At 37.2% G+C, this 72,089-nt stretch overlaps 1 long non-coding RNA gene across 1 annotated transcript; it reads left to right on the top strand.

The window, feature by feature from the left end:
* Positions 1-49,436: 49,436 nt before the first annotated feature.
* On the top strand, positions 49,437-60,308 carry LOC306806123. Its single transcript, XR_013775404.1, has 5 exons — positions 49,437-49,502; positions 49,884-49,965; positions 54,324-54,712; positions 55,945-56,091; positions 56,993-60,308. It is a non-coding gene; the product is annotated as an uncharacterized lncRNA (long non-coding RNA).
* The last annotated feature ends 11,781 nt before the right edge of the window (positions 60,309-72,089 follow it).

Genomic DNA, 72,089 nt, shown 5'->3' with positions numbered 1-72,089 from the left:
CAAGGACACTTGGAAACTCCGAGGCAGTGAGCCAGTTTTCCGTTTCAGCTTTATGTGCTGCTCCATCAGTGCACATACCGCTTTTAAATGCAGGTCTCCACCTTGTCTGAAGGGCAGTAATTAAGTGGGGTTTTGGTTGCCCCAGGCAGCCAGATAATAGGAACTTTCCTATCCTGATGAGCAGTCCCAGAGGACCTGTGCTTTTGGTACCTCCTGCCTTGACTGCTGCGATGCACTTGCTCCGGGGCCACCTTGAGAGCTGCCCAGAAGTGCCGGTGTCTGTGGCAGGTGTGGGCTGAGCCCAGTGCCACGGGCAGGGGGTTCTGGCTGCCTTTGGACTGAGTGTTCAGGTGACTTCCTGCATCTTTTGTCCCAGCAGCAGTGACTGCCTGAAGATGCTCCTGTCTTCAGGTTTGGCTTTGGAGGTGGTAAGTGGAAGAAAAAACGCATCTCTGCTGAGAGCTGGTTTGGGACTTGTCCAGAGAGATGAGACTTCCCCTTCATTGCTTCACTGGCTCATCATAGCTCAATAATTTCATCATTAGCATAATGTTTTAACTCCAGATTTCCAAAAGAAGTTGTTTGGCAACTATACATTTACAAGGAGTAATTATTTTCTGTATTGATTTTTCTTATTTTTAATTGTGTTAATTAACCATGAAATTAAGAGATTATAATAATTGCACAGTACATTGTTACAATCAAAATGAAATTTAAAGTTTGAAAAAACATTGAGAACAGCTGGAAATTATAGTCAGTGAACTTTGATGAGGCACTGTCATGAAGATGATTTGCTGATCTCTAAGACTTATATTAGTTTAACTTTGTAATGCATAGGGATCTTGCCTAAGCATTTTAAGTTAAAAAGAAATGGTAAAATGCTATTTTTAAAAATTATTTCTTTCTTGGTATACTTAATCCAGCATCTGATGTTAATAAAAACTTCATCTGCTATCAAGCTCTTCATTCTTCTCATGCTAGTGGTCTGACACAAATGCTAGGGTAATGAGAAGAAAGAGACATGTCAATAATATTCAATATCTTATTAAGTGTAGAGCCTAGTTAATTTTCCAGGAATAAAACCAAGACAGCATCTAGGTGGTCACAAGTTTGTCAGGGATTCCAGAGTTACACATACTTAGGTGTTTTCAACAGAGATTGATGTGAATTTGGAGATGCTACTGTAAGACATTGGAAGTCCTGATATTTATTCATTGAAACATTTTTAAAAACCTGTTTCACTGAAGCCTACATATTTCACAGAAATTCTTGTCCAATAATTTCAGTGAACAGTTTGAATTTTGTATTAAAACAAAGGAAGGAACCTGATTTCTCCAAGACACAGAGACAGGAAAGACAGTTCTGTTCATTACCCAGCTTAATTTAGTTAATCTGGTTTCCTATCTAGAGGTTTTTTCCACTCTTTTTTTAAATAAAAAATGTCCAATTGCTTCCACTTCACAGTATGAACCCTCAAGATTTATTCACAAAGCACAAGAGATGTTTTCCACATGGAGTTGCTTGAGGGATTATAGGGGAAAAAAATGGTACTTTACTCCAATTAAGCCAAGCAGAGCTGAAGATAAAGGACTTCTGAATATCTGACTTAGTGCCTCGTACTTTTAAACAGTTCTTCACAACAGGCTGTAGAGAAAAAGAGAAACTTTTACATGGTACAAATGTAAGACTTTCTAGAACTGAGTGAAACAGTCTGAAAGTGCATGACTAGGCTTTTACTTGATGTATAAACTCATGTCTTTTTTTTTTCCTAAAAAGTTCATATGGCAGTCATTACAATTTCAAAACAAAAATTTCAGACTGCTTATTTCATATTTACAATCAAGTTTTATTTCATTTTTTCTTTTTTAGTTCTCTAATAGATCCAGTAATTGTGAAAATACGTGTGTAGAATAATTTTGCAAGAAAACTTCTAATACCGTAGGCCATCCTATCATAGTATCATTTATGTTTGAAAAGACCTTTAGGGTGAGCCCAGCTCTTAACCCAGCACTGCCAAGTTCACCACTAAACCATGTCCCCTAGGGCCCCATATGTACCTCTAGATACCACCAGGGATGGTGACTCCCCAGGTCAGGATGCTCTAATCTTTGACAAAATTTTCAGTGAAATAATTTTCCTAATTTAAATTCCAATTTAAACCTCCACCGGTCCAGCTTGAGATCACTTCCTCTTGTCCTGTTGCTTTTTTCCTGGGAGAAGAGACTGACCCCCACACCACAACCATCTCCTATCAGGGAGATGTAGAGAGTGATAAAGTTCCTAATGAGCCTTCTTTTCTCCAGGCTAAACATCCTCATCTCCCTCAGCTGCTCCTCATTGGACTTTTACTCCAGACCCTTCCTCAGCTCCATTGCTCTTCTCTGGACCTGCTTCAGCCCCTCAATGTCCTTCCTGAATTGAGGGGCCCAGAAATGGACACAGCACTCAAGGTGTGGCCTCACCAGTGCTGAGTTCAGGGGCACAATCACTGCCTGGTCCTGCTGGCCACACTGCTGCTGATGCAGGCCAGGATGCCACTGGCCTTCTTGGCCACCTGAGCACACTGTTGGCTCTGTTGAGTGCTTCAATCTGATTAAAGTTCTAAAGTAAATCACCTGTTTTCAATATGTAGCTGTCATCTGTTTTGATGTTTATGTTACTTAAAATTGCAACATTTAAATTTAAAATTAGGCCACATGCTTTTAGTTCAGCAGAAAAAAAAAATGCTGACAAAATCTCTAATTCATTTACTTCTCCCTCCCTATTTGGACAGATAACTGAAGGAAAGAAAGTCAATACTAGAAATTCTTAGAAGCATCTGTTAAACAGTTTGGGGGGTGGGCAGGTTTTAAAAGGGGTCTTCTGTCTCCCACATTTCTACACAAAACTGGAAGGTTCAGGGCAGTTCAAGAACTAGTGAAATGTGATTTGGATTTCCAGTGTAAACCCTTTCAAGTACACTCTGCTTGGTTTAAGTCTGTGATAGCAGTGTGCCAGGTCTGCATCCAGTCTGTACAGAGAACAATTGGCAGTACTGGGGACCACTGCCTCTGGTACCTGCCAGCTAAGCAGAGAAAAAGCAAGTCAGACATTCCTACAAAACTATTGGATAACTTTCTCCTGTTGCTTTGAATACTGATATTAAATTACAATTATTTTCCTACATTTAAAGGCCTTTCATTGCCAGATTTGGCTCCATGCTGAACTCAGTGGAGACCCTGAACTCAGGGCAGTCCTTCAGCAGCAGTGATCCTGTGCAGGTCTTATGAAAACCAAGGAAGTTACATAAAAATACCGGGCCCCTGAGCTTCCTCTGTTGTCTGATGTGCCCTGGTGCTGCCTTCCCCCTGTCCCCACAGGTGTGAGAGATCCTGCTGGCTTTCAGGCAGACCAGGGCTTTGCCATCAGCCAGGGCAGAAAGTGCCAGTGAAAGGCACAGAAGTGTCTCTTGTGGATCTAGAGACCCAATAATCAAATGAAAATGGTGACACTCAAAGAGCCATTCCTCTAAATCTAATGGATAGAAAAAAATAAAAAAAATTAAAAAAAAAAAAAAAAGAGGAATGATCCTTTGCTGTAGATTAACTCTGCAAATACGTTTTCATGTAGCACTTTCTTTCCTTTTAAAAGGCCTATGCTAAAATATACAGGATTATCAATTACAAAAGTGCAGTTAAACAAATCAATTTCAGAGGCAAAATGAAGTAGCACTATATTTCTCTTAAATAAAGGTAATATTACATTGAAAGGCAATTTAAGGGCAAATTAAAAGATGTCTATTTCTGTAGGAAATAGATTGGCCCGTAGAGCAGTCAGCTTGATTTGTTTTTAAACAGCAAACTTTATGTAGAACTTCCAAAGGTAAGAGAAGAAAGAACTACAAATGCTTTTTTCATCCAAGTCATTGCAGGAAGAGACCAGGGAAAGCTGTGAATACAACTGATGACAAGTTTCAGGAATCACTCCTTAAATTTTCTGGCAATACATTAGACTGGCAAAAGGTAACAGCCTTGCTACCCCAAAGTGAGACCTCTTAGCTTAACAGCATAACAAAGTCTGTACATCACAAATAGCTTGGCATCTTCCTCACAAAATATTCCTGTATTTGAAGAGTACAAAGGGGAACAAATTAGTATGAAATGACTGCATCTATCCACTTTGGGACAGCTGTGCTAAATTCCTACTGAATCCAAAGGTCCAGCATCAGGTCTGTAATGACTGACAGGCAGCCTGACTCAGTTAACAATGACAGAAAATGTTGATTAGTTTGCTCTGTGATGAAAAACAGAAATTACTAACTACTGTACTGGAAATTAAGGAAAAAAATTCGTGAAAAAAAAATTGCAAATGCATTTGAGGACTGACACTAGAGCCTAAGTAGGTGGCACTGCTGAAAGCTGCAGAGAGCCTAGAAGCGCCTTTGGTGGTGGTGTAAGGGGGCATCAGCAGCAAGGGCAGCCCCGTGAGGGGCCGGAGCGGAGTGCCTGCACTCCGAGCGCTCCCGCAGCATCCCCGAGCGCATCCCCGAGCGCATCCCCGAGCGCAACCCCGAGCGCATCCCGCCGCTCCCGCAGCATCCCCGAGCGCATCCCCGAGCGCATCCCCGAGCGCATCCCCGAGCGCATCCCGCCGCTCCCGCAGCATCCCCGCCGCCGCTCAATCCGCGCAGGGACCGCGCCACCTCCTGGCTGCTCCGCTCCCAGCACCCGGCGCGGCCGCGGCCCGGAACGTGCCCGGCTCTTCTCTTTCTCCTTCTCTTAGCCATTGCTTCCCCACACCGCGATGTACAGGACAGTACAGTGTAATGCATTTTGTCTCGGGTAAGGGGCAAAGGAATGAGATATTTTTTTTCTCTGTGGGGGAAGTTTTGCTGAGCTGAACATTGGGTCTCTTATATTCAGCTCAAACTGGAAGAACTTGGCGTGGCTCTGAATAACACAAAAATCTTGCTGCACGAATCCCCGGACAAATGTTAAATATACATTTCACCTCGAGTTCCAAGTCGGGTAAATTGCGTTCGATCTTCCTCTCCTCAGATTCCAAGCTGGGTAAATTCCATTTTAGCCGCCCAGTTTTCCATAGCGACTCTCTAATGATAAGTATTATTTTGTACAAACAGCAGGGAATAACAGATGCTGTGGTTTTTTTTCCTAGAAATAAAGACATTTTTTTCTCGTGGAGGCAAATTACTTTTAAAAAATCACATCAATTACCCTAAGATATGGTAGAATGTGGTACAGATTTTGTTCCCAAAGCAGAAATTCTAAAGCTGAATAATTTGGAAAATGTCTTAGGGACAAATGATCCTTTTTTATGATTCCAGTTGGGAGGATTATATGGCAAGCGAGATGATATATGCATCATTTCATATAGGAGCCAGACCAGACCTAACATTTCCTTCTCTTGAGTTCCTTTTGTTTTCATGCTGCCAGGCTTCTTAAATTCTACTTATGCTTGTATCAACCAATCAGTTTTAAAGAGTTCTCTTGGTCTTGATCACCTTTCTCTGCTCTCATTGCTGCATTTTGAGTGGTTAGGAACCCCGGGGGAAGCAGAGTACCTGAGCATGTTGCCACTAATTGACTTCCACATTGCTGTCTAGTGGTGCTGCCTACTCTTATGTGTAAGGACAGCATGAATGGATTGTTATTAACTCTCCTCGCAGCCAATATAGGCAGGAGATCTAAATAAAACTCAAATATTTAAATCCACTTGGGTAATTTGGGTTGCATACTTTCAATGTAAGTTCCCAAAACACATCTTTGCAATACTTATTTCCCATTTGTTTACCATCTTCTTTGGACCTTAATGATCTAAGGCAAACCATTGATCCAATTTGTACGGTCCTAAAACATAGCCATTGTTTTCAATTATTTTTCACGTTTTGCTCTCTGATCATTTTTATTTATGCTGTTGTGCTAATTAGGTTAAAAACCTCAAGCTGCAAGCTGTATTTTTCTTTCACAGTGTTTGAAATTTATTTTGTGCAGGCTGTGACAATCCATATGTTTATAAGTTAATGGGGTATATTATTATAAATAGTCTAGCCAGCAGAGAATAAAACAATACTGGTAGGTGCTTTTTGAATTTCATCTATAAGGACAGAATGGAATTTGCATAACTAGCAATTAATTGACTAGAGTAGAAAACTAAATACTGAAGAGATGTTTAAATAACACATCCCTTTCATTAGACTTTCAAAATTGTTCTTGCTTAGGCACATTGAGACAAATTACTCTTTCAGCTATTGTCCCAAAAATATGTCAATGACTCTAGTTCTTATCAAAGTTTAGGTAATATTTGCATACAAAAAAGATATTTTCTGCTCAGGAAAATGTTTGATCCAGTACTGAGCATACTAAATTGTAAAAAGTTTGATAACAAAGACGATTACTTATGAATAATGGTAACTCAGCACTACACATTTTTGTTGTGTCCTTAGCCAAGGTAGAGAGGTTTGCTGAGGTAACTGTATTGCTGCATAAGTGTATGCAGTTCTAAATTGCATTTAGAGCTCAACCTTGCAATATTACACAGCCAGGTAACTTGAAGATCTGCCTAGAATTTGTTTGAAAAAAGAGTTAATTTCCAAGGTAATTTAAGATGAAGAACCATAACGAAAGTCAGAACTTTCGAGCAAATACACCTCTGTTATAATTTTGAATATGGAATCAGGCTTTGCAGACTTGCCCTGTAATGCTTTGTTTCCATTTACCTGAGATCCTACAAAAGCTTGAGATGTCTATAGTTCTCCCAAACTCATCACTGTCATGAATTATAATGTACCCACTTTTAAGACACAAAATCAGGGTGAAATGCAAAGAATAAAGGATAAACACAGGGACAAAATGTGCCAATTCTGCTTACATAGCAAATAATTAGATCAAGTGTGTTCATTTAACCTCTCATTCTTTGATCTGTATCTTAAAAAAAACAGTGAAGGCTTGTTCTCTCCACAAGAAAAGAGTAAAATAAATTAAATGAATTTTCGGAAATTATTTAGTTTCTACTGTGCCCAGATTTTGGAATCTCAGACATTGTGTGCCTCTCCCTGTGGTGCCAGTGGCTACAACTTTCACTTCCATGGGTACATCTCTCCTTGTACATGAGACTGGCTTTTTTCTCCATATCTACTTTGAAGTCCAAGTGTCCCTGAATGAGACTTCAAAGCTTTACTGTGCCAAGTGAATTAGGCTGGGTTGCACATTTGCTGGAACTGGTGGAAGACTGCCCAGTGATGCTTATGATGCTGGGAGAAGGCCTTCAGCAATCTGCCTAAAGAAAAGCTGCAGGATGCATCTTCAAACATCACAGGACTTCCCTTAAGATACAGGGTAAAATTTTTTCAGGAGGAGGAAAAGCGGGTATCACATCATGAATCTTGGGTCATTGAGGATGCCACTGGAGCTGACAAAAGAACTCCATTCTCTCCTTTAATCAGTCTGGTTTTGGAAAACAAATACAAAATCCCCAGCATGGCAAAATTCTTTATTATGATTTTCCCATCACAGCCCAGTGCAATATTATACAATGGTAAAACATGCTTACATGGACTATCTTTTTTTTTTATCTCTCTCTTTTTTTTTTTTTTTCCCTTAAAATGGAAACAGTTTGCCTTTTTTTCCCCAACTCCACATTAAATAAAAAAAACCCCAACTCTGTCATGACTGTTAGATTTCCAGGTGATCTCTGACATTTGACAGAGCACTGTAAGAAAAGGCCAGAAAGCAGGCAGGGATTAATGGCACTTTTGCCAAGTGATGAATTCTGTGGTCCTGGAAACCTGGCATTTTGCATTCTGTCAAGATCAGAGCCGTTTTTAAGCTGTTTAAGTTGTGATTATTTTCTCACATCTGTTTCCTTGAAAACTAATTGTAGATCTGAAGTTGCCTTTTTTAAATAATTCATAAAAACATAAATCCAAAGGAGAGTGGCAAAGGTATACTGAAACCCAGTGAAGTACAAAGAAAAGGGTCAAGTCAGCTGTAGTTATCTGAGCACTTCTCTGACTCCTGAAGTACTTAATTAGGCCCGTCTGACTGTTTGGCCCTGGGTTGATTTTTTCTTTCAAGAGAGCTGTTGACCTGATGGTACATTAAAACACACTCAGCTGTAGCTTCAAAATGGTTACAGAAAACATTTGTAAATGCTGCTGTTTTGGCAATAAGGAAAAAATGTAGGCTAGCTAGTGAAACTCATGCATTTATAATTTTTTTTTTCATGTTACTGAATAGCCTTTTAGCTCTACCAATTACACAGATCAGCTAGACAACATCATTTAATGTAGGCAACAAAATGCCCAGAAGATCCTTATCTATGAAAACAAGAGCTTCCCCAAGTTTTGGAGGTCTCCCAACCAGGCAATTAATTGAACTAATTCAAACAAGGATGTATAAAGTTTATAGCTTCTGGAATTATTGCTGAGCTTACAGAAGCATGTTAAAGATTACATCCTCTAAACTTTTAGATCAATTACTTTACAGTAGGAGTAGATCTCTTGTTTTAAAATGCCTCTTTGTGCTGATCCATCATTTTTCCTAATATAGACTATTTTTGCAGAACTAATTAGTAACTTATGCCCTGGAGAAAATTCTGTCTATTGGTTTGTCCTCTTCTTGGAAAAGAGAATTTTTATACTTTTATTCATTGAAAGAAAATCCTCTTCTGTGAGGACAGAAGGAAGAAAGATGTTAGAAAGAAGAATTAAAAAGAGAAAAAACTCCATACCTAAAAAATAACCCAGACTGAACAGAGCTGTAGCCACAGCTGTTTTCATAGGGAAAAGGGTTTTATCTTTTACTTGTTTGCCAGTCCAAGGCTTTCCCAATAAGAGCTGTTCAAATGAGCAATCCTGTGATTACTAACACCCTCCTCTTAATAATTTGGATGTGACTTCTCCCTTCTTCCCCTCAGCATGGTACCAAGCAGGCTCCTGTTTTATATTTTGTTGTTGAAAGGGAGGCTGTCAGGGTTGACATTCTGAAATATCCATCTGGCTCCTTAAATGCTATCATGTCTCTTTTGTTTTCCCAAGTCTCCGATGAGAAGATGTTTGTCACTTAATTGCTGCTGAGGATCACAGATGATGGTTTATAGGTTTAGGCAAATTGCAGGCAGCACTTTGTTAACAAACGGTGGAGCACAATGGTACTTCATAATTATCCTATAGAGCTCAATTGGCCCTTAACGGCACCTGCATGTACAGCATCAGGGAGCCTTGTTTCAACACAAAAGCTCCTTCTTGTTAATTAACCTGTGTGCACTTGTTACAAATGAAACCTATTTGTTTCCACTTAATATATTTGCAGCTAGTTTAAATATTCATTTATTATTATGCTTGTTAAGTGAGGAGTGGAGAAAAATAGTTTGGATCACTTTCATTAGCATGCATTGAGCTTAAAAGAGGTAGCAAATAGACCAATATGTCAAGTGTGTTCCTTTGTGCTTTCCTTCTTCCTGCTTTGTAGGTCCCCAAATTAGGCTAACAAAGATGTATATCCATTGCTGATTGAAATAATACAAAAGGAATGAAAAGTATAGGAGCCTCTGTGAAAAAATCAACAATTTCTCTGAAAGGGGCTTTGTACCAAATGACAAATACAATTCATTCTAGCTAAAAAATGCCTTTAATGGCACGTTTAAAATTTGTATGTACACATACAGTTTTTATTTATGTGTAAAAAGCTGGGAAATAAAACTGAATCCAGTGTATTTAACAATTAAGCCTTTATTCATGCAGTTCTAGCACAGATGCCCTTTTAATCTTTAACCAAAGAGGTTACTTCTATATTCTCCTTATGAGCAGAGCAACCTTTTCTTTTTTAACTGACAGAAATTAGAGAGAAACTGATAGAAACGGCTGTGTGTTTATTAGAGACAATAAGTGCTTATAAAAGACCACTAATTCAAGTGCATAAAGACATTAATAAACAGTGACTGTTGTTGCTACCTTGCATTTTTATAAAGACTAAGCCAAATGCTTTTATTCCTGTTACTGGCAAAGCAATTGCATTGATTTTGGTTATTTGTTTCTGAGTAGCTTTGTGTTCTGAAGATTTCCAATTATTTTTTTAATGTGAGTAGTCACACAAATAGTACAGATTGCAGAGCAGAAGCAGCTGAGTCAGGAAAAGCTTAAGTTTCCTCCTTCTTTTTACTTGACTTTTTGAAATTATTTCTAAAGGATATCACTGCAAGGGAATCTTATCCAATACAGCAGAGTTCCTTCTGAAAGGGAGCACAAAGGACAGTCATCATCTCTTGATTTGCCAGTGTGAATCCTGAATAATCCTGCTTCCTTCTGAGTATTTTCCACTAACAGCACTGACAGCAGAATCGAGTCCAGAGAACTGAGATTTCCCTTTGCATGTCAGTGTAGCAGATGAACATTAAAGTTAGGTGGAGGAGGGAGGAGCAAAATTTTGGTTGCAAATTAGTTCTCATAAGAGCACAATGACCAATATCAAAATCACAGTTATGTATTGATGTGAGATGCGTTCTAAGAGCTGCTGATCTATTGCTGTGATACTTCTGTTTAAAACTGGTTGAATAATACATTTTAGAATAGGTTAGTACTGCCTCTTACTTAGGGTAACATATCTAATTTCTATCAGTTCATCATTTTATTTAAAATTTCAACTTGCCAAGGGGAATTATTAATGCAGAGAAAATTACAAGTTGTGTGTAATCTTCACACTTAGTATAGGAGTCAATACAGCTCAATGATGCAACAACTAAATGAGGGAAGCAGAACTATACATTTAGGGGTGTGTGTGTATTTGTGAATAGTCACTTTGAGTGTGTTTATATTTTAATTTATTTATAAGGGATTCAGTATTTATATGACAGATTGAGGATCAAAATAGTATAAATACTATGCAATCACAGAATAAGCATGAGGGATTTTGTAGCAGAGGAAGTTTCAGAATGTCATCCTCTGAACATACTGCATTTTGTCATAGTGAGAATATATTTAAGATTCAAATGTTACTATTCCTTTAATCATGGTTTCCATGCTGAGGCTTCCAATATGTAAGTGCAGAGAAGGCCCCTGTGATGCATATGTGTCTTGTAGGCTATAGATGGCACTAAATCAGCAGCCACTTTTGGTTATTATTGATTTGCAGTGGATTTCAGTAGTTGTTTAGAAGTGAAGGTGCTTATCAGGTCAATGAACATTCAAAGCCCTAATAAACTCTCATTAAAACATCTTTCATCTTCCAGGGCACCCAAATTATTGCAAGTCTCCAGCATGCCTTCTTCAGTTATTTCCAAAGCAGGTGGGAAACCAAGGCATTATTTTTGCTGCTTCTGTGTTTTTGTGATATTCTCATGCCTCCTGGCAATTTGTACAGTTGCAAAACCTTGGAAGATGGTAGCTGCTGCTACCAGCCTATATGGCATCTGTTCCTCTCAGGTCCACAACAGAATCTGAGAGAAACAAAAGAGCACAACTTTCAGCAGTTAAAAGTGTGTCTACCGCTGTTACAGCGAGCTGTATTTTAGACCCTTTTCATCTCTCCCAAATGCATCCAGCTAGTGAGAGCATTCTCAGCCCCTCTTTAGATAAACTTTTTCACAGTCCCTAGACTAGATCACGGGGCTACAACCCTCTGTTTTTCACCTGTGAAAAAGCAGAAAATCCAGCCATATTTGGTGCCTGCAAGGTTGCTTCTTCAAAACAGGGCATTATTTATTCATTGCAGCGTACACAGCTTTCTGAGAAGGGAGATAAAACAGTGGAGGCCCTATTTCTGAATCTTGCTTATTCCTGTGAGTTTTGTTAACTTTTTCTTTAATGGTGGACACCCCTTTCCTAGTCTAGGAGACAAAGGCAGTCGCAGTGTCCCCTACTTTCACTACCTCCCTGCAGCATTTTCCTATAAATAAAAACTCTCTTCTTTAGCCGAGGATTTATTTATTTATTAAACAATTTTGTTTTCTATTTCTCTGAGGCTTTGGCCAGGCAAAACACACCTGTTATCCTGGCTGGAGACAAGAAGGTGCCTATCTTGCAGTTAATAGCTCCCTGTCTTCTTCCTTGTTGCTTGGCTTTTCTCTGGACATAGCTCATCTCTGCCATTGTTTTGTTTCTAACTTTTTTTTACCCTAGAAACCTCTTTGATTTAATTCTCTGTAGTCAGGTGGAATAACACCAACTTAGAAAATGTAGGTATCTACTGCATTTGGAGAAAACAATACTTCTATCTCTCTCATTAATCCCAGAGGATTTTGTGACTCAGAAGATAAAAGGAGTGGAAAGCACTTACTATAAAGACTGTGTTCCAGAAGGGGATTGTAAGGCAGGATTTTTGCTAAGATGAGGACCTGCTATCCCCTACATTGCTCACTAGTAAATGTTCCACTACCAATGGGCATGTGATTATTCTTCATCTCTCTCTTGCTTCAGATTCTGCTCTCCTAGACTCCTCTTTAAATGTCCATACCAAGTTGTTTCCTACAGTGATGAGTGGTACTTTGCTCACCTGCATGTTTTGTTTCCATACCTTCAGCATGTGGAGCTGTTTATATGTTCACTGCTATAATCAGGGATAAAACCTGTCTAGGTGTCTATTCTGCCACAACCAATCCCCAAAAAATGCACAGTCTGATCTATGAGCTTCCTCTGTCCCAAACTTGTTTTCACATCAGGAATGATATGTACTGCACTGTCTGTTTTAAGGAGTTCCCAGCCTGTAAGGGTTACCCAGCTGACACTGACCCAAGAAGAATCTCATGACAGGTGGTGATGCAGTGTGAGTCATTGAGGGCTGAAGAGAGCTCAAATGCTGCATATCCTGTTATGTCCCAGCTTATTTTATGGCATGCACAGCCCCCACCCTTGTTTGCTGCTCATGTGTCCAGGAGTCAAGTGTCTCCTGCAGCAGCACACACCCCTGAACTCTGCAGGCACTGAGATTAGAATTTGAGTGGGCACTGGGAAGGGTGCTCCCCTTCTCACAGAACTTCTTGGAGTCACTAGACACTGGATGGAAACAGTGCCCCTTAGGTTTTCTTTTGCTCCCCAGTGTCAATTTTGTACTATTAAAATGAACATCTCTCTCTGCTCCAGAGTACTTTCTTTACTCCAATAGAGGCCTTGGGTCTTAAAATCTATAGATGTTCTGTTGGTATGGGGCTGCCCATACACACACAGTATATACAGATAAAAGTGAGTGCTTCCATGTCTGGATTCACTGCTGGTGAGCTTTCCCATAGTATAGAATTAACTTTGGAAATGTAAAATCCAGATATATAAGAGCTTGAAGTGAAATTCACAGAGCCATGTTCTGGATTTAAACCTCTCCAAAGTACCTGAACAATGTTAGATATTACATGTCAACAGTGTGACCAGAATAAAAACCTCCAGAGCCAGTTTACAGGGGATCACACTGACCTGGCTGGCTAAACTGAAACATGAAGAAGAGAAATGTGTTTTATGTCCCAGAAGCTCAAGGCCCTGCTCGGTGAAGAGCAAACAGCAGCCTGAACTCATAAGATAACTGCATTATATCCCTTTCAAAAATCAGTCTTTTTTGTAAAATATCTTCACAGTGCAGGTTTCCCTGTTCAGTAGCTAGAAGACCCACTTTAAAGAAGATGTGGATTTAACTCCCCTTTCATTGGCAGAGGTTCAAACCCACTGTTCCCACCTCTCAAGGGATGCCCTAATCAATGAGCAGCCATCTGTTCAGGGTAAGCAGGGGGGGCTTCCTCCACTTCCCTTCCTGGTGTCCTCCCCCTGCAGTGGAAGAAGATGTCATGACTAATCAAGGCCAGTAGCTAAATCACCCACCTGAGAACAGGGAGGATTCTGGTTCCTCCTCCTGGTTCAAAGGCTGCTTCTGCAGCAAGAATGAGATTCAATTTCTGCACCTTGAGGTACATAAAGAGCTGTGAGCAGAGTGAACTCTGGGTGAACACCCACAGATCCATATTGATACATGCAAGGGCATGTGTGTGTATATATATGTGTGTAGGCATGAAATTAACACCCTTGAATCTATTTAAATATAACAAATAAATAAAATAATAATAAAACCAATAAAACCACTAGACAATAATCTTATTAAAATGTCCCAGTAAAAAGGATTTGTGACACAAGAAAAGTTGTCTTTTTTTTTTTTTTTTTAAGACATCACTTTTGCAAAAAAAAAAAAAAAAAAACCAGGAAGGGAAATATCAGGTTTTTTGATTGCTAAAAACAGGGACAAATCTTGTTTTTCAATTGACATGTCAAAAAAAAAAAAAAACAAACCAAAAAACCCCAAACTTGAATATTTTGAAAAAAGTAAATAAAAACATATATTTTTAGGGGAAAGTGTCCACGGGTGTAGACTATATTTTTTGTTAGGAATATCATTACTTATTGAAGGTAATGTCATGAAATTAACCATGGTGTATCTTAGGGGACTATAGGAAATCTGACATGCTAAAAGCTGGGACAGTTTTTCTCTGTGAGAGACAGCTGCTGAGTCGTTGTTTTGCCTATAAAGTGCCACAAACACTGGGACATGGACAGAATGGGATTTAAGCCATGATATGTGACTCACTGTTGTGTAATTTGGTAATTTCCCCACCCCGTACACAAAAACCACAAGAGGTGGAATGCTTTTAAAGGAATTTTGAAACAATTATATATATTACAACTGCAGGAAGTGGTTCTAACTTTTCTAGTGTCTCTTGGTGATCACATACCTCATTTCTGTTTATTAACCTACCATAATGAGGTTTTGTTAACCCTTTGTACAGCTGAGTACCATGACTTTTTACATATCAGCTTGGACTGTCACATGGTTGACTTAGCACCAGTGAACACTCCACAACCACAGATTCATTTTCCTCAATTTGTTAAGTGGCTAATTATAAAGGTTCACAAAAGAATTGACACAAGGGGAGGAGACAGCCCCACTTCTGTCAGCAGCCCCATGAGGCCTGTACAAGTGTCACTTGTAAAACAGAGCACAAATTAAACAATGGCTATAATAAGATCTAGGGGCTGGTGGATAATGAGGGAAAACTTCCTGTGTAGATGCAAAACAGACACTAAATGGGTTGTTTTTATGTTTGACAACAGGGCCCTTATGTAACTCCTCATGAATTCCGAGTCTGCCGTTAAGGTAATGCTCTTGGACTAGACTAGATGGTAACAAGCTAAATAAAATGACTACTATTTATTTTGTGTCTGTGACTGTGATTTCCAATTTAATTTCCATACTGCAGTATATCGCTAAGATTTTTTTTAAGTAGAGTACAGTGCATGCACTCTTTCCCAAATTAGTAGATATTTAGGAATTTGTTAGCAGATAAGACTGCAAAATGAACAATGTTGTATTTTAAGAACAAATGCAATCAGTGTGTTAACAAATCATTCACTCTATCTACCCTCATCAGTTCCTTATTACAAACAGATGAATTTAAGGCTCAAGAATAAATTTAAGCAGCAACCTTTTTCTCAACTGCAAGATTTCTATACAGTAAATTGGACTTTATTTTGTTGGTTTAAGTATTTAATGAAATGGAATGGAATGGAAGTCCTTTTGTGCATGTGTTGTTTCTCCCACTATAATACTGCTACTCTCTATGCATAGTGTTTGCATCATTATGTAAGACATTTGCAAATATGGTATGGTGTGTTTGCCTATGGGAAAACCCTCTCTTCTAATGTATTCATGAAAGATAAATTAACAGTGCTTTAGGTATGATAGAGAGATTCATAGTATAGTCTATTATAATGCTGATATTAAAAAGCAAGATCATCATTTAATAAGAAAAATGTTAATCTTTCACAATCGTGGCAGTATGTTTTATTTCTGAGAATGTCTTCCCTCCACCATTGTCTTTTTATCAGTTATAATTTTAGTTTACCATTTGTATTAGGCTGATATCTAGATAATAGTCAGGACACCATTGTGCTGACACTGTACAATGACAGCATCCCTACCAGAAGTACCTTTGTTTCTATTTTCTTTTTTCTTCTGAGTTTCTCTCTTCACTTATCTTCCCCTTTTTTTTCACAGTGTAGACCCCAAACATATCTACTCCAGGATGCTGATATGATACTTTTGCCTCAATAAAAAAAACCAAAAACAAAAACCAAAAAACAAGCCCACAAGAACAGATTTGAAGAAATTTTCTGTAGGATGATGCAGTTCCTGATTTTCTGCAGACACCAGATTTTCAAGTGACAAAATAGAGGCGTTCTCTGGCCATCTGGTCAGAAATGCTAGAAACCTGCCTTTAGGAAACTGTGTGCCATAGTTATATCCTACATTTATGCTTCTCTGGCAGATACACTGATGTTCTTGTATCAGCTGAGGTCTTGAAGTTGCACTCTAGCCCAAACTACCCAGCTGCCACCACCAGGTTGATTCCTGTGCCCACCCTAGTCCTGAGCAGACCAACTGCCCTCTCCAAAAACGATGCCCAGAAGCAAGCTCCCAAAAACACAGAAGCCATTCGTTTCAGCTACTTTACTCTGAAGAGTAGAAACCCAACACAGCAGAGCAGAGCTATCAAACAACAACTTTTGCATTTCATGGAGACATTCAGTGGAACAAAGAAGGACTACAAAGGGGTATTATATTAGGCAAGGACAAACAGATATCCAGGAAACTGAATCCTTTGTCTGACCTTAAACATGTAAGGTTTATGTATTTATCTTTCTTTTTCCATATGTATCTCATTGTCACTTTCTGAATGCTTGCTTGTACCACATCTCTATATCCATTCTGTCTTATACCAGCTCTCTAAATTTCTCATTCACTTATTTTCAGTTTCATGTAATCTGCACCAATTTCCTGCATGTAATCCCCTGGGTTATGTACAACAGTCAGCAAGAACATCCTCTGTGGAAGTACCCTGCAGTTAAATACATTTTCAAATACATTTTCTTTTTGAAACAGAAAGATTTAGCAAAAACTGTTGGTATCCATCATATTTTTGTCACTAGTAGATTTGGACTCACAGTGTGTAGCTGAGGAGAGAAACAGATTTGGGACGCGTACAGGTGTAGTCAGAGCAAACTGTTTCACCATACATGCTTTGGAGGCAGCCTGCAGAAGAACCTAAGGTTTCTCATAGCAGAACAGGGCACGAGTGAGTTATTGTATATCCTGACCTGGAAAGTGTACTTACACACTTTCTCAACTCAAAAATTTTTGAAACCTGAAAAATTTCAACTTTTTTTGACTGAGATTCTGAACACCTTTCTAAGTGTTTTCTTTCTTATAATCATTGTTTCAGAGAAGGGAGTGCATCATGCTTCATAAGCACATCGACCCAAACATAATTGTTCAGAAAATACAGACAGACATAGCAAAGAGTCATTCTTCATTGATTTTTTTTTTCATATCCATATTCCTCTCTTCTGGCTCCTTTTCCTTAACCATCTCAGACACATCATTCTCTTGAAAGTAACAATCCTGAGTAGTAAAGACTGAAAATCCTTACAAGTTTGCCTCTTGGTTCCTCATCCTGTCACTTTTCTGATGTCACACTGATATCTTTTTGGATTTGTTGGGTAAATCTGCCTCCCTTGCCAAAGAAGGAAACAGTGGCAAAAATCTGAGCAACCTAATGTGTGTCTGATTTTTTAAGGATTCAAGTCATCTTAACTCCTGCTAGACCATGCTTTAAGTGAAGGTCATCTTTCCCTTAGAAGTCAAGGTCAATATGATATTTCAGCCTGGGTTTAGATATAGCTAACAAAGTCTTAAATCTTTGGGTACATGGAAGGTTTTTCACCTGATACTTGGTGAAATATTGAAAGAAAGCTTTTTGAAATAATGGAATTATTGCCATTATTGTAGCAACTTTTCTTCTTATGCCAGGGCAAAAAGAGCTTAAGGAGAGTAGGATGATAGCAAGTCTTGATTTAAAGCCTACACTAAAAATATTTCCAAATCTATTCTCCTAATTAAAGTAATGATCAGTATATGCTTTACAGAAAACAGTACTAACCTTCAGCTTCCAATTTTTCAAGATAGATAGTAATAACTGGAATTTTTAATGAAATGTATAGTTGAATAGGTGTAGACAGCCTGTAAATGTATAGGCCAGATTTGCAATTAAAATGCTTCTCAGAGGAAAGACAATTTTTTTTATCATATATAAAAACTTATACAATAAAATTAATGCATGACTTAAAAAATATATCTAAATATGATTTGGCATATAAACTAAACTCCAGTGAGACTAGATGGTCAGAGAACTGCAGGTGGAAGCACCTGGCATTCTACAACTATCAAAGGAATCATCAGAACTTCATTGACAACCTCACTATAACAGTTTCATAAGCACATCTGATACATAAAACAATTTGATATCTGCCTAACCATTTATAAGTGTGGCCACTTGCATGATAATCAACATGCATGATCACTCTAAATGGATGCACAAATAATTGCACAATTGCACTTCTGCACATTGTCCTGAACTTTTATAACATTAGGAATCAGGACCATGAGGTTTTTGCCTAAGGGAATATTTATTGCCATAAGTTACATGAATTCATTTCAGCTTTGTATATACATTCAAAATAAATGAATTTGCATTTTTAAAAGGTAAAATATTCACTATCAAAATTAACAATACTTTCATTAAAAATATATTCTAAATATTCTCTGGGTAGTGTTTGAATTTGAAGCCATCATTAGTGGATTCTATTTCAGCTTAGAGTCTTTTTTTTTTTTCTTGTAATGTCTATCCTATTCATTTTAAATTTCGAGCATTAAAGCATCTCCCCCACTATTTGAACCAAGCTATTATTAAGGGATTGAAGTTTTCTGGTGAATGAAGAAGTCCAACTGCTTTTCATGACAAAGTTGGTAATTAGAAGGCCAATTTAATGGTGAATCAGGCAGAAATATTCAAACCATGACAAATTACTTTAATAATACGGCTTGCAATGCTTGAACAGAAATAAATTTCACTTCTGAAACTCTCGCCTTTTTCTGCCTGCCTGGAAGATAAAACTGTCCAGGAGGTATTTTGTACTCTTTATTCAGTAAAGCTTTTACTAGAACTTAAGCAGGCCAAATAGCTTGCAAATGCAAAAACATTATTCAAGTTCTTATGATTTTTTTTTACCTGAAGGTAAGCTGCATTGAGAATTCTGTATAAGTCAAAGATTTATTTTTTTACATCCTGCTTAAACACTGCAATAGTGTTTTATTGTTTTATCTCTGACTTGAAGCATTAGCAATAGTCTACATTGGCTTCAAAAATGAAAGCTAATTTCAGTGTTTGTCATAAGTTTGTTAAGGCCACATGCATTCCACAGTTTGAAAAATTTCATTATTCTGTCCATGCTGGGGCTTCGTAATTGGATAGTAAGGATGTTCAAAGACTAATTTAGTGAATTGCACAATATTTTAAATGGAATTATGCAGGTTTATGGGGCCTCAGGGGATTGAGCTAGGAGCCTCTTGAGAAAATCTGTTTATCAGTAAATGATATTAGCAGCTTTCACCTAGCTTTTGTCTTCATTAAATTGCTGCTCTTCCAATTGAGGGTCACATCTGAGGACTGCTTTGATAATTTGTCATTATTGTCTTGTTTATTGGAGCATAAAGTTGATACAGCAAAGGTTGTGCAGTTTATATACAATGTGCAAAGAAGTTTTACCAACCAGCCCTGCCAATCTTTTATAACAGCAAAACATGTCAGGACACAAGAAATTGAAACTTGTCCAATATTCTAATACATTCTAAATCAGCACATCCCTGCATTTAATTCCTAACATTTTCTAATTGCATGCAACATTTTTTACTCCAGGTTATATAATATTGTGTTTTGTTTCGTTCTGTCATTTTTAACTGATGGTCTAAAATATTTCTTTTTTTTAAAGTGAAGCTGTTTGCTTTTTTTTTCTGTTTGCTGCCCCCTTTCCAATACTCCAGATTTACCTTGAGGTAAATGTGACCAGGGTTTGTCCCACCTATTGAATTTAATTTCCCATAAAATAGCAGGCTCAGTCCATATTTTAAAGCACCATGGCCACATTTACATTTTTGTTTACAGGATAGAATTTCAGTAAAAAGACATTTCAATGCTTCTATTTATGGGAAGAATAATTGCAGATGCTGGCTGTATCACCCAATCATTTGTTTCCTTTCATGCTACTACAGAAAAATTGTAATTTCTCTAACAGTAACTATAGGTGAGATGCATCAATGCTATAGTCTATATAGATTGAGAGACTATTGCCCAGCCTTAGACATGTGTCTTCAGGCCTCCTGTCAGTGAATTATGTACCCTTTCAAATTTTATTTATGTGTAGGGATCATATACTTTTTATAACATGTATGAATTAGGCTTATTTAAAGCACTTGAAAAGGCTTGGCAGTATTGCTACATTTTTTATGATTAAATTATCCTTCAGTCTAATGTGAGAGTGCAAGAGCACTCTTCCTGTTATATTTTATACCAACTTCCCAAGAAAAACTGAAACTTCTGAACTGAAAATTATGAAAGCTTCTACTTAAAGAACTTAAATGTGGCATGAATTGGGGGGGGGTTTTGTTTGTTTCTAAGAACCAGTCATTAAGAAACCCCAAACAGAAGTGGATTTTTTTTCTTTTATTAAAAGGAAAGTACATTGTTGACAAGCACTGATCTTTATCAGTAGTTGCCTACAACCACATTAAATGAAACCCTTCTTACTGAAATTTTTTCCTTCTTAGGAACATGTTCCTGATAAGTTTTCAATACCAAAACAGATTTTATTGATCTATGAGATTTCATTGTTCAAACTAAAAGGCTTCAGCCTCAGTTTTACATTTTGGTGAAGGGGATTCAGATGTCAAAACTCAGGGCAAAACCTTAGACCCTAGTCATGATCCAAGTAGATCCTACAGCCTTAAAGGTTAAGCTTGACTTAATGGAGACATTATGGCAAAATATCCCATGAGATCTCCTAGACAGAGCATTCCAAACTACCACACCAGTCTGTAGGTCACATTTGGTTGTCATACAAAGTGCTTTGTGCACACTGGTCACAAGCCATGACTTAATCCTTTCATTCTTTCCCTTTTTGTCTTATTTTTCCATGCAGTGTTTTGCTTCCCTGCAGAATCACTGTTCCTGGAGACATTTGCATTTGATATCCCCATTTACCCTCTCAAATTAACTCCATATGTTTTCCCAGCTTAATTCATCATACCACCCAACCCTCTGTTACTTTTTCCCTGTAAGTTCTCTTTCCCTACCCACTTTGGATGTTGCCCAGAAATCCCAACAGCTTCCATGGAGTCAATGTGAAAATTTTAATACAGCTATCAAGGTAAAGATTGCAGCTCAATGCAATACTTTTCCAATCCTAATTATTCTACGATTCTGTGCAAACCCTGCTGCCTGGATTATATCAGTAACTGAGTGAAAATTTTTAGTTGTTTAATGTGCTCCTGTGCACAATTTTACACCTTTAAAATTGGCAGATTTTGGCTCTTTGGTTGATGTTTTCATGTCCTGCTCTTGTGCTGCTACAGAATGAGCCTGAGAAAGTGAGGGGGCGATTTAAACTCAGGTGCAAGTGCATCTTACTTATTTTAAGTAGGAAAACCTCTTGTGATTGACAAAATGTAAATAGGAATGATATTGTAGATGTGAGACCCTGAAGATATGATCTCCTATGGATAAATAAGAAACGCTTATGGAAAAATGCCGTGTTTTCATTTTTCCTCTATTCGGAGGAGAGTAAAACCAGTTCAGGCAGCTCACACTTTGGTGTTTTCAAAGAGAACTGCCTCTCTCCAATGACTACAGGAGAAACTGCATTGCATGCACTTTTACTAAGTATAAGCTACAAAACCTTTATTAAGGGGTTAGTTGGTCCAGATCCTGTTTGTTGCTTCTGTACTTTTCCTTTCTTCTGAGACCAGAAGAGCTCCTTTTGTTTTCTGTCCTGGTGAGGTATCAATTTTAGAAAATGGGAAAACAAAATGGTCCTGTTGTTCAATGACTGTTTATGTGCTGTGCAGCAAGAGTCATTGTATAAATGACTGCAGGCATGACAACCTAGAGAAAGGCAATCTACTCCCTCCATTTTACTTTGATTTTTGTTATCACTGACAACAGGTTTCTTCTGCCTTATGTCTGAAGTCCAACATCACCAATTTTAAATGTTTCTGAATTTTGCACGCTTGACTACAACCAAGGAGGTCACAGAACCTCTTTGGTGTGAGTTCCCCAACCATTACAGTTTGAAGGTTCCTCCAGTTTGCTCTTAGAAGAAAAAAGAAAGCCAGCTATTGTTCCCCTAAGGGACATATGGAATTCAGGGTAAGGGTAAGATGGTGGTCTCAGGTAGTCTTGGTCACCTCTTGGTGAAGATGCCTAACTCCAGGAGAGGACAAGAGTTCAAATATTCCTTTCCCTTTCATGTTTCCCATTGGTTATTCTAGGCATTGAACACTTTCCCTTCTCCACTTGCCGCTGCGCTGGTCTTGTGCATCCTAATCTTAGATGCTAAGCATTTCCACCTCACTGTGAAAAAACTTCAGACCATAATTTGATTTTCTGAGTATTATGCAGGGAGACAGCATATAAAAAGTAAGGATGGCATCACAGAGAATCATGGCTTTGCAATTCTTTTCCAGATCTGCTCCTCACTGAACACATGGCATGGCAGTGACTCCTACAGATTCACAAACTGTGAGTCAAATCTTTGTTACCAAAAGGGATATTTGTCACCTATGAGGCTTTAAATGATACCTAAGGTGTTTGTACCACAAGAAAATTAATGACTAAACCTACTGTAGGAACTCCCTGAGCTGGCCTTGAGACAGCTGAGACTTATGCCAGGAGTCATGCAGTTGTGGCAGAAGAGGGTCCAAATCAACCTGAGGCAAATTCCTAGCATGTAGGTTGTCCTGAACTCTGTGCTGCTGCAGGCATTAATGCAAGCCTCTCTTCTTTGCTTGCAACTTTTAAGAGAAGATGCTAATGCAATTTTGAATATGTACATGCATGTATGTTTTGTAAGGGTCAGAAATGCATGTGTGGGGCTTCAGTGCAATTAATTTTCTTGTCATATTACAGCTAAGCTAAAGAATACATCATGTTTGTTTTGCATGTGTGAAAAATGTTTTGATATGTGGAATAAATATTTTTAATAAAAAGTAAAGGAATATTAGACCATCTGCAAAAATTCTGATCACCTGAATGGGAAGGAATGTAATAATATGTTAGAAAAAACATGAAACTTCAATAATTGGTTTGAAAAAAAATTAGAATACCCAAGAATTTAAATTTGAGAGTGGGACTATCACAGGGTACAATGCAAAGGTATAAACTTATGGCTCTCAAGTGCAGTGAGGGCAGCTAAGCCACTGAGAACACAAGGACACACACTCATTCTCTGTTAATCTGCTCTGTGTTTACATTCGTGTTTTGCAGTCCTCGTGGGACATCAAAATGGTAATGATTTCCTATTTTTATAAACAAATGGAAATACAGCCTTTCATGACAGCTGTTACTTCAAAAATTATCTAAAATATTTATGCAAATTACAGATTTAAAAATCTTTTCAGTGAAGGTATTTCCCATTCTTGAGAAAGAGTCTGACAATTAAAAATAAAACCAAAAAAGCATCAGAACCATGCCTGTTATTGTTTAGTCCATAACAAAGACAGCTGTACATAGCCTTACTGTGAGCCGCTTTTATCTGAGAAACCTTGCTCAGTAAAATTGGACAATTTATCACCCCAGTGCCTGCAGCAGTGTGCACTACATGCAAGTGATTAGTTTGCCACTTCAGCTACCAGCCCTGAGAAACTTGCATCCTGAATGAAAAGGTCAGCATGGAGCTTAAACTAACTCTGAGGCACCAGATGGCCCAGGGGACAAAGAGGGGCTGTGGTGGCTGCTGCTTTTCTCAGCAGGTGTTGAGGCCTGGAGCATCCGAAGGTTGCTCTGCCCAACAACCCTGAAAAGAGGTTCTGACTCACTCTGGCATAAAAGGTGGAAGATATGGAGTTAGGGACCTACATGAGACTCCAGATGCCTCACATGGTCCTCTGACCTCCTCCTGATTTTATGTTTTCTCCTCCTGTAATTGAGTAAACTAATGAGAAGAGCTATGTCTCTAAGTTAAACATTTACCCTGGAAAGTAGGAATAAGAGCTTCTGGTTGTGATTTCTGCTCTTTATCCCACAAACTCCAGGAATATGATAGATCTGAAGACCACGGTCTCTTTTGAGTCTTGCCCACTGCTCAGGCTAGCTGGGCAAACTTGCCCAAATTTCCAACACCGGCTGAGTGAATTTGTGAGCCAAAGATTTCAATCTCCAAGGTTTTTACACCCACCCCATTAAATTATATAATGTAAAAACAATGTGTAACCGCAATTTTTAGGATGCACCCATTCTTTTCGGAGCTGAATAAATTCTTTACAAGTCATTGTATCTTTTAGAAGCCCAAGACAAAAGTTCAAAGAAAGCTTTGCTCTGTCATAATACAAAAAAAACCAAAACAACAACAAAACCAAAGCAAACCAAACCAAAGCAAACCAACCAACCAACCAACCAACCAACCAACCAACCAAACAAACAAACAAACAAAACAATATAATAAAAAACCAAAACCAAAAACAAATAAAACCAAAACCACCAAAAAAACCCCACAAAACCCCCCCCAATAATCCAAACAAAAAACTCCTGGAATAATAATTCTTGTTGTTTTTGAAGGGTAACAGTGGAAGATCTCCTTGAATCTGATAGCACCAGCAGTTAGACTGCACAATGCTGGCAAGAAAAGAAAGAAAAACAGAATTCACATCTCTAGCTTCTAAATAAACAGAAATAAAAAAAAGCACTGGTGTCATTTTGGCCACTGAGCGAGTAGGAGAAAAGGGGAACCTCACTTGTGATAGGCTTAGAGTTAAAAACCATTTAATCTCAATTAAAAAATAAAAAGGCAAAAAAAAAACCCCAGCAAATGAGAAAATTTTTGGCTGTAGCTTGAATGCTTATCCAATTTGCTGTATGCATGCCAATATTTCACTGACAGCATAGGGAAACTGGACTTGGGTCTTCAGCTGGGTGTGCTGGGCTCCTGTATTCTAGGCACTGCTCAGATGTTTGCTTGGCATCCTGTGCCAGCTTTCTGCCTGGTCCTGAGCAGGAGTTTCAAAGCACCTTTCTTACAGACACAGTTTCACTGAGGGGGTTTCCAAGCTGCTCATTGCAAGATGCTCTGCAGTTTAGATTTCTGTTTGGTGTGTGCACACGTTGCTTAATTGGATTCATTCCATAGCAAGTGCCTGGATAATTTTTGGACAGTAGGCTAATACTTCAGGTTTGAAATCAGCCAGAACATTCTGATACTGAAAGCTTTACGTCCTTTTTCTTTTTTCCTTTTTCTTTTTTTTTTCATCCTAAACAATAAATCTTACAACAAATTTCCTTAGATCTGAAGTTTCTTTGTGAGATGTTATATGTAAAATACTTGATTCTGTTATAGATCTTTAATGTTTCCATACTTAATTTCATTACAGCAGGAAATTTCTTTTGAATTCTGCTCTTTAGAAAAAGGAAGTTTTAGCCCCTTGAAGACCCAATAAATTACTAAAACAGGGCAATTTATGATCTTCATGCATCTCTGCAAAGAAAATTCTCCCTCCAGGTAGACTCAGTCTGTCTAAGATTCAAAGATATTAGAGGCAATTTTATGAAAGGGATCATTAATTATAAGACATGAAATTTTAATAGGAGGCTTCTTTTTCCTGATATCTTGCATGAGCCAAGATCAAAGTAACTTCTGTATATTGACCTAGTAAGCATGATAACTGAGCAGATCAGCTTCTCTGTCCTTTATACCCCCAGAAAAATCACAGAAGTGATGTTTCAGGAGAAAGTGCGTTTCAGTGTCATATATGTAATCACAGGAGATGGAAAAATGATGCTAATTGTTCCTGACAGGAGAGACCTGGGTCCATCCAGGGATGTTTAGGCACACTTGTCACGACCAGAGCGAGAATTCTGGGTGCCTTATCAAAGATGACCAAGACTTGCTTGTTGCCTGGTCAGTTACTTCTTTATAACACTGAATAAATGTTATAAATTTATGCCATGAATTAACCCCATTGCAATAATCCAAAATTAGCTGCTTCTCCTGCATCTTTTTGCACAAATACACTCAGTTCTTTTACATTAAAGCTGAGACCAGAAGGTATTCATATCACTCTGCATCAATGATCTTTTCTCTTCATTACTAGGCTGTTCCTTCCATCTTTCTGTCATCTGAAAACTTTATTAGTGATGATTTAATATTTAATTCCAGGCCATTGATAAAAATGTTAAGTAGAAATAAACCCACTGGAATTTAGCTGAAAATGCACCTGGTCAACAATGATTAGTCATTTACAATTACATCTGGAGAACTATCAATTAAACTGGTTTTAATCTATTTAAATGGTGCTATATAACATATTGTTCTAATTTCATAATCAAAATGTCATATGTCACCAAGTCAAATGTCTCACAGGAGTTTTAGTGTATTATATTCACCCAATTACCTTTAGTAGCTAAACTTCTAATCACATTACAGAATCAAGACCAAATTTCCAAGAGCCTGTATTGATTTGCATTAATTGTATTATTGTGCTTTAACTCTTTTTTAATGAAGTTGAATATAATCTGTTACTTTGCACAGAACAATAACTGTATTATTATCTTAGCATTTTATTTTAGGTTTTCTTCTTTGAATTTTGATCTTCAGAGTAGTTTAAGAGCTATTGAAAAGAAAGCACCTATGGCTCAGGGAGATACTCTTTCAGAAATATTCTATTTTTTGCATGCCAGTCACCTGTTGATTTATTGTTGATTAATACTGGTATCTGTGTTTTAACTCTCTTGCTTTAGCACTTGAAGGTGGTTCATCATCCTCTAAAGAGGCTATATCACCTCATTTTTTTTCATCTATAAAAAGACTTTCTTTTGAATCTTTCTGCATTTTCTGTGTTGCTACTCACTTGGTATATTACCAATCAAGTACTTTTGTTAGGATTTCTTTTGTGGGTTCACTTCAAAAACTGCTTTCTGTTATATTTAATTCCACTTGTCACAGTTTCTCATTGTGTCCTTTTACTTTCCTTATCCAGTTCCTTCAGTTTCTAAATTTTCATGTACATTCAGATCATATAGAATTCATTTTACTTGTGTTATACAATGATAATCTGTATTTGAAGTTAGTATATCTACAAGCACCTAATACTTTGATACTAGCAAACAAACATAAGTTTATGGAGAAACACTAACTTATCCATATTTAAAAATACAACTCATTTTCACCATGGTTGTCTGATTTTGGTATTCATCTTCAAATATAAAATAAATATATATATTATATATGCATATTTTTCCTAGTGCTGTATACAGTCTTTATCTGAGGTAGAATCTCCTATCAGATTTTAATAAAAATGAACACATGGTTAATAAATTATGAGATCCTAAACATCAATGTGTTTCTTCAGAATAATAATTTAAAAAGTTTAGATTTGCTTTTGCTGAGCAGAAAAAGAATGGGAAAGAGAGAATGCAGGATTCACATGTATGATATCAAAGCACAAGAGTGATTTCCTCTGAGTGATTTCTTCCTCCTTTCTCAATTCCTCTGAGAAAATGTTGACTTGCCTCACTATACATTGACAATTCACCAGGACACAGAAGTCCTCACTTGGTGAGGTCTGCATGAGGTGAAGGAAAATAAAGCTCTAAAGGCAGAACTTCAGGGATCTATTTATTTTGGAATGAGTGTCTGGATTGATAGCGTGGAGATGAGACTGGGCAGGCTGAGATGCAGCTTGGGGAAGGTTTGCAGGGATGCTGAGTACTAGAGACTGAAGAACATTTTTCCTCTGCATCACAATCCACCTGTACTCCACTACCAGTCAGGGCAGCTGCTGTCATGCATATGATACCACATTCCAGATGGCAATAAGGGGCAAGACAAAAGCAAGGACCCTTAGATCTACTTTATTAGTTTACCTCTGAAAGTGATTTATTTCTTCAACAGCAATGATCCCTGAAATAGAAACATCTAATAAGAATATCAGGAAAAACCAGGAACAGGCTCATAGACAAGTTACTCATGCCAGAACTACCTCAGTTTGCCCAGCCTGATAACTCTGTCTTCCTTAGTCTAACTGGGATAAGGGGAGTAAGAGTGATATCTCCAAGGAAGTGGATCCTCCAGAGGATGAAATAATGCCAGGGAGAGTTCTTAGATAATAACATCCTGCTCTCACAACTTGGTTTCTTTCTCCTCTCCTTTTGTTGCTTTTCTACAAAACGCTGAACACATTTCTGCAGAGCATCCCAGGTTCAAGAGTGCATGGGAAGAAGGTCAGTGGTCTCCCTTCCCATGTATATGTCACACATACAGGGTGTGAGGCTGCATGCCATAAGGCCAAACAGGTTAAATCATGGTCTCCCAGTTTCTGAACAAGTACTGTAAGAACTAATTAATTAATTAAAGAGGTTACTTTTTATGAAAGGCAATGACTGTGGATTTCAGTGTTGCTACAGATCCAATGTGACCTGTATCTAACATATCAAGCTTAGCATGGGACTTAAGCAGAGGAAACTCAGCTGGTGATGTCTCAAAGGCTTTAGGATTCCTGGAGGGGCAGCCATGTCCAGGCAATAGCTTTAGTCACTCAAATGAATTTTATAGCCAAAGCAGAATCATACTTAATGTCTCAGACTCTTCTGTGGTGTCTGCAGGCTTTTGTGTATCATGCTCCTTTTCTGGGATCAGGCACCCAAACCTTTGTTTGTCTTCCAGTGCTGCTAATACTGCATCCAGTGTATCCCCAGCCACACTCAGCACAGGCTCAAACAGAAAAGCTGCCAGCATTTGCTCAGCAGATGCTTTTGCTGAGTTTGCTGTAACTGGGTCCTCCAGAGTATTGTATAGCTTTTTCCAAGTGTAATAATTAGGATTCTTTGGACCAGTAGGACAAGCTGATTGCCATTAGCAGTGCCTTTTTCTCCCTATTAACACATCTGCACTAGTGTTTGTTTTTGTTATTGTAAAAGTAAAGTAGGACTGCATTTTCCTCTTTTCCTTTTGATCCTAATGCTCAGCTTGCCCCTGAACTTGTGATACCCCCCTCCATTTCACAGTGTTTGATCTAGCTATCTAAAATCAGGGAACAGATAAGATCTCAGTATCCAGTGCTCCATGTTAGGAAATTAAATTGGAGAGCAAATACTTCCTCTTTGCTTCAGTTTTATACTTCAGCAGAAAGATAAGTGAGTTCATAATGAAGGATGTGATTCAACCTATAGCATATCTCACTTTCCATAAATCCCTTGTGGTCCCTTTCTGTGTGCTGGTCCAGCCTTGTGTGGAATTTCCATCCCTTGGAAGCAAAAGTGCAGTTGAGGCTGCAGTTGATCTTCAGGCTTCCTCTTAATACACAGCACTGCAACCCAGCCAGGTGTGCAGCAAGAATCCTTGGGAACCAATTTTTACAACCTTTACCATAGATGTAAGCTCACCTGAGCTGTAGGTATCCCATAATTTCATGAGATCTATATTTATGCACAAATCACATAGGCACTAGAATAAAAGATTACTCTGTAGTCTTCTCATCTAACTGGCAGCATGGTACACAATTTATCACCACAGCATCCTCCTCCAGTTGTCCCATTCTGTGTTTAGAAAGTGCTTGAAGGACTTTCATGTCTAGGTTGCTTAATATGATATTGATTTATGATTTTTCATAGAGTTTACTAAACATTGTTGTTTTTCTTTTTCAGTGTTATTAGCAACAACAAGGGAATATTACCTGCTGGTTACCATCAGTCAGAGAAAATAAGCTATTCATATTCTTGTTAAACATGACACGTTTCTAATATTTTTCGAAAGTATTCTTATATTTCTGGGTTTTTTCTGTACTGTTCTGTTTCCCAGAACACCTGCCCTTCCCCCTTCCCCATCCTTTATATTATGGTCTTTTCATCCTTATATTTTTACAGAAAATGAATTCTTTATAATCAAAATAATTTGCATCAAGTAAAAAGATAAACTGCTATCAACTTTCTATTCAAATAAAACTCCTGAAATCAACACTACACCAATCAAAAGAGATCCAGGTAAACAGATAATTTTGTTAGATGGTCAAAAATATATTTTTAGTAAGTACTAGGAAAAGAACAATTGGAGATCTCTCTAGATATCTTTAAAGAGAGCTAAATGAAGAGATTTCCTTCTTATATAGATTTTTTTAAAGGATGGATTTAATAAAATGTTCGTAAGTACAAATATGATTACCATTATATAAACTGTAAATGATGACAAAACAAATTACCTCATTCCCAAAGGGATGGTCATCACTATATTGATAGTTCTCTTATATAAATGTGTCTCAAAGAGCAGCAAAATTAACATTGAAGAATTTTTGTCTCATGTGTATTAAATTTAAGGGTGCTTCCTCCAACAGCCCACCATGACTAAGGTGGATACAGATGTTTCTGCTACAGACCTACAGAGCCAGTGGACCTTCATGTCCCTCTTGTCTAGGGGAGGGTGACACTGATCATTTCTTAAGGAAACCTCACAGGCAACTTCTGACACTATTTCTGTTCTCCTGTGCTTTTCCATTACGACCAGTTTCCATGCTTATCCACTATTCTCATTTGTACATTTCTCTGACTTTTCTGAAGACATCGTCTGCTTCCACAATTCGTAGGACAGAATTTATCCCCCCAAAAAATCCCTGGTGTCTATTTTACTCACTATTTAAAAAAAAACAACCTCCTATTTTTCTCCTTAACTGTTGATGTTTTAGGTAGATGAGTAGCAATATGAGGGAAAACTGAATGGTGAAGTAGAAAGAAAAATGAGGAGATATGTAGTAATATTTTTAAACTACATAAAGATGTTGAAAGAGGTCAGGATTAATGGGTTTAAATTAATGAGATTCCAGATAGACATCTGGGAAACATTTCTAGCAGTAAAGTGGTAGATTAAGTTGCTTGGGGAGGCCACAAGAGCTCCATCAGTGAAAGTTTTTAAGAACAGGTTGAGCAAACCTCTGCCAAGATTGGTGCTCTTATAACTGAACTTGCCCTGAGGAGTCTATTAAATTTGCATGAATTATGGTCACCACTCACAAGAGTTATGTTAATACCACAAGAGTGCCATGATGCAAAAGACACACAGCAGAAGGCAACAGAGGCTTATCATGAGGTGATACTACAGCACTGCTGAAGTAAGGCTTTGTTTTCTCCTCCTTGCCTTCCACTCACCTTCTCTGTTTTCCCAAAAAGATATGGGAGTGCAGTGCCACCCCTGAGAGTGTGGGGTTGGAGAGGAGGGATGTGCTGCCCAGAAGGGTAAGGGATGAAGCTCCTTGGTGTTTCACACATACTCTTCCTTACTGGCTTCTTTCTTCCCCACTGTTCACTCTGGCCGTATTTCAGTCAGAGGCTTGGGAAATCACTTGTTTCCACATACAGATGCATACTCCTGCCAAGTCCTTTATTCACTGACAGGATGAGAATTTTCTATCTCTGCCCCATGAATCCTGAGCCTAAGGTTTACAAGACTGAGTCTTTCCAAAACTTCCTCTCTCTGAACATAGATGGTACCAGGGCCTTGGTACCCTTCAGCAGAATCTTAATTCTTCCTTCTTCCTCCTTCCCATCTGATTTGTGCTCCTTCAGGTCTTTTCTTGATTGTCTTCCACTTCCCCTTCTTGTTCACCTCTCCATTTCCAGCTACAGTTTTTCTTGACTCATTTTTTCTCTCTAAGTATGCAATATACTTAGTTCAATATCTGCTACCTCTTATATGGAACAATTATTTTACAATCAGAACATGCATATCTCAGCCAAAACCTTAATTCTGTAAATATGTTCCTTCTTGAAAATACCTAGCTCCATTGTCATATAATTTACATAAATTGTAAATTATTTTACAGGACATGAAAGAAGTTATGCACAGGTAAACAAATGCATACACATACATTTGTATAATCTTTTTAATGAATGTACCTGTATCTTGATGACTAATTAGGAGAGATTGAGGAAAAAAAAAAAAAGGCAAACACATATTAAAAGAAAATACTACAAGGTGGTCAGTTATCACTGGAACTGTAAAACTGAGAGAAGGGGTAAATTAAATAGTGTGGAACCTGGGAATACTTATTAGGCCATCAGCAGGGAGCAAGATGGTGATGTCACACCTAGCAGAAGGAGGAAGACTCATGTAAAGTTGGATGAGATCCAGTTTGTGCTGTAGATTTATGCAGTTAATTTTGTCCCTTGGCTGCATTCTGATGAGCATTTCTCCCCGACATACACCAAGAAAATTGCTTGATTATAGCTGTGTTAATGGTAATCAGCATGCTAATGAGCACCAGAAGGTCGTTACAGGAAAGAGAGGTTCAAAGATGTATAACCTAGAGGAGAAGATGAAGTAAATCTTCAGGGAATGCAAGTGTCTTGTTTGTAGGTCATAGATTATTTGTTTTGGTCATTGTAGAGCGCAGGGAGTTTAATTTAAGGACAGAAAAAGATTAAGCTTTTTGAATTTTAGGAGCAGCATAACTTAATTAAATATATGCCTATGAAGTTGACAGCTAACAGTGCTGGATTGTTTTTGTTCTATTCTAATGTGTTCCTTGATTGAGATTATACAAGTGTAGTTTATGTCTTTCATGACGTGAATCTAACATTTATTCATGCTTAATGTAAAAATCAGAATAACACTTACAGCATTTTGTATTTTGCTAATGACACAGAGTAAAAGAGGAAAGGTTTTGCAGAAAGAAATTCAGAGCAAGTGTGTCAAAATATAAAGTGAACATTAAAAGGCAGTGAAATCAGAGGAAAATGAAAATTTATCAATGTGTAAGAGATGCCAGTGAGATAAAAGAAACCATGCAAAACAGTAGTTATAAAATTAGTAAAAAAATTTGAATATCAGTTACATAAATAACATAGGAGCATGTAAAATGCTAAGCTGGTAAATATCTTCCTATTTAATTCAAGTTTCCAGTTCTGTTTCAAAAGGTTAATGATGCTCCCTGTTAGAAAAGAACATTTGGATGGTTTTTCCAGAGAGAAAATGACACTGAATAAGGATTACATATGCTTTAGGGGAAGACTTAGGAAGAGGGAAATCTTACAGAAATACTGAAAGAATTGATTTAGGAGGTTTAATATCCCCGAAGTTCCAGGCAGCCCAGATTTCAATGGAGTTATTAAAAAAAATACAAAACAAACAAAACTAAGCAAAACAACCCAAAAACCCCCAAACCCTAAACCCAAATCAACCAAACAAACAAAAAAACCAGCTACCTTCCATATTAGCAAGAAGTTGAAGTTCAAAGGAGAACTGCACCTCTCAGCTACAGCAGGAAAAATAGGAACAAAGGTTTTGAAAGGACATTTGCATGTAAGTGGTTGAACAGCACACACTCAGCTTTTCTGGATCTCTAGAAGCTAGAAAGTCAGAGAACATAAGGATAGAAAACACCAACCCAAGCAAGTGCCTCCACCTCACTTTGTTGTTTTGTTGTGGTTTCTTTTATCCCTTTATTTATGGCTCTCAGAAGAAAAGATTAATTATACATTGAATCAAAAAATCAATCTTATCTTGATATGTGGGGAAAAATTCCCATAATTGCCACAGAAATTGGTATGCTATTTTGGACAGCTAGAAACTGACTACACCTCCTCAGAGAATCTGCATCTCTAACATCCAGTGCCTAAAGCCCAGGTGCTACAACAAAAAGGCTTTAATCCCTTTCCAAGAGTTGTGTGTGGTTTAAAGGCTCTAAAATAATTCTAATCCTTATTGGAAAAATTATGTGTGCCTTGAAGTCTCATGCTTATCTGTGCCACTAGTTAAAAACACATATCAGCCCCACTAGATTATCCTATTTCAAAGACCTGATGTGATAGCTTAGGCCTCCTTAGTAAACAGAGAGTAAGTGTCACTTCCAGGGGGTATACTCACCCCAAAGTAGACACAGATGACACAACAAGGTCACCAACACACGCAATCCATGTTTGAAATGCTCTACCTGCACCGGGTTGGTACAATTGGAGCTGAGGGAGGTACAAGTCCTTTGGAAATTCCATCTGGAGGCCTGGTGATCACCCCTGGTCATCTGATTTTCACATGGGCAACTGAATTGAGGTGCAGCTGATCAAATCAAGCTGTCTTCTAGGGACCTCTCTCTTATTTGCTTATCTCTTAGGCCATTTGAAATAAAATGGAAAATATTTGGAGTGCATATCATTTAATTAAAAGCAAAAAAATATTCTCCAGGGCACTTTGGGTTCTGTTCCTGCAAGTGCTTTTCAAAACTGTGAAAAGGCTGAGCTTCCTACATATTTTCTTACAATGCTTCCTTTCTTCTCAGACCAGAACAAATATGGTGAAATGAAAAATTGCCCTAAAAACCTGTGTAGTGTTGACTGTGCCATTTGTATGACCAGTCATGTGAAACAGCAATGCCATTGATGGCAAAATCTGCCAAGAATCAAGTGTGATGGCAAAATAATGCAAGAAATTATGAGATCAAAGCCATAGAACAGAGATTGGGTCGGGAGTGATGGCACGTGGTAAGATCCCCAGAATGTTCTCAGAGAAAGGTACAAACAAGAAATCTGAGTAAGTGTAGAATGTTCCAAACAAGCAGAAAGTTGCATAAAGTCAGGATGACCGGTTGCAGTGATTGTTGGAGAATACTCACACTGCCTTGGGAGAAGTGAAGAGCTTACTAAGGACAGGTACAGACTCAACACAGAGGTGGATTCAGGGGCATTAACTTGATCTGCTGGTGGTATTTTAGCTCACTTTGGGCATTTATGCCACTGCACCTATGCAGTTGACAGATATGGCATGACAAGTGGCAAAGGTAAGTCCGACTGAGGTGCAAGTGAGGTGGTGATACATGGCTGTGTTTCAGCTATTGTACCCTGTCCTGTAGGATAGAGTGCTCTTGAGAAGGTGGAAGTCTGACACACAGAACAGCTAAGGGCTAGGAGGAACTGAAAACAAACAGCATCTTATGAAGTTGAACCACGAATCTCAAAAGGTGGATTAGTTAATTAAATTGTGTGGGTTTTATATATACAGACCTCACAGAAAAGCCCAAGCAGCAGCATTCCCAACTTAGACATTTCAGGGAAGTGTCTGCATTTATAATTTTTTAAATTGTTCTGAACGTAGCCAAGACTAAAAAAAAAAGGCCAATGGATTGAATTATTTCTTTAACAGCTTTCTTGGATAATTTTCCTTTTTTACTCAAAATTTGTCCCCAAAGGAAAGTCTGAAGCACCTTCCTTGTAAAGGCAGAATAATGGCTGAGTTGTTAAGGTTTACTTTCTTTGGGAAATTGGACATGCTGGTAGGATTTGGCAATTTTCCACAGACACAGAAAGAACTAATGCTACCTTTTTACAGTTGCCTTTTAGAATGTAAGCTAATCAGCTCCTGAAGTATTCCGTCACACACTGAATGCCTTATTAAGGGGTCTTCCAGAAAGGAAAATATCCAAAGGCATAGAATTTGCAACAGGCAAAGTACTATTCTGTGAGTGATCATGGTGAATGCCACATGATGTAAATAGGAGTCCAAAAGAAAATTAAAGTGTGCAAATTTTTATAGGACTCTCTAACTTATTATGGATTACAAATTAAAAATGCTAATACAAATTTCAAAATTCCGTTTCTTTTCTCCCTAGTCCTTAAGGAATAAGATAATAACTTGGAGCTAATGAAGCAAATTATTATCATTTAAACAGAAATTACATAGCTAACAGAAGCAATCTACAAAAAAAAAATCCCAAACTTGCCAAATCTAAAGTTCAAGTCTAGTCAAATCATCTGAAGGTTACATTGCATTTTAAGAGAAAAGAATATTGAATCACAAAGAAGTTACAAATCTAAATAGACTGTTAAAATAGTTCCCAGGAGAAATATTTCCTTCCACATTACACATATCAAAGCCATAATTGTTTCTTACAATAAATAAGGATAATAATAGAAATAAAAACCTTCAAGACCAAGCTGCCACTGAACACTGAAAGAACATTAATAATAGAATGAAATACTTTGTACAAATTCTTCATCTAGACAGTGCAAGCTGAGTATCATGAGATACTGTTTAAAGTAATTATTAAGGCATTTCATGCTTCCCACAAAACCCCTAACTTTACCCACTGTGATCTTTTGATCAATTTCTCATAAAGATTTTATGTTCAGTTGCTTGCATTTATAGTCATGAAGAAAACATAGCAGAAGTTTAACACTTCTGATGGAAAAATAAAAAGCAGAATTCTATGGTGAGGAGAAAAGCACATAGAAAGGAAATTAAATTAAATTAAATTAAATTAAATTAAATCAAAACACTCAGATTTTACCTGATTTAAATTAGGGTGTAGGATTCGGGGCTCAATATCACTGACACTCAATGATGTTTGAGAGATTCAGTGTTTTCCACCTTACCTCAGGCTGCTGCTCCAGAGGAGTACACACCTACTGCAAAGATTGTCACACCTGCCAGGACTATGCAATGTGGGATATTATTTTTGACATCCAAAATATAGATAGATAGGTTCCTATGAGATGGAAACTGTTCTTAACCTCTATATTTCAGGTTCAGTTGCTTAAACAAGGACATATGTTGTCATCTCTCAAGTAGGACCTTAGAAAAGATTCAGAAGAAGACATTTGGATTATAAGAACTTGAGAAAAAAAAAGGTGTAAATATGTAAATGATTATTTAGAAAATATAAGATTATGGCAATAAAAGTCAATAAAATAAGGAAAGGTAGAGAGAAAAAATGTTGTCCATATCTGTTTGCTCAATGTCATAATGCAAGTGAGAGAGGATGGTCAAAGGCATTAATATAGACAGATCTCAAAATCTGACAGGAGGAAATGTACATGAAGAAACACTGTTCAGAAAGTAACATTTCTCAGGAGGGGATGAGCTATCAAAAATATTTGGACTTTGCACAGTAAGAATAGAAAAACACCCTCAGCTTGATGCGAATGCTGGGTGTTCAGGTGTTCTTCTCCACTCACCAAATATGAGCTTGTAAACTTATTTATTAATTTTCTCCTCCTCCAGAGATACTGCCCATGCTCCTTCAGAGAATTTTAATCTGGCAGTATAAGGTCAGCAGTTACCTCTTTCATCACATTCCTCAGGGAGGGTCGTCTGACATATTTCATATCCTCACTTTAGGTTAGGTTAATCTCTTGGTAGATTTTTGTTCTTTTCATTAATTTTAAAGGCATCCTAAAACAATAATTCACAAGTAGTCCTCTTCTGAGCAAATAAATCTTGGAGGGCCCATCATGTGTTGTTCTAAAACCCACTGGCCAATAAGCTGGGGACAATTCTACAAGTAGTAGTAATGAGCATGGGAGCTTATGTTAGAAGTAGCTTAATTTGCATTTGGCACACAGCCACTCTCACATTTCTTCCTTCAGTGTCTGTTCTTACAGGCACTAGGTATGGGAATAGGTGTGCATTTAGCCTCACAGTGTGTGGATACTGTTTGCATCTGGTGTAACGTTTATAAGTAATATTTTTGTGCCATTATATACCACTATATATTGCTGTGTTATTAAATGTAATAAATGCCATATAAATACAGTATATTGCCTAGTAATATCATTATTATTGACCAAATATCTAACTTTAGAAGAAATGTTGGTCTGTGCTGCGGGTTCTGTAGTGAAACATTTGTTTGCTTGCTCCTATGCATCAGTCAGTTTCCACACAAGTTTAAGTCTTTTGTTAGCAAGCCCCAAGTGTTGCATATACAGTATTATTCTGTTCCATTTCCAGGTTTCCTGGAAACCTAGCAGCAAATACCTTCTCTGGTAGGATTTATGCGTGGCATGAGGAAAAATGCCTTTTTTTGCAAAAAGATCTTTTCCTTTTCTTTTGTGCACTTTACACATTGTGGAAATATGAACTTAAAGGAAAGAAAATGTGACCCAACTTCTGAAATTTTAACCTCCATTTGCTACTTGTTTTCCATTTCTCAATGACAATAATTAACTTCATAAGTGAATCCTAATTGAGAAAATCACATGCAAGCCCTCTCCTGCTTCAGGTAAATATGCAACCTAAGAATTAGGAAGTCACTATGAAGTAGGGCTCAGAACTGGAATATAAGCTTTCATCATCTAGCAAATGGTGCCAGGTTTTGTCTTCTGTTTTGGTTCCAGCCTTTCACTCTAAAAAAACAATTTACCCATTTCTTTGATCAAACATCCCCAAGAATTCCAGGGACATCACAGACTTTATTTCTACACAACTACAAAAAGCATAAGGTTCTAGTTTACTGCAAATCCAAGAAAATAAAGTATAACCAGGAGCATTTTTCTGCTTTCTTATTCTTTCATTGTGTGCAATGCCCTTAGGTTTTTTACCACTATATATGTAGATGTGGAAAGAAAATCAGCTACTTTTGCACAGGTTCAGAGACCAGTTAAATTAAAATGGTTAAATGTAATTTGTTGATCTTTTTTACATAGTGTTTATATACTAGAAGCCTCACTTCAGATCAGCTATTTTAACATAATGTTATTCTGCAAAATATTGGTTTAGTCACAAAAAATTCTATAGAAGGAAGCATATTGGATAAAGTATTGCTCATGGTGTAATTTTAATTCTGAAATACCTTGCTAAGAGGGTTTATTTAAATAGGTTCTCTCAGAGATGAATATTTAGAAAAAATTCCTACAGGATGATTTATAGAAAAATTATATGAACAGAATGAAGGACAGAAGAATTTTATTAGAAAAGAGACTCATTTCCACAAAATATAAATTATACCTTTTAGAAACTGTATTGAATTTTATTAATATTCTGCAGACAGCCTGCAGTGTTAATCTCCACCCCTACCTATAAGATTTTCATTATGAGTTACAAGGTGTATTTACCCTTTAACCAAATAATTTTTGAGTACTTCAATGCAGCCTTCACTGCAGTTTACATATCTTACAAAATATTTTCTTTTTGGAAGCACAGCTTATTTTGTGGCATTATACTGCATAAAATCTTTTTGTGAAACATTTACATGTATGTGAATATATATATGTTGTTACCCATATGCATATGCATCTATGTAAATACGGAGTTTATACATATTGGTATTCAATTTACACATATCTCATATTTCCACCACAGGTATAAATTTTAGTGTTTGAACATTGCACATGGGTTCTTTAGCACATGTATGGATATTTTCTCACCTCAATTATTTAGCTAGCCTGCCTGACACTGAATTCCTTTTTGCCTGTTTGGGACTCAATATATACTAAAAATACATTAAATACATGAACACACTAAAAATAATGAAATAGAAACACTTGGATAATCAGTAATTTGTTTACACTTATTTAGTCTTATTACTTCACTCCCCCCCACCCCCAGAACTCCTCCTTCCTTTGAAACTCAAGAAATAATTTATAATTGGGTTTTATTGGGTTTTTTTTTTTTTTTTTTTGGTAAATGAAGTCAATCTCTGCATCAATCATTCCAGAAATATGAAGATGTGTTGTTTTCAAGGAAATAGAAGGGGTAGGAATTCCAATTATATGTTCTGGGAGATTTCTCAGAAAATTTACATTTTTGTACAGACAATATATCTTTCTTTTAAAAATTAAACATTTAGATCTCATGTTTCAATTGGAACTAATTTTTCAAAATTCCAGTCAAAACAAAACAAAAAAAAAAAGGTGTGTGAATATTGAATCAAATACAGAATTTATCAGAAAATATTTTATTTTGTCTACATAATAAATTTCACTGTGACTAATAAAATCTCTTTCTGGAAAAATATAGTATAAATATACTTAGGAAGTTTTAGATATACTCCTCTATTGCATGCATAAGTTATTTTCCTGTCCTCTTCAACATACACATTTCATTATAATATCTATAATCAGCCCATTATATCAGCATCTATACATTGACTTTCTGTACATTATAACTGGCTTCTAGCTCTCTAGAACTGCTTTGTCCTATTATGTTGAAGCAATTTGTTCAGTTTTGTATGCTGTTAGCCATAAATGTATGACTAACAGTATTAATCCTGAAAAGGGAATCCTTGCAATAAACCATGAATCATTTAATAGCCCTGTTTGTTGTACAGTGGGGATCTGATTCCAGCTTCAGTGCCAAGCTTGAGTAAATCAGTTTTGCTCAAGGGAGTTCTGGAGACAACAGAACACTACAGAACTGTCCTCTCCTGGACCATGACCTCCTTGGAGGTCTCAATTAGTCCTTAGAACAAAAGGAGTTTATGTGATTGCTGACCTGCATGCTTCATGTGGTTTTTTGATGTTCATTCTCTCAAAACAGCCAACAATGTCAAATCCAGCATGAGGGATTTTACGCCAGTCCCTCTGGAAGTTAGCTCTACAATACATAAAAGCAAAATTTCCCCCTTGTCATGTTGTCCCTGTATTGCAGTCTTATGGCCACTTAGACTGTTCACAGCTAGGGAGGTGAATACAATCTTTTCCTGCAGTAAAATCAACCAGATAGTATTGTCTTCATATCCTCTTGTTGTCCTTGGGATCTCAGTCCAACAGTTCCTCCAATAAATCTAACTGTAGTTGAAACAAACAATAGCTGTAAGTCCCTTCCAGGCTAATTGTTCTATTCTATAGCATTCTATACTCCCACTCTAGACTCACAGACTTAGTTTTCCCAAATTTTAATCCCTGAGCGGGGGTCTAACAGTGATTGTAGTCAGGGACTCTTGACCTTAAAATGAGAAATTTGCTTCACATTTCTTGTAAAGGCCCATCAGTTTTTAGCAAAAACTTTACGAGTATTTCACTGTTCTCTGTTTAGCCTAATGTGTTAGTAAGGAGTGAACAGATTTAGACTGAGCCCAGTGTTGTGTTGGTATTTGGCTGGCTGGTTGCTTTTTTGCTGAAGGCTTTAAGAGTTTCCAAAAGCACCAGTAAGAAATTTACATTTTTAGGCAATGTTAATGAGCTTTTGGTTATCTTTGTGAGCATCTATTCCCATCTGAGCATTTTATAAACTTTTGGAAAGCTGCAGCAAAAATTCCCAGCTCATATCTCTTCAGAACTTGTTTGAGTATCTCCTACCAGTGCAGCAAGCTCTACTAACATACACCAAACAAAGGAAGCAGAAGTTATAAAGAGCTGCTTTGCAAATTTACTCAAGAGCTGGGTGAGTCAATCTGAGGCTGTTCAGGAAAAACATCTAGAACATTTACAGGGAACCAAAGTGTCAAAACAAAGGGATGTATGTAGCCAAATTGGCTGAGAGCTGGAGGCAGGCAAAAGCTGGTAAACTGGGGAGAATGAGTGGAACAAATGGAGTGTAAGAGCCCATCTGGGAAGAAGCCTGTAGTCCCAGACATGACAGGTGAAAGTGACAAGGAAAAGAAACTGAGGAAAGGGAGAACAAGATGACGAAGTATGGGTGAAAATGTGAAGAAGGCATTAAAAGTTCTGGAGTATAACATCTGATTATTCACTGATACAATTAAATATCTTTGTGCTTATAAAATACAGCATAGTAAAAGGCTAAAACGGAAGATCCTAGGCATCTCAGATTTCTGGAAAATTTAATCATGTCTCCCCTGGTAAAACATCTCTCAATTCTGATAAATATTGTAAATACAAATCTAAAAAATTTCCAAGTGTGTTACCATGTGTCAATAGGCAACATAGGAAAGCTCACAAGAAATTCTGGAACATTATCAGTGGTTGTGGTATAAGGAGAAGGAAAAGTACCAACCAGATGTTCATTAATGGAACGTTCTTGCACTATTCACATGATGAATAGTCCAGATTTCTTGGAAAATACAGTAAGTGATCACATCCTTAAACTTGCCTTGTTTAAAAATATGCACAAGTGAATTAAATGATGTAGCGTGGGCTAATACCTCTCAGGTGTTCATCAAGATTTATTTTGTGATGTTCATCACAGGAAGATTTTCCATGTAATCACACTTTGTTTTTACCTGTGCTAACCTGACAGAACCCTGTTCTAAACCCCAACGTAACAAACAAGATATATGAAAGATAGAGATTTTGCCCTCCTCAACAAATTTATTCCATACTTGGCATGAAATGAAAAATATTCATGTGCAAAGGGAAAATACATAACTTACCTTTCATAAACTGAAAGCATGGATTTGACTCTGCATCACATTTGGATCTGCATGTACCAAAGAGGTGTTACAAGCTGAAAAGGAGATGAAGAAAAAGACACAATGTAAAACTGAAAAGACAGAACACAAATACTGACTCATGAAAGAAAGCAATAGAATTGTTTTGGAAATTTGAATGTTCAAGATAGACAAGCCCCCAGGCAGAGCTGACTTGCATAATGGAACCTTACTGAGTCTGGCAGATACAGAAAACAAGAGTGACAGTCCTACACCTAAGAGTTTTACCAGACTGAATCATTTTTCAGCAGTCACTTTGGTACACTGAACTAGGCATGAACAAGTGTTCCTCCTGCCTCCAGTGAGCATGTTTCTCTTATTAGCCAGCATTTCTGTCTCTCAGGCATGGAAATGAATGTTACTGATTTTGGCAAGTGAGGATCCTCTGTGGGTTCCTTTCCAGACCTCTCAAAAGTATATGTTGGCATTATCAGAAGATCAAAGGAAGACAAGATTTGTCTTGCCAGAGACAGTCATTCAGTGCAATCTAATTTTAAGAATTTCTTTACTTTACAACTGACAGTTTTTCATCGTGTCAAGGAATATTTTTATTCTGTGATTGAAAACATTTGAGTGCATCCTCTTCATTAATGATGTCCATGTGGTCTAAATGACTTTTGAGCACTTTCCTTCTTTCATTACGGTATTTAATAACATGTTTTATTTAGCTACGTTTTGCAATGTAATTTAGGACTTCCGTGATTTTATTCTATTAATTTCTTAAATAAGGGAGTTATGAGCTCAAAAGTGAATTGTAATTTTAAATCATATGATCTGCAGCTTTTTTATTAAAACAGTGATAAAGATAGGCCAATTAGAGAGATTTTTGTTCTTCAGTTAGTTGGTCTGAAAGTCTAATGATAATTTTCAAAGTTGTCAAAAATTTTGTGATGCTGCATCTAAGAAAGAAAAAGCTACACCATGCATTAACACTAATTGTTAGGTAAATTTTCTAAAGGCTTGGCACATCCCATACTGATAGTACATAGATAGTAGATAGTAGATACCTGGGAACAAGTTGTGGAGCAGAGGTCAGGGGGCTCTCCTGCAGAGCTTAGCTATTCTTCTCACTAAATATATTTTCCCTTCATCTGTGTAGTTTTCATATTTATTTGTAAATTAAATCTCTTCATGAAGTACTTCAGAATAGCCTTAGTACACCTATATGTTGATTATTATGGCATTAACAGAATCATGACAGTGTCAAGGTCTAACCTGAAAAATATAATGAAAATTTCGGTCTGGCTTCACTAACTTTAGAGGAGTTGATATGACACATCTTGGTTGATATGACATCTGCTATCTAGGTTATGAACTTTTCAAGCCTATTTATACACAGTATATGGCTCTTACTGCCCTATTAACAGCAGTGTTTTGGGGTTTTTTTAATTCTAATGTGTTTTGACATCATGTTTATTTTATTGTTGCATCCAAGTTCCAGATACTCTTATACGCACAAGAGGGGCAATCACAACTTTCAGTAAACATCTACCAAACTTCTGTTTATATATGCCATTGCAAAATGACACAGTATAAATAACAAATATCCCAATATAATCAGCAAGCCTATTTTTCCCACTTTTGCCTGTTTTTTTCTCACATTTAACAAACAACTGGAGCTGCCAAATGCTAATCTTGACATTTTACTTTTCCTTTTGCACCCTGGTGGATTTTAAATCTCAGCAGTGATGTTCTGAACTCTAGTTCCAGGGTACCATCCACTACTACATGCAGAAAGCCCAAAGCATTAAGTTCTGGCAGGGATTCTTTGTGCTAAGACATTTATAAGGTGGGATAAAAGCAGCTGAACAGGTTTTGTGCCTACTAGGGAGATCTGACCAATTGCTTTTCTTTTGTACTACATGAATACATGAAAGGCATAATGAAGCATCTTTTTAAAAGAAGCAATTTAATGCTGTTTAGAGAATATGTTGGCTTTTGTTTTGTTTTGTTTTGACAGACAAAACACAAAGCCCACAGCATTCTCTAAGGCTGCACACCTTTTAAGTCATGAGCTAGAAAGAAAACACTCAACATCTCTTGGAAACATTTCATTTTAATGGCAATGATGTGAAAAATCAAATAAAGAAAGAACAGCAAAAATATTTGAAATGCTACAAGTCCTTATTTTCATTGTTTATGACACCTGAAATTCAGAGCTTTTTATTCACTCTTTCCTCCAAAATACATACCAAGAAACACTTGGAGCTTAGTTTAATTGTGTAAGTACAGAAACTTTTTTTTCATTTCACGGGAACACTTTGCCACTTTACACAGCCTGAGGTTTGAAATCCTAAGTACTTGCAGTGAGATAGTAAACCTGATACACAATTTATGGCAGGCCTTGAAACATGCCAAGTGGAATCTGAAGACCAAACAGAGTATCCTGTCACAGCCAGTGAAATACAGCTTGAAATAGCTTTATTTAGATGCCTATGTTGAAGCAGCTGAAGTAGGTCTGAGGGGCAAGATTGTGGATGAAATTAAGAGCTCTGCATTTAGGAGTCTCTGTAGGTGAATGTGAGCTGAGCATGGAGATCTAATCTGTGGATAAAGCCTGGAGAAAGACTTTGCAGAGCAGGTAGAGACTGCATGGCCTTCAGCTGCTGGTCCAGAAAGCTACCAGCCTACCATGGACTTGCCTGGTGTTTTTCCCATCCGTAAACTCCTCTGTTCAGGCAACTGAATCCAGCACTGGATGTTCTTTGATGTGATGGGAACCACCACTCAACTCATAGGCTGGCATCTTCATGTAGACACCCAGGCTCAGTAGAAAAGTAGAGCTGGATCCCAGACTTTGTGGTAAAACTGATTTACATCAACCATAGAATAGTACAATTTGTATAATTTGGGAGACAGGATGCCGAGCTGGTCTGAATGATGCTGTTCCCATTGCAGAAACCTGTGCTCAGAGCTCTCACAGGAGCTGGTAATTCCCACTGCTCCCAGCCTGCACAGGAAAGAAGAGTGAGTGCTTGCTCTGCTTCAAAAAAATTATCTATGACAGAATTTTGGGGATCAAACCCATCTTTTTCTCCTTTCCCATTGCTATCTTGTGTATTTAAAAAAAAACAAAAATAGAATCAGCATATCCTGAATTGGGAGAGACCCCACAAGGGATCATCAAAGTCCAGCATCTGGCCCTGTAAATCTATCAATCTATTTTCAGTAATGTAGCATTTAAAATACATCTAGTGTAAATAACTAAAATTATTTCAAAATACATGCGCTATGAAGCTCAGCTAGATTTAACATTCTTCTTAGATGCAAACAGCTGAAGAGAAGGGGCTTGCTGAAAACCTTGTCTGGAGAAGTCTCCTCAAGAAAGTAAGTATAAAGCCTTCAAATGAGGTACATAAAATTCAAGCTACATTTTAAATTTTTTTTTAAATATCTACCAATAAAAGCCATCAGGAAATTAAATTGTAGATTTTTGTTTATGCTAGTGATCTTTAATCCCAGATACTTGCAACAGCCTACTTCAATGTCTCACTCATTTTAAGTGGTGCTTAAAAATATGTACATGTAAGGGTAAATTTTAAAATAAATACTGAAGAAATGGATCTGGATGTGGACTCTTGGATTAATGAGTCCCATTACTATGTGTCCATGACATCAAAAAATTATTTTCTATAACTTCTGCCCACTACTCTTTTTCAGCCAATTTTTTTTCTTTATGAATGTGGTTTGTTTTTCTTTCTATCTTTGTGAAACATTTTAGGATTAAAAATTCAGGAGAAGCTATTTGACATAGTGGTGATAATGTGGATGAGCTCTGGAAGACCAGAGAGGGACTTCAGCACAGGAGAGGTTAGGATTTCTTGGCTGGGAAGTAATATGGTTCTGGAAACAAGGAATGTTATTACTCTCGTGATACAACACTACCCAATGGCAGCTGGACCTGGTAGCAAGGTGGAAGAATTGGCTTTACCTCCAGCCACCTCTCACCAGGATCTCACTTCAAGGAGTGGGGGTTCTATTGCAGACAAAATTTAACTTACTTTTTTGTACAAAGGCGTTTGGCACCCTTTTATCTTTATTGAGGAAAACCACAACAGACATGCCTAAGGTCTGCACTTTTTTGCACAACCACATCGTCTTTGCAATTCATAGTTCCCTCAGATGAAATTAATCTCACACAGATAGATAACATAGAATTTACAGAAACAGGCACTAAGGGATCACTAATCTTGCCAAATTTCTATTTCAGAGGGAAATGGACTATGCCATAAAACTGCTGCTTATTTCTCTCCGTTGACTGTAATGCTATACATCAGTCTTTGGTCAAATAAATTTATTTTCTTGAAATCAGAGATTAGGTCTTTCCTATCTCTGTCATACCTAGTGACTGAACTCTAGGAAAAATTCTCCTTATACCTCTTTAGTCTGTGTGATTAAATTTTATCATTTTTTTCCCTTCAGATCTCAATGTCACCTCATTCTCTCTTTATGATATCCCCGTTCAAACTCTTTAAACTAAATATTTCCTGTGTATATCTGTTCATTTTTAAGTTTGTCACATAACTGACAAATTCCACTAATAAGGCTGGAAGTCAGTATTGCCCATCAAAAATGTAGGCCAAAGTCCTGTCTCATTTCCAGCATATCTGTGGATCAACTTTTGAAAATTAAATATTCAAGTCAAATGTCTAAACAAATCTAAACATCCTCAGCTGAAGCCTTTATATCCAGGAAAATGATTCTTACAGACTGAGAATTCTCCTTCAAAATGTGTAACTTTTAAACAAAATTAATTTTTGCACCTTTTTTTCAAAAAATTATGTTTCAGATCATTATTTCCACACATCTACTTTGATGTGCTACTTCAGTTTTCAAAAATACAAATGTACTGTGCATCATTGATTATAAAATCCTTCACCACAGCTCCCAAAAAATTAAAAAGAGAAACATAACACATCCGAAAAGTAACTTGCATCTTTATGAGAATTATTTTCATCTTGGCAATGATTTAGAAATAAATGTTGCACTTGTCCAAAATGATATTTTGGGACTCTAGAGAACAATAATATTTTAGTAAATTTAAACTTTTATGGAGAAGAAAAGTCTACTGAAAAAAACATCCCTGGAGGAATAAAAGTAAATAAATAAAGTAAGTCAACTGAAAAACGCAGTTTTGTGCCAAATATTTTTTTTTCCCTATACATAAAATATTATAAGTTTTTATCTTTAGGACATTATATTTAGGCATCTTTTGAAAGTATAGTTGTATGCTATGTCCTTACATATCCAGTGGCAATTGATTATTGTTTAAATTATCTCAGATTTAATGAAATGCCCCTTAGGCAGTAAAACACCAAATTTGTACTCACCTACCTTCAATGAAGTGATTATTTCAAAAGTCTTGAATAAATGTATTAACTTTTTGCTGTATCAGGAACAGCATGTTTGATACTTTGCAAAACTGAACTCTAAATCAATTATAAAATCTTTCTGTGACATTGTATTTTTTTCCTTGAATTTATTTTGCAAATAAAACCCAGAAACAACATTATTTAACCTAGGTCTGATGAGAAAACACCCTAAAATCATAGAAAGAAGCTACACAATTAATGTGTAGCAAATCCTTTCATTATTTACTGAAAAAAAAAATATAGACAAAGTTGTGACACCCGTTCTCATATTATATTGTTGGTTTCTTACATCTGAAGATAATAAAGGTTAGCCATAAACTAGAATGCATTTTGAACCCAAAATTTAAACTTGTCTTTATTTTTCAAATGCTGTAAGTACTCTATTGAAAAAATGGGCAAGTATCTCCAAAATAAAAAGTCTAAATATCGCTTCTATGCAAGTCCAAAGGCATAGACTAAAATCAACCATTTCAACTGGTGTGAATCACGTTCATGAGTTCACTGATTTATCCTTCCATTGGCCCGTCTAGGAAAGTACCTTTTTTTTCCTTTTGCCCCGTCTTCTATATTTCATTTCATGTGTCTATCGAGGCTATGAAAGATAAAGCTATCTGCTTTCTCCTGTAGTAAAGAACTATATGGAATCAGTTCACCTGTCTGTCACTCCTCATTAAATTCTTACCCTCTTCATTCACATTCTGATCTTTGCAAATGAACATTTGCTTAATAAATGTTCCCAAGACTAACAGTGCAGAGTGAAAATCCCACACAGCAGTAAATTATTAACTCAGTCACAGGGGGAGTGCCATATATGACTTTTCAGAATGAGTTATTATGTGGATCATCATGTAATTATGAATTTTTCAAGCCATGATAGAGGAAAATTGAATATTTAATATTTTATGGACATATTCTGCACTGAGGACATCTTTCAAAATTTTATGATAATTTTTGGAGTGAGCAAAGAGCAGAACAAAAGTTACAAAATAATTACAAAGTGGAATATTTAATCACCATGGACATTGTTGGCGATTTTTCAAATTGCATAATATAACCAAGGTCATGAACTTTTAATCACGATGTATTCAAACGGAAAAAATATATGCATTAAATTTGATCTACAAGTATGTTTTGATTGTTTAAGAAATGAGAATATGAGGCTTCATGCTTTATTGTACTATGGGTAGCAGGATGTAAATATTCATGACTATTCAAAAGCTCCTGATCGTTTTTTGGCTTGCCCCTACACGTGGCATTTAGAAATACAGAAACATGAATATAAACCTGAGCTGCTTGCTCCAGGAATGCTTGCAGAGAGCAGGGAGCAGCACAGGTGCCTCAGCACTGTCATTCCATACTGTTTTAAACATCCTGGGGTATTCAGAGCATCTGCATGAGCCTGAGAGAGACAACACAAGATCTGTGGGAGACCAGAGCCCTGCTGAAGCTGCAGCTGGATGCCAGGCAGGATATCCTCAGGCATTTAAATGGTATTAGGCACCTATGTTTAGGCTTTTGAATCATTCTCTAGGAAGCTGGAACCAAATGTGTTTTAAGTGGCACTAAATACCCACATATGTGAAACAGACTTGAGCTGTGAATTGGAAGTGCAAGAATCACTACGGAGAGGAAAATGTTTACTTTGTGTTCTGATAAAGAAACTGAACAGAAAACACATGCTTCTAAAACAGTGTTTCCACAGGAATAGTAAAAGTTTATCAAGCACTTGATAGTAAGCCAAATCAGATACTGTTTGGTAACCATTGAACACATTCATAACAAAATCCATAACAAAAAAAACTACCACCAAATAAATAGTGCTCTTTTCCTTAACAGTCATTTACCTTCCCAGAAAATGAGATGAAAAGCAAGGCAATGGAAGTTGAAAGGACTGAGGAGCCACAGAGCAAAACAAAGTGTATATACAGTAAGTACACATTATCTGTAACTCTGATCTCACATATATATACATGTTTTCCTTTAATTAATTTGTGTAAATAATTTACTGCACGGCCATTACTGAAGAGTATCTTGATGCCACACATAAAATAATTGACAGTTAAAATACAACTTGTGTCCACCGTTCCAGATGCCCAGGGATCAGCCCGACTTCATTTGCCCAGGCAAAAAATATGGAAATTAAAAGGCTTGGATCAGAATGACCCTGCACTGGCGATGTGCTCAAGCCTCAGTCACAAAAGGCATACTAAAAACCACGTCAGAGATGGGGACCAGTAGCTACCATCCAGATGCAGGGAGAGTCCAAACCACCTAATGTGGAGAAAAAAAAAATTGTTTCCTTTTACAGAGAAATGCCACACTGCCATGATTCATGACTGCCTGCTTCAAGACAAAACTGCTTCATGTCCTTACAAAGTGACTGGATGAAGGTGGGTCCAGCAAAATGGTGGTCTGAGAAAAGCTACTCAAATAATTTATATGTGTTAAATATATCTTAATAACATTGTATATATATTTTTGGGGTTTTATATGGACCTGTGTATACATTTATATACACTGTATAATATAATTTTCAATATGACATATTATTGAACAGCTACCTGGATATTGCTGTGTTCCTTACTCCAAGGATATCTCTCTCGATGCCCTTCAGAATGAGACACTTTTAAAATTTAAATCATCTTTTGATTTTGGAAAAAAAGCGATATGTGTGTATGTCTAGGTGAAAAAGAAAACATTTTTCTGCTAAGGTACAAATAAACCTAGACTTTATAAAGTGCAAAGACCCAAGAACTGAATGTCAAGTGCATGATTATAACATACAATAAGAATATTTTTTTTCTTTTGCTTACAAGATCACCATTGATAAATGATGTGGCATAATGAGTGACAATCTCAGTCCTGGTAATTACAGCTTTTCTGCTTGTGATTATAAATGCAGTTTTAAATAGGGGTGATCCCTTTAGTTGTTTCAACTTTCAATTATGTGTTTGGGTTGCTACATGAAGTAATTGATATCTCCAAAAACAACAGATCACCAGGGAGAAGTTAAATATATGAAGGACTTGGGAAGAAATGACATGTAGAAGTGTGATTTCTATCAACATTTTTAAATAATGTGTGCTTGCTTGATGTTTGCCAAAGAAACTTTTTCATATCTTTGCTCACAAAATAAAGTAACTGGTATTGGGGTCAGAAAAAAATGTTATTTATCCACTAGCCAGTGCAGGATTTTTATGCTTGTCCCACTGGTATTACTTAGAGATTTCAATCTTTATGTTGACCTATAAAAAAAGTGTCTTGGCATTCATCTCTGCAATTTCTTTGCAGAAGTTCAAGTTTTCTCACTGTCAGTATTCTCTGGCCCTGGTAGTCCTGGTGTGGACATTTTGTAGGTCACATTGACACCCTGCTCCGCACATGAATGTCACAGAATCATCTCTGTCACTTCAGTAGCACTTCAGGGACTTTTATATGTTACTGAGCATTTCTAACTGCAATAGAAGAACAGCAATCACAAACTAATGCCCAGATGGATTTTCTTGCTTGCCTAGGCATCTCCCTTTGTGATTTTATATAGCTAAACATGATGTACTTTTCAGGATGCCTCTGGTGATAAATCTTCTGCAGTCTGTTCAGGAATGTAGATTCCATGAGCCTAGAAAGTGTGAAGTGACTCCCATTGAGATCAAAGCCAAAACATTTACTGGAGATGTTAAACACCAGCATTAAGTCTCAAGCCAGTCTCAGGTCACCAAAGAAAATGGTTTGCACTAAATTAAAGAGCATTGTAGAGTACCACATAAAATAATACAGAAAATGGAGAACCTGAGTAAGTGGGATCTGACTGGGAGTCACATAGTAGCAAAGAAAAATAGATGTCCTAATTTTACAAATGCACAAAACCCAAAAGCATTATTTTTACTTTTAAAACCCACTGCTCCCAATCACAATGTATGAACAAAGTTCTAAGTGACAAGGGACATCCACAATACCCCCCACTACATCAGTGTTTTCTATGAATAGTAAACAAAAGCCATATTTAGCACTTCCATAGCACTTTATATACTCAAAGGACTTCACTAACCATTACTGGCATATCTAGATGCTTCTTATATGCAAATGAATGCAAATATGAGAGTAGGCATTAGGAGGCAGGATATTAGAATGCATTAGCAAACGGACAATAGAAAACAGCTGGTTTGACTGAGTGTGGAGATGTGAGCAGGGAGTAGCAGACAGCACAATGCACTGCTCAGAATTACTGAAAGAATTGTGCTGAATGCCATCATGGCTTAGAAACTCATCACTTAATTAACAATATAAATATTTTAAAAATTAACATTTCATAAAACCACAATAAGCAGTTCCATTGTGAGAATGGGAAAGGATTAATTCACAGCTGGATGGACCGATGGCACCCAGCCCTCATCCCCTTGGCTTCCAACAACACTCAATGAGAATTAATACAACACAATTCATGCTCTGTCATGTCTTATTACTTAATTATGAAATGTCTGCAGTACTCTGGACATTACTGAGCCTGTTTGATTGGCTCTGATGTCATACCCACTAGCATTATTTATTATTATTATATAATTATTTAATACATGCATAGATAGGCCTGTCCCCCTCCTCACCATTTTCCTTCTTTCTATTCATGAATTCTATTTCATAACAGTAATAATATACTCCAGGCGGTGCATTTCCAGGGAATTATTGCATTTCTCAAGTGGGTAAAGTCATTTGGCCTTTCAGCCTTATGCCTTGCAACACCTTCCTAGGCATGTTATAATTGCTCAGAAATACTCTATACCTTGTGTATTATGATTCTTACATGCCACTCTTGCTTTTTCACTTGACTAGTCCAAATGGAATCCAATAGGAAAAACAGAAGTTGTCAGGTGTATTTTTTTTCAAATGAGTCTCTCAGTTATATTTGCAAGGCTTTGAGTGTCTCATGCACATACAATTTAAATGCATTAATTTACAAATATTAATCATTTAGCATGCTGTATAAAATATAATGGCTACATTCTCACGTCCCTTGACAATTTCAGAGCACTGCCTACTGTGTCTCTAAGGTTGTAGGAGCACAAGATGACACACTTGATTTAATAAGAGGATAGAGCTGCATGCACTGATATAATAGAATGCTTAGATATTTTCAAGTGAAATGCTAGAGTAAATGTTTATGAAAGTTTAAAAGGAATCATACTTGTAGAGCAATCTGTGGATCTAATGACTGACGAAAGTACAAGGCATTATTCTCAGTTTATGGAAACCTACTGAAGTCAAAACTTACTTTAGGTAGGAAGAGAAAATAATTTAGATATTAAAAATATCTTCAGATTTAAACAAATGAAAAAAATGCAAGATATTTCTACATCCTACAGCACAGAAGTTTAAAATGCACACTTATGGATAGATGTGGGCTGAAATCTGAGTCAACATCATCTCCTCTGAGTTACTAAGGTTCACTTTTGAAGATGTGATTCAGCCTGCCATGACTGCTTTTTATTCCTGAAGTAATTTTCAACCAAATATGTCTAATAACTCAATGAGTTTTAATGAATCAAGCCTTCTGGCAAAGTCCAAAAGGAAGGTCAATTTAGTAGAAACTAAATTATGGCAGCTTGCAGTGTTAGCATTTTTTATAACTGTAATTATATAATAGAAACCCACACTCCTACCAGAGTCAAATATTCTTACCTTACATTTTGCTTCCTTTGGAGGTGACACCTCCCAGTGCCTGAACTAGGGCTTCCCTTGACTAAACCAGCAAATGTGAGGGTGGTGAGGAACTGGGACCAGTTGCACAGAGATGTGATACCCCACCCTTGGTGCTGTTCAAGACCAGACTGGATGGATCTCTGAGCAGCCTGGGCTAATGGCAGCTGTCCCTGCCCATGGCAGAGGGTTGGAACTGGATGGAAAAGGTCCCTTCCAAACCAAGCCATTCTATGATTCTATAAATGTAAGATTGGAGGATGACTGGGCAGCTATGCCCCATCCTGGCCAAGAATTCCCATGCCAGTTACAGCCATATTTCAGATGTGAAACAGTCCTGCACACAGTGCCTTCTCCAAAACTCAGCCAACAAGAGGTGGTGACTTTCTCTCTACTAGACTCAGGTGATAAATAAAATGAAGGCCACAGTCAAAAATGATCATATTCCATCAGCTGGAAGGAGCATGAATTTGTGCCATCTATAGCAAAGGGCTGTTAAAACCCTGAAGAGAATGTTCTCAAAATAACTGGGGCAAGAACAAGCTGGAGATTTTAATTTTGCATGTTGTGCAATGTCAAGTTTATAATTAAATAACAAATGGGAGTTTCCCATGGTTCCCATCTTCAGTTTCGGTGTACCTGCTGTAGACATACATGGTCGTAGAGAAGAAAAGGTGAAAGGCTAACCAAGTTTACAGCCCTGCTCTGTGGGAAATAAACAAGTGGAAGTGAACTAGAACAGATAACTAGGATGTATTATATAAGAAATTTTCTTCACTCTGTATATTTTAAGACTTATTAAAAATGGCAATGAGTCAAAGGTGGAGACGAAGAGGGATCCAAATAACGTTGTCAAATCCTATGTGCCTCTCAAAATTAGGAAAAGAGATAAAGGCTAGCATTAAATTCCAGAATAATTGTGGGCTTGGGAAGACTGACATTTCAATCATCCACAGTCTCTAACCTAGCAGCTTCTTCTGTAGGCAATGATTTCAACACCATTTATCAGAAAAACAGAAAGTCTTGGTCCATGGTGCTGTCTTTTCTCCTCTTCTAGGTATTAAATTTGGCTCAGATACTTGAAAGATTTGATATCCTTTGGGACCAGCTCCTGAGTGATTGGAGCATTAACAGCACTGAGTTAAGTTCCCCTGCTCTCTGCCTGAGGGACAGTAATCCATACCTCCCACCTACATGAAGAATGCATTCATCAGCAAACAGTACTCTGGAGCTGGAAGCTCTCAGTCTTCTCGTTAAGCTATTTCTATTTAAATAAAACAAACACTCCTTCAACACAAAGACTTCTACTGCCTTCTACCTGAGTTTCCTAACTATTCATCTATACATCCATCTTCATCTGCTTTCTGACAAAACAGGACAAAACACCTGTCTGGAACAGGACAGCCTCCATCCAACAAAACTGTGGTGAAGCCATGAGAGGAAAAGGTAGAAAAGTCCTTTCTCATCTATGTGGATGTGGTGGGGTCAGAGCCTTAGCTGGGTACTCAAGCACTCAAGCACTTCTTTTATGCCTCTCAGAAGGGCCTAATTAGGAAGCATGAAAGTGCCAAGGCTTATGAAGATGGATACATATATAATGACAGAATATTCAGTTGTCCTTGTTTTTGGGAGCAGCCCTGAGTGTCATTATTGGCAGTGCTCTCCCACACTGGATTTAAACTCTTGAAATGGCGTGTGAGTGTCTCATTTTACCTCAAGAATCTGAACTTTAATGCATAGTGGTTTAAAGTGTAAAGCAGCTTGGGAAGTGTTGGGATTGATTCCAGGTGGGTAACAAATCCTAGCTCCCCACTAGCTCTGATGTGGCACACATCCTGGAATTCAGCAGTGACTGGCACCACTCATGCTCAGTCACTGCCACACAGGTAACACCTTGTCACAAATGCACTACTGGCCCCTAGGATAATTTTACCATTTTGCTTAATTTTATAAAACAGGCATTGAGAAAAGTTGTATGAACATCTGGTTTCAAATAAAGAGATTTTCTAACAATTGCTATCAATTAAACCCTGCAAACCTACCAAGTGGCAATGATAAGGAAAAAAACAAGCAGGTATCAGATCATAGTAGATTATTTTGTTGGTAGTGAAGAAAAATACTGATAAATAAAGTTAACTATTTTAATTTCCAAAAGAATTTGTAACTTTGCTGGCCTTCCTCTGTGATACAAATTCCTTCTCTGTCTTCAGAATTACACTCAGCACTTTTTGCTCTTATTATCAAAGTGTCTCACCTGAGAAAACTACAGTGTATCAGTGACTGTTTACACAACAATACAAATAAATAAGTAGTGACAAAACCATAGGTGAATGTATTTTGCAAAATACCAATGAAATTACAATGGGTTTAAAGAAATTTTTGAAGATTCATTACTACAGATAAATTCTTTTGTAAAATTACAAGCTGCTCAAAAAACTATTGTCCAATTATCCAACATAATTTATAGACTTAATTATTACTACAAATGTTGTAATAATTATAAAAATTCATAAGAACCTGGAACTCAAGGGGTGACAAAATGCATTGAAATGTTATTGATGCTACTCAAGGCAAGTTAAAAAGTTAACAGGCTAATGAATAGAATAAGAATGCAAAATATATTTTGTATCTTATATGATACTTTAAATTATAGATTATCTCCATACTTTGTTTTTCAGAATGAGCTCATAGATGCATTTTTTCATCAAGGAGTAAAAGTTTCAACAGTTTGTGAGTTTGAAGATATGATCACTTTAATTGTGACATCACTTTTTGAAAATATTGTAGTGATGTCAAACAATTACACAAATAAAGAATACTGCCATGTAAGTATTAAAATGTGATAGATATTTTTTTTCCCTGCCATAATAATAGGACCATGATTTATATGAATTTGGAGAGGATGCAATCTATTTCTGTTGAAGGCATCTACTTTCACTGCTGGCACATATATTTGCAACAGCAACATCATTTTTGTTTACCAGCAGAGCTGTCATTTAACTGACAGATGGCTCCAGTGGCTGGATGTAAAGCAACTCACTGAAATTGTTCAGTGATTCCCAAACTACTTTCACAGTGTATTCCAAATTCCCATCTTTTTATGCAAAACTATAATTTATTTATTGGTGCCACTTCTTATACAACAACTATCACTCCAGCCTGAATACCTCCCAGTATTATAAAACATATATAGAAGATATATTATTTCTCTCTCTCCCTCTTCTTTCCAGGCAGCTAACATTTCAAAATAATTTTATTTTACCATATATCTATATCTCTGCCTACTTGGGAAGAAAGAACAAATCTCACTTCTCCATCATGACTTTTATCATATGTGCACACTCATACACATATATATATAAAAATTTAAATATACCTTTTATATATACGTATATCATATTTATACCACATACACACTTAAATGGTAGAAGCTGTGATGGAGAAGTGGGATTTGTCCTTTCTTCACAAATAGATAGATTTTATTTCCTAGGAAGACTTAATTTGCTTTTCTAGCCCCATTACTGTCAATGTTTTCTTCCAGAGAAACATCTTTATGAGAGAGGATTTGGATTGCCTGTTCTCTGTGCATGGAAGATCTACTTTGCAAAGTCACACCTTGTCCTCAGTACCAGAGCTGCATCTTGAGTCAAGGCACATATCAGTGTTGCACATTTTATTTCCAAAGTGCAAGTGCTGAATATGACCCCAAATCATTCTTTGTTCTAGGGGTCTCTGACTTCAAATGACTACAGGCATCATGGAAGAAATGTTTGGATTATTCTGAAATTCAAATTCTTATCTCATCATGGTGGTATCCTGTCTAGTAGTGATATTTACGTGGAATATTTAAGCCAGAAAAACCTAGACAGGAGTTGCTTTGTACTTTTTGAATTCAAGTTCATTCTTCACCAGAAATGAAGATGAGGTTGAAGTCTGAGATAACTTTGCAAAAATCCTTTTACAAGAATAGAATAACCATGCAATAGGCATAAAGATTTCTGACCTGGAAGAGCCATCCTGCTGGGCTTCCTTTTGGGGAGTCAGCAACCATATTCACCCACACAGAAAACTGTACAGAATCCTAGAATGATGTGGATTGGAAGGGACCTTATGTATCATCTAATACCAAACTCGATGTCATGGACAGGGGCACCTTCCACTAAACCAGGCTGCTCAGAGCCACATCCACCCTGGACATGAACACTTCCAGGAAGGGGATACCCACAATTTCTCACACAGCACACTGAGGTTCTCAGTCTAAAACTAGTGTCAAACCTATACACTTTGTTCTGTTTCACCTCCAATCAGCTTTCACTGTCAATGATCATGCCACAGAGAAGACAGAAGAAAAAACAAAGAAAACCATTGAGCAGAATGCACTGTTTCATGCAAAGAAATGTCACCTTCCAGCCCAGGAAGTGGATCTTCCCAGCTCAGTTCTTGGACTGTAGGAACCTGTGCCGGTTTTCTACCAAAATATGTTGATAATCGATGACTGACAGAGATGGGACATGAATAATTTATGTTGGCCTTGTGGGACCTGGATTATTCCCACAGGGCAGCTGCCAGTTCTGGGATAATCCAGAAGTGTGCGTGTAATGTTTCTTTCAAGTTCATGAACCAGAACTAACCAGAGTTCTTAAGGCACTGGCAGATATCATAGCAGGACCCCTCTCAATCATCTACGAGAGGTCTTGGGAGTCTGGGGAGGTCCTTACTGACTGGAAACTGGCCAGTGTTTCTTACATATACCAAAGGGGACGAGGACAGGCCTAAGGAATTACAGATCTATTAGACTAGCCTCAACTTCTGAAAAAAAAAGTATGTATAACATTACACGTGGTACTAGTGGAAGGCATTTAAAAAATAATGTGATCATCAGGCACAATCAACATGGGCTTACAAAGGGAAAGCCATCTTTAATTAACTTGATGTCCTCTAATAGGAGGAAGAATCTTAATAGACTGTAGCACTGGGCTGTGATTAATAGGATTAAATTGGACAAGTCCAAATACTGGATTCTGCACTGGGATGGTGTAACACCAAGCACAAGAAGAATTTGCAAGGGTGGCTGGAGAGCAAGCTGCAGGAAAGAGTCCAGGGGTGCTGATGACAGCAGGCTCAGTGGGAGCCAGCTGTGCTCCCTGGAAGTCAAGAGAGAAAACTGTATCCTGGAATCCATCCAGAGGAGGCCAAAAAGCTGGTGAGCAGGTCATAAGGAATGTCCTGTGAGGCCCGGCTAAGGACTTTGGGCTAGTCTAAACTGGAAAACATGATGTTGAGGAATGACTTCATTGCCCTCCGCATATTCCTGAGGAGGGGAGGTAAAGAGGGAGGTGCTAATCTCTTCTCCCTGGTATCCAACTGAAGGATGCATGGGAGCAGGTCAAAGTGTCAGGGAAGGTTTAGAGTGGATATGAAGAAGCATTCCTTTACCAGGAGAGTGGTCAGCCCTAAACAGACTTCCTAGAGGGGTGGTCTACATTTAAGAAGGATTTGGGCAATGGTCTCAACAATGTTTTAGCTTTTGGTCAGCCCTAGATTGGTCACCAGTTGTCCTAAATGATCATTTTAGTCTCCTTCCAACTGAAATGCTCCTTCTTTATTCTAGATTGTGTAGAATGACATGTCAGTATAACCACTCATTAAAAGAATCATTATTTAATGCTGTTTGGAGCACATGATATCCAAGCAACAGCAGTATTACTGCCAGTCATCAGATGCATGGCTTTGGATAAACCAGCTTCCTGGGCTTCCCTACACCCATAGAGGCTGTGATATATGACAGAGGCTACTCTTAGGTCAAAAGAGTGCAATGAAAATAAATCACTATTTCAAAGTCCTATGGGACAATGAAACAAGAGAAATTATAAAACTGAAATGAAAGCATTAATATTAATATTATTGGCATTTTTGGTAACTTAAAAAATATACCCCCTTATCAAGTTCATTAGAATTATTTTCACATTCATTTAAGCTTATGTAGGCTGAAGTGAGGTAACGTTGCTGGACAGCTTCAATACTACAAAGAGGAATTTATTCTTCCTGCACCTTATATTTACATTAGAGACACAACTGCTAAACAGCAGCAATCCATTTTTCTTTTATTTTTAGATCAACACAAATTGCAACAAATTTGGTTTCCACTGGCCATTTGGTTAAGAGAGATGCTTTTACTGATCTTGCAAGCACTAACATTCATGGCAATGTTTGAATTATTCAAGCCTACTTTGCTTAAAAACAATTTATGAAGCTCCATAAATGTATGGAGTCATTAGCAACAAATTGTAATACAGCTTGTGTGACTTGAAGACCTAACCCCATTAGATGAGATAATTAATGACAAAATCAAGTATATAAATACGGCCTTAATTTTTTCAGACATATAAACTTACTTTCATGCTTTCTTCATATGGGTATTTCCCAGAAAAGAAATTGTCTCAGCAGTAGAGTTGGTGGGACGATTTTTCTCTTCATAAAAATTCTATACCAAGGGACAGGACTAAGCACTAAAATGTATTAATTTTCTGACAAAAAAATCAACTTGTAAAAAAATAAAAAAATTTAAAACTCTCCTTGGCTGATTGTCCCCAGCAATTTCTACAACTTTTTGCAGTCTGTAAAACCAATTTAAAATCTCGTATGTGTGTACGTGTTTGTATTGAAACCACACACTTTTTAAACTAAAGAAATTTTCTTTTTATAGCAAGAAAGAGATAATCCACAGTTTATCTCATGGATATTTAGATATACACAGAAGTTTGTTACTGGGTGAGTGAGCATGATGAAGATCTAACAATGAGACCTTTACTCTTTTCTGTAGAAGCCAGTGGAATGTCAGAAAAGATGTTACCAGGGAAGAGTTTGCAGAAATCAAAAGAACTGTGCAGAATGTAGAGCCATATCTTTGTGAAGGTAGGAAAGCATTGATTAAAGTTGTCACAAAAACATTGCCATTTACAGTTACAAAGGAAAGTAGAATATTTTTGCCTTTTACATTACATCCTAAATAATTCTGCTTCTTTTCCACCATAATTATTTACCTTCATTTTCCACAAGGTTTCCCACTTGGTCAGTGTGTAAACCTCTGTCTTTAGGATAGAGCTGTAATGCAAATATTTCTAGCACTGAAAGAAAGGTAAAATCTTTTTCTCAATTTTCTGGTCTCCAAATATAGTTTAGTTGCTGCTGCTTACAGGATTCTTTGATCTGATAACATAACATCTTTCAAAAAAATGAAGTGTTCAGACATGAATACATGACTGGCAAGGGAATGAGGATGCACATCACTGTGAGAACATTAACTTGAAGGCATATTGTAAAGCTCTGAACAAAACAAGCTCAGTATTGGTAAAAAATTTTCTGAAATTTTTGTAACTATGCATTGATGTCACCAAATTAAACTCTAAAAGACCAGACATACATACCAGATATACATTTTGGCCCCCATTACATCTTCAAGTAGGACTCATTTCAGAGGCAATTGTGAGAAGAGATTTGAGGAGCCAGAATGGATCAGTAGAAATCGAAAACTTTTTGTTCCTGCTTCTCTAATGAGAGGAGCTTCTCACTGATGAGGGCTGAAATGTGGAACTGTGGAATTGATCTTCACCTTAAAATCACCCTCATCAGAAAACTAAGCAGCCTGTCTTCTCTCTTTTCAAGGAATTTTATTCATAGTCATTGACAAAACTGAAAGCCAGAAGCTTTATTAGACCTACAGACTGAAAAATTGGCTTATTTTAATTTGTCTCAAAGCCCAGAGCTGTCAGCAAGTACCTTACTGTCTGAAGAGGTAGCCTTAGGACATGTTTTGTCTGGGCAGTCAGGAGGATGTGCACATATCAGGAAGAATATACATGTACCTAAGGAGTGCACAGTACACTCTTTATCTTGGATTATATAAATCCTCTTGTTTAAGATGATATGTGAACTATATGAAATCTGAATCCTTCCATGAGGCAAATTTTTGCCTATAAATTTTCTCTTGCAGTAGAAATGTGGAAAGACAATAAAATTGCTGACCTTTATTTGGAGGGGAAAAAATAGTATAATTTTAAGAATGCTTCTACCAGGCTCTTTCATTTATATAATTTAAAGTAAGTGGGGGGTTGTGTTCCAGATAACATTTAGAGATTGCAAGTCTTTAAACCTCTTGAGTTTATATTGCTCAGTTCTTGAATCAGAGCCATTTCCTTAAGTTTCCATTTTTCCAGTTTTCAAAGTATCTCACACAAATTTCTCTACAATTTTCTTTTTCTGACAGTCTTTGTTTAGAAGAGAGATGAGAGTGATAGATTTCTTTCAACTCAGTTTTAAAAGATCTATAGTAAAGATGATCCTCATTCTGCTGGAACTTAAAGTTGAAGAACTGTCTTTTGTATATGAAGCTTGTTCCATTCTTTTAAGGAATAAATCTGGTCAGAATTATAAGCAATGAGAAGACTCAAATTTCTGCCAATTTCAGAAATCTTGGTTTTGTGACAGGACGCACATTGACTGGTAGAAACATCTAATGTAGATTACACAGCCTGGAAATTCAGAGCACCTAAGCAAGGTGCCTCCATTCCTGTAAGTTGAATAGACTGGAGAGGTGTTTGTGGAGATTGTCCAAAAAATATTCCTTTTTGTTTCTTTTTGTTTCTTTTTGTCTCATTTTATATATAGTTCTGCTTTCGGGTACAGTTTGGACTGTATTCAAACTCCTGTCCCTCTCTCAAAATGGGACAGTTAATTCTGGATCTTTTATTTGCACAATACTCAGCAAACTGAACCATAGTCAGGGTGCTGCTGCTTTTTCCATGACTGAACACAATGAGAGGAGTTCCTCGGGAGAAGGTCCAGAGCTGCAGATCACATGTGGGGCCAGAGTGAGATGAACAACTCAAGGACAAGACAGGCCACTTGTGGGATCTGCTGGGACCTGTACTCATGGAAGCTGAGATCCTCTGAAAATAGGTGTGTATAGAAGAGACTAACATCTAGAAGAACCCTGACTGTAATTCTCTTTCTTAGATATGTCTGAAGAACACCTTTGCCTTCTCTCAGTGCTGTTTGTGCACCTTCCCTACTGATTCTGCAATGCAAGAAGGAGGATTTAACCTCTAGCAGCAGAATGCTGTTGTCATTGGGCCACAGAATCTTGAGATATTCACATCTGACACAACTATTTTATATCTTCATAACCTTCTGCTGGGTAGTTTCATTGGTAACCTATATAGTACAGCTGACTGTAAAATCTGTGCATTCAATTTTCCATACATGTGTTTTAATACTTATCCATCACAGAAAATGATGCATTTTTAACAAATATTTTGCTGTGTATGACAAAAAGATTGTACAGACATAAGTATAGACAGAGAATGGAAAGAGGAGCTAGGATTTTATGTTCTTCATCTTGGAAAAAAAATGTGTTTTACTCAAAACTAATTAAAGATCTCCACTGCAAGAAGTGACATTTTTCATCACCACTCAAATGCAACTCTACCCTTTGCTTTTAAACTTACACTGGCAGCTGCTACCTAGAGACCTTTTATGAAAGGTTTTGAGGTATCCTGCAAATTTTCAAAGCATTTAACATCTGCTACAATTTCATAGAAATAATAATAGATGTCTATGCAATAGTCTCTTTTTTTTTATTTTTTTTGTGCAGGATGTTTTCAGATATACCAATGATATCCTGAAAATACAAGCTGATTCATGGTTTCAAAATATTTAGTACACCCAACTACATTCAGTACTATTCCATTGTAAAACTGTATCTTTCCTGTGAAGAGCATGTCTTAGGTTAAGTATAGTTCTGAAATAATGTTAGCTCACATTGTAACAGGAATCAAGTCATACCTGAGACTGCCAACATGGAAAACCTCTAATAGTTATGGAGCTGAGACTGAGTAGACAGAGGTCTTTCTTAGTATCTAATATGATGTTGCAACCCTTGGCTTTGGCATGTTTCAAAACAGAGTCATCCTTAAACAGCATTAATTGCTAGGAAATATACCCCAGACTACAAATGAAATTCTGTTTCCTTAAATTCCAGTCTCACTTCTGCTTGATTGATAACTCAGTTTCAAGACAATTTAACAGAAACAACTATCCTGATCTTGTGTGTGTGTGTGTCTGGGCATATGCAACAATATTTATTATAAGAAAAATAATACTGTAAGTTTAATTATTGCCATCAATTGTGATGATTCCCGTGCATGTGTTTCTTTCAATGATGTAAAATTTTCTAGTACGTCAACCTCCAGAGAAAAAGATTATCTCACTTTTAAAAATGCTGAGACCACCAGGCTTTATACTCAACAACCCTTCTTGAGACTGGCTTTTTATACCATATCAGAAAGTGTAAAGAGATTTCTTGATGCCATAATTTTTCATCCATTGCTTTTATATCTATTTTGCTATAGAGGAAAAACTCAGTTTTTTAATTTCTCTCCATTACACCATTGAGGAGAATACCTGACAAATGATGGGTATGCAGGATATAAAGTAGGTTATTTTTGTTCTGTTGATCTGTAGTTCTTGAGGTATCCTTTCATTTTTGAAGAATTTCTTGGATTTACTCATCCAGCCCTTGTTTGTTTGGGTTTTTTCCCAATCAAAAGTAAACAGAATATGACAGGGTCCTCCTATCAAAATATGCATCTTTGATAAGATTCATATTTTTGTCTCACCAGAACAGCACATAGGGGACATGGAGTAAAGATCATCTGAATAGAGGGCTTTGTCTTTGAGATTTTTATTGGAGTGTAATTCAGATGCAAAACAAGCTTACCCCCTAGTAGAAGCTGCTTCAGGAGTGGAAAAAAAAATCGGATTAGACAGGAACAGAAAGACAGACCACTTCTGTCAGTCTATTCCTATTTGAAAAAACTCAGATGTTTGTGGGAAGACTGAATATTTCTTATGTTTTTGATCAAACTCCACACAGTGTATTTACATATGGAGCAATTATTTCATTCATGTAGTGATCTCTCTAATCTCTCTATTTATTCATATTCCATGTACCCTGAAAATATTGTATAAAATAAAAATGGTTTAGAAAGCAGAGACCATCAGCAGGATTTGTTCACACAGCTTGTATGATGTATAAAAGAATGCATATGAATCCATAAAAAAATCACAGTCTGAGAATTGACAGACTAAGAAGAGAGGATTTCCCTTTCTAGGATGGGACCATGGAAATGTGGTTTTCCTTTCTAAACCCTGGATCTAGAGTTTGGAGGCTGAGGCTAAAGCCTGCAACAAACTTGAAACATTGCAAAGTGAAATAAATGGGTCTCTTCCAAATGAATCCCAGATGATGCCAAGTGGAGGAAGATTTATGTATATGTTATATAAATATTTAATGATATGGCCAAAAACCTACTGCCACTTAGCAAAAAGACATTCATCATTCCTGTGAATTATGACTTTTAGGCCAATGAGACTAAAGTATGTTAATGACCTCAAGTGAATTGTGTTGTTATTCATTAAACATTTTCTGACTTCTGATTTGCTGAGTTACCTCTGAGATCATAGTCCCATCATCAGCCATAAGTTATTCTGTAACAGACAAGAAATAGGTCTGAAATAATTTTTTGATGTATAAAATTTACTATAGACATGAAACAAAGGTATATTTTACATGTGAATTTCATAAGAGCTTTTCTCTTGAAGATTTGATTAAAGAAAGAGTGCTTCATATAGTTGTGTTGGAACTTAACAGAAAACTTCTCAAACACTCCTAGACTAAAGTTTGAAGAAAATTTATTTTCTGTTTAAAAAGTATTTTTTTTTCCTGAACTGACCTTAGCCTTATAAGTGTTAAATTGTTGATAAATCTTCTTTTTTTGTAAAGTGTTTTAATGCCTTCTCAGGTCCATTGAAATCTGTGAATAATGTATAAGCGTCTACATGAGAAAAAAATATGTAAAAGCCTCTTAATGAGAAAAAAATAGAACTGTTTAGTTAAATCCATGCAGTTGAGAGTGGACAGGCTGTGTCCTTTAAATTGCAACTTAGAGCTGAAATTAACACTACATTATGTAAAGTCCCCTACCTGTACTGACTTTATTTTATTGGGACATATGTTTGAGGCATGTGGTAAAGCAGAGGAAAGGAGTCTGGCATTTCCCATCCTCTGAAAGAGCAGTGCAAGCACATCAACCTCAGCATGACTAAGCCCCACCTGGCAGAGACTGGTGATAACATGCATTCCCTATGTACTGTGTGGTGCTGAGTTCATCAGGGCTGCTGGCCCAGCTTGCTGGACTACGTGCTGACCCCCTCATTTTGTTCAGTTTTGTTCTCCTCCTCGCCCATTTCCACATCCTACATGAAAGGCAGCATCAGAGGATTTGTCCCAGGGAAAATCAAGTACTGCTGGAATTCCTCAGGCTTGGATCTTCTCAATCCTGAGCATTTTTCATACTTCGATCATACAGGCTTTTGTCAAAAGAAGTATTAACTTGTGGTGTAGGTGACACCTTAATATGCCATGTGATTTTGTGGCCTGTCCTTCAGAAAGGTCTACTTTATTCTGTTAACTTTCCAGCTCATTGCTAATGATCATCAGACAATAGATTGGCTTGCAAGTTGTCTCAAACACTTGGGACATTAACAAATTCTAATTGGCTATGTAATAGGAGCAGACAGCATGTACAATGTTAAACCACTTCTGAACCACCTATTTTCTGTATGCAAATCAGACAGAAACAAATGTTTGGCCCCAGCTGGGTGAAATGTCCCATTTAGAATTCTTTTCCTCTTCTTTGTTCTTTGATGTTCTGCAAATGAGCTTTAGAACTCCGCTCTTCACACAATTCAATTTTACAGGCCCATTATCTGAGATATAATGTGGAGGTTAAATATATCAGGGCAGCCATTATGTGAAAATAATTAACAGTAATGAATAATGCACTAATTCCACTGATGAGAGATGGTTATATGTGTAATGAAGTGTTGGGGCAGCCCTGACAAATGAAATTAAAATATTTAAACACTGTTTTATGATATTACTTTGCTCATATAATTTCCTTTACCTACAATGAGCCACTTCGATTATCGTCATTATCTTGACAGCTCTGAAGGATGAAATAGTGCAGGTTAATGTGACAGCGATTAGTCAGAGAGAAAATCCATCACATAAAGCAGAACAGAGTGAGGGAGAAAGGTCTCTATACTTTCCCGTTTCAAACATGAGAAGAATGATACTATCAACATCACTTCAATATTAAATGGATAGAATTATCTTGTCATTCATTTACGGCCTCTGAAGAACTACCTATTTGTACCTGCAAAGGAAAGGTCAGCCTTTCTTAATCATCCATAAAAATATGTTGATGGATTCCTTATATCAATAATAGTGACAGAACCAGAGGCAGGAAACAAGCTAGGAAATTTAAAAGGAAAGCACTCCAGGTTTTTTATTAAAATATTTTCATGATTTTGTATTTTTAAGTTTTGCTTCACACACTGGTTTGATCTTCAAAAAGGCATAATATGAAATAAAGTGAGACCACTGGCATACATTTTGTTGAAGTTGCTTCAAACACTGCTTAAATAGCAGAAAGTCCTGCCCATTGCACAGTTAGTCCTCACAGTTTCCCTTTTTTTTTTTTTTCTTCTAATGAATGCTGGCAAAACCCTAAAATATTCATATCTAGATGCCAAAAGTTAAGGTAAAGCATATTCAATGTTAAAGTCACCTTATTTACAAAAGTACTGAGCACATAATTCTTCTAGATGCATTGATAGAGCAGCAAACAAGTCAGCCAGAAATAAGTTTACTTTTATGCATCATCCAGGCAGGTGGGCAATCAGGGACTCACATCAAGGATCCTCAGAAGAAAAATGAGCAGGAAGATGTCCAATCTAACCTGGAAGAAGTGCAAAGATGTGGAGATTAGGAGCGTCATCAGTCCCTGACAGATCAGAGGCATGTATGTACCGAGCACCACAACACGTAAAAAAATCCAAATTTTCCTTTCTATTTTTCCTTTCCCAGATCAAGAGGTTTGTGACTCCAATGGTTTACACACTCAATTGGGATGATGTTTCACAATCCTTGTTCGAATTGAAAATATCAAAGATTTGAATCCCTTATTCTCACATGAAATCTGAGATTTAATTTTTCATATGATCCTTTGTAGAAGTGCAGAGAAACAACCAGCTCTCAGTAGGGCTGGCATTTCCCTCAGGTCCAAATTGCTCAGATTCAATTTCTATCTGTAAAACACTTGGGCATGAGTTTTCTGTTTGTGGGGAATTACCTTGGCTTGGGAGCCAGGTGAACAAAAAAGCTGTAGGGGGTACTAAGAGGACTCCTTCTTTTGAAGTGCCATATAAAGGATTCAGACTCCCCATGCCAATAAAACATTTAAACTGTTAATGGCATCTTTGACCACTGCAAAAAAACCCCAAACAAAATAGTAGTTAGAGCACTCAGGATTCTGTCTGAATAACTGGCACTGTGAATGCTGACATGATATTTTTATTTAGGTGTCTAAATACAGCTTTTACAAGACTGACTTTTGCAATCTGCCTTGAGAAACGCAAAATCAACTTACAAATAAACAAAAATGTGCAAATTTAGAAAAGAGGTGTTTCATGCAAATCATTATAATTGCAGCCTTTCTTACAATATTATTATTATTATTATTATTGCTGTTATTAATAATAATATTATATCTTGGTAGTGCACACCCAAAGAATTGAAAGGTGTCCCTTCACTTTTTGTGCCCAGCATTTTAAATATGGCACAGTGACATATTAGCAGACAACCCATGTGCTAAAGAGCTTGCAATTTAAATAAACAAGGCAGGTAAAAGCTGTGTGCATGCCAGTTTTACTAAGTGACATGAACGATGTGGGGGCAGCAAAAGTTGTATGTTAGTGCCAGAGTGCAATGGTGGGGATGGGAGGGAGCTGTCAGGCTGGGCTGCAGGATGTGCCACTACTGCTCAGCACCATTGCCCATCCTGCAGGGCTGCTATCATGTCTTGAAGGCAGAGCTCTTCACTGGGACAGCACAGAGAGACTGTGCCTCAGGAGGTATTCTGAGGCAATTCTGATTGCTTAGTATAGCATAGTGTGGCCACTCTTTCCGTGCACAAAAAGGCCAGAAAAGTGAAGACCACACAACACAAAAAATCCTTTAGTTTTATTCTAAATACAGTGGAAACTTATGTCACATTCAGCTAAAATCTTACTGTAAACTACACTGAGAGGTAGGGGCGATAATCTGTAATTTACTGTTCTCCAGGATGGATTGCAGCATCTTTATGTGGAGCAATTGAAACACTACAGAGAGCAGATCTAAAAGGTGAGCAAGTCACAAATCCTACTCCCAGCTGCAGCTAGCTAAAACAGAGTAAGCAAGAGGTTTGAAAACTGAGGAAGACAGCCAATAAAAGGAGATATACATCAATAAATTAAAAGGTTCATTTTCAATATCTTTCTTTGTAGTGAGTATCAGTCCCGTTGAACTGAATGAATTCACAAAGTACCAGCTGGAATGAGCAGGGAGGGCACAATTCCTCTCTGAGTCACTAGAGCACCCAGGTCTGCTTCTGTCTGGTTTAGGCTTGTGCTTTTGGGAACCTGCACAGTCCCAGAATAAAATCTCTTGTGTCAAAACTGGGTCCACACAAGAGAGGCATAAGGGACCTTTTGAACTAACATGCTTGTAAAAAACTCATTCAAATTTCAGTGGTTCTTTAATTTTGCTACTTTTAAAATACAATTTACTTCATTTATCGGACAATGAAGTGCTTCTGTAATAAATCTAACATTAAAAAATCATTTCCAGCAAATTACTCCAATAAAATCAATAGCAGTCAGGCTCAGCTGTAAAAACAAATAAATTACTTGCTATTGATAGGGTAGGCACAGTTAATTGTCATTTAGAAAGGCTAAAAGGGATAAAGAAATCTAATAGAAGGAATACATTTATACAACAAAAATGAGAAAACTGTGAAAGTTTTACCCTGACAGCTCCCATCCATAGGATTGACTTGGTCCCTGAGCAGCACAGGCAGTTGTTTTAAGTCTCAGTAGGACACTGGTATGTGCTTTGGATCTGTCAATATTTACCTGCTTCAGTGTAGCCTCGTGATCTTTTTACCTTTCATATATTGAAACCCCCAAACAGGATTTCTGGTAATAGGAAATGAAGAATTGATAGAATTGAACAATCTTATCTTTAGATTTTTTCATCCAGGTTAAAAGCATTCTGACCCAATTCAGGCTTTTCAGTAGTTCCAACTATTAAAGAAATATAAAGCTGGGCATTTGCTAGGGGGATTTGTCATTCTCTGATAACACAGTGATGATTTTATAGTTAAGATTCTCTTTCTAAAACAAATTTCTATTTATTTATTTTTAAAGCTGTCCAGCTTTTTCTGTGAAGACTCTGAAAATGACATTAACCTGATGTATTTTCATTATCGCAGTACTCTCTCTGTTTTCAGCACTTCTCTTTGAAAATATTTTTTTTTTAATAATTCTTCTTTGTGTTTATGCCTCTTAGTGGGCACAAAGAAAGGAAAACCAAAATGTTGGAACGTCCATATGTTCAATGATCAATTGTCCCTGAACTCTTCTTATGTGAGGAAAGTTAATTTAATCTCCTGGAAATTGTAAATCTTGCTCTGGACTGCAGAGTAAAGCTATATCCACTGGCATAACGGGATATAAGGGCTTATTCACAAGAGAAGGGTTTTAACTCCTCTGTGATGAATGCAAAACTCTCTGGGAATGAGCAGTTTACAAGATTTTGCAGAACTGAACCCTTACTCTTTTGGTGTGGATGCTTCTACAGTGACCTCAGGAGAGACAATGACCTTATAGCCATCAGTTCTGCATAGTAACACTTCTAACAGGACAGGAATTTCTACCATGTTACTCTATAAACAAACAAACAAACAAGTGCAAAGTAAACTCAATTTTGAGTAATTCCTAGCTACAATAGGGAATGAAAACCCAAAAAATGTCAAACACAAGCAAATACAACAAAAAAAAAGTTCAGCATTCTTTGACTAAAGCTGTTTGGTCCAGAGATGAGTGCAGTAACGGCTGCTGCAATATTTGCCGTAAGTAACAGATCTAAACCCGCATCTACTGGCAGAAAACAGACTGGACACATCTTTGCAATAATATAACCCTGGAAACACTGAAACTTGTGGCCACATGAAGAACAGGCAGTCCAGAAGCTGTGGCAAAAGGAATCTCTGGATCCAGGAAGCACAGACGTGTCCTTGGGAAGGAGGCACACCCGTCTTTGCATCATCAAAGCAACCTGTTAAAGCCACATCCCAATGAAACACACATGGCCAGGCTCTGGATGGAAACCCTAAGGTCTTGGAACTAGCACTCTTTCTCTCATTTCGAGAGGATGGCCTAAGCTTGGAAGTGTTCAAGGCCAGGTTGGATGGGCTTTGAGCAACCTGGTTTAATTAAAGATGTCCCTGGCAGGGGGCTTGGAAGTTAATTATTTCAATGGCACCTTCCAACCCAAACAATTTTGTGATTCTATGATTCTCTCACATCGAGGTGGTTGCACACATATTTTTCTTCAGCACCACATGATTTCAATGACAATGTGAATTTCTTGGCCTCAGGGAATCCTGCTAAAGGCTGCTCACCCCTTTCAGCAGCAAATTCTAAAATTTTGAGCCAGTAATAAACAGACATCTGCTGGTGTCTTGCATTCCTATAAAAATAAAAATCAGATTACAATTCCTTCATTTCCTTATTGCCCCCAAATTAATTAAAATTTAAGATCTCCTAATATAATACATGTTAGCCTAACACATATTTGCTGTGAGGTGGTCTAGCACAAGTTTCCCAGAGATATTGAAGTCTCCACCTGAGAAGATACATGGTCCTGGGCAACATGGTCTTGTGAATCTGCTTGAGCAGTGGATTTTACCTAGATTTTCTCATGAACTCCCTTCCTACCTAAATGACAGTGTAATTCTGTGATTCTGCTTCTCAGAAGTGTTTTCAAGGTTAGAAATGGTACCTGGCCAGTACTAGTCAGAAAAATTTGCTTGAGGTTTCCCCCTAAGAGTTTTCCTGCATCACCTGTCACAAAATGAGACTCTTATGTTGCTTGGGGCTTGGGCTCAGTTTAAGTTGCCTATACAGTAATTGAAGACAGTCAGGATTAAATTCCTGCTATGTAAATTTGCAAGTGACTTTCAGTGGCACCTCAGAGCCAGTAGTATAAAAAAGGTACCCCCAGACTTCCCTATATTAGATAATTTTTGGTTCTGGCATTAGAATAAAGACAATTACAGTGTTTTATTTCCATATGTGGGAAGCCTACAGTCACTGTCTCATCTTTATGTATCTGTGGGGTAGGCTCTGCTCAGATGATTCTCATGATGAGCACTCTTGACTTCACAGTGCTTCCATAACCCCACAGACAAAATGGAATGTAGCCTTAATATAGATTACAGACTGCTCCTTGAAATTGCTGTACTCAGCATGTTAAAGAAACCATTGAATGATCTGTCAGCCTGTAGAAAGCTGTTCTTTTTGAGTTAATGACTGGCAAGACACAGGTAGAGAAGGGCTCTGCTGAAGAGAATGGTAAGAAAAGATAAAAATGTGGTAGCCAGACATTCCACAAAACTTTCTCAATGCCCTGACCATTCTCCCAGGAGAACACTGCTATGTGTTAATCTAAAATTTGCCCTTGTGGAGGCCTCTGACATTTGAATCTAAGTTTAAGTATGTAAAACCATGTAATTAATATGCTGATTTTCATACTATGAGAAAAGAGAGGTGGAAATAATGCAGAAATCCACCCACAAAGGAACAGAGAGAGCCATAT

This window comes from Erithacus rubecula (assembly GCF_903797595.1).
Source record: "Erithacus rubecula genome assembly, chromosome: 1".
Taxonomy (NCBI): Eukaryota; Metazoa; Chordata; class Aves; order Passeriformes; family Muscicapidae; genus Erithacus; species Erithacus rubecula.
Note: the sequence above shows the minus strand (reverse complement) of the source record. Positions and strands in the feature narration are given on the sequence as shown.